Source organism: Pangasianodon hypophthalmus, chromosome 9, assembly GCF_027358585.1.
Source record: "Pangasianodon hypophthalmus isolate fPanHyp1 chromosome 9, fPanHyp1.pri, whole genome shotgun sequence".
Lineage (NCBI taxonomy): Eukaryota > Metazoa > Chordata > Actinopteri > Siluriformes > Pangasiidae > Pangasianodon > Pangasianodon hypophthalmus.
The window spans coordinates 21,703,505-21,775,593 of record NC_069718.1 but is presented as its reverse complement, the minus strand read 5'-3'; the positions used below and the strand labels follow the sequence as shown (position 1 = coordinate 21,775,593).

Genomic DNA, 72,089 nt, shown 5'->3' with positions numbered 1-72,089 from the left:
ACAAATGTAACTTATTACTTTTTTTTTAAAGCTACAACAGCTTGTTTGAATCAGTATAATGCCAATGAGCTCATGTATCCATTTGTTTCGTAAATCCAAACACCAGAATGTTCTGTATTGTTCTTTATCCACAGTAAACCAAAGCTAGCAAGATCCAGACAAAAACACTAGACTCAGACTATAGCAACCCTAAGAGCCTGTACAACTGAGAGGAAGCCTAGACTAAACAACTTAATTAAGTACATGTCAAGACGTCAAGACACACTTCTCTTTTAATGCACATGACCAGCTGCATTTGCACTGTAATTTCTTCAAGTTTTGTAAGTGTCTGGTAAATGGATCTAACTGATCCTCATGGTAAGATGCATTGTGCCCAGGGTTGGATGGCTTGCAGCTCCATTTGGGACAGATCCATCTGCTGTCAGTGCCTGCTATAAATCCCATCTGGTCCTTCCACACACAGACACACACACACTTCCTCACCTGTGGCAGGACTCCTGGGGAGATATATGTGGTTCATATGGAGGGTTGTAAACCTCCTGGGGCAAGGGACCCCAGTATGCAAAACAATGTCACTCAGTTGTGATTGAAAGCATGAGGCATGCATGGAAATGTAGGTTTAACTTTCACATTTGCAACTGAAGCTGGCTCAGAGCACAGGATCAGATGTGAGAAGGAGGGAAGATCTCTATTGCTGTCTGGCATGGGAACAACAGGAATGTTTTCCACCAAATGGCCTAAGCATAGTTATCAGTTTTTTAGCTAAATGTGTTTGCTTTACCATTTCTGAAAGTTAAAACTGTGATACTGCACAGTTAAACGCTGCATTATCGATGAAGGGTTGGCAGTCCTGCTGGAAAATCCAGTTTTGACCAACTTGGATCCTGGACTGGTTAAGCTGACGAGTCTGCCTTATATGTTTAGAGCTGGTTGAACTGGTACTCCAGCCTGGTGAAGCTGGTTATAAGCTGGTGTATATGTTTGGTGGAACTGGTGAAAGCATGGTTAAACTGAGGGACCAGTTTGGTGAAGCTGGTAAATGCATGGTTGTGCCAGTGGACCAGCTTGTTGAAACAGGTGCAAGTATGTTTAAACTGGTTTACCAGTTTAATTAAGTTGGCCAAAGCATGGTTAAACTGCTGGACCACCTTGGTGAAGCTGGTCAAAGCTTGGTTAAACTGGTGGTCCAGTTTGGTGATCATATTTAAGACATTAATTGAAGAAATACTGACTGTAAAAATTAATAAAGAAAGAAAGCAAGGTAAATGAGTTGCTGTGATTTATAGACGATAGTTGCCTAGACATTTAAAACAATTAAATATCGTTTTTTCCTTCTATTTTGTTTTTCAGCTCACTTCACACCGAATTCAACATTGTAATTTACTTCCAGATTTTGGTGTTTCCAGGTGCTGTTACACTTCTAAATAATATTTTTATTGGCATAGACTAGTTGACTATTCGACTTATATAATCGCTAGTCACCTAGCGGGGATGTCAACTAGTTGGGCAGTGGAAAAAGATCAGGGAAGCAGAAGGTAAAGGAAGTGGCAAAGTATGCTTTAATTGTTAGTCTGAAAATATTTCAGATTAGAGGAAATCAATTCTACAGACTATTGCACAAGACTGGCATGATACTGATGCCTGATCCCTCTGCAATATTTCTACAGTTGTTCCTTTTCCTTCTGTGTTTGTGTTTTAGTAATACCATTCCCTCATTTGAGTTATTTATTCCGGAAAGTAGAAAGCATGGCCATCCCTTTTGTTTCCATGCTTTCAAAGGTTCAACTGAAGTTTAACTGAACTTGGCGCGAAACCCCTTTTTTCCCTTTTAGTCTGGCCTCCTGACTCATTATAATATAACCAGGCACCCTTTTTGTTGTAAGTAAAATCAGATTGTTTGTTTCTTGTGTTCATTAAAAAGAAAATGCAAACTGTCAGGTGTTTAAATGACACATTTACTTAGACTTTTGATGGCCGATTGAAAACTTTCCTGCTCACAGTACTTTATGTTGAAAATAAACAACAGAAGCAGCAACACTACTGCCCCGAGTGGCTTAAGCAGCATATTACATTCTACCCAGATGGAGGCCCTTATGCGCTCTTAAATTGTAACTAATTTTTGTTGTTGGCTAAGTAAACAATGTGTCAGTTAAATCAGTTAAAAAAAACTATCTTAAATGAAATTTTTACACATTGTGATGTAACTCTAACTAGTCAAAATCACAGATATCTTTGAAAGATGAAAGGTCAATATCTAGTCATCACTAGTCAGTCCTGCATTCTGACAAATAAATATTATACTATCTCCACGTAAGGTTTGACAGAATCACCTCAAATTTGTCCCCTTCAATTATTAAAGAAATGGTTGTAGGATCCACAAAATCAGTACTTAACAATGGCTATCTCCATCTCTGGATTTGAAACCTAATGAAAAGCTTTTGACTGATATGAAGAGAGCAGTCTAAGAATATAAAGGATCCTAAAATATACTGCATGGAAGAGTTAACCAAAATCACTCTAGCCTTCTCCAGCTGGTTAGATATGATAGGAAGAGGCTTAGTGCTGTATTTATTACTATTAATTGTGGGAAAGACAATATATTAACAGCCTTCTAGTCTGATGTAGACTACTATAACTAATAACAAACTTTTTAGTGAATCCTAGGGTGGATTTAAAGAAATATATTGCACTGGCAGTGGGAGAGTAGAACAAAGACACCACGTATGAAGACAGGGAAAAATTAAATCCAATTGAATTCCAATCAATTCCAATGAATTAGTGGATTGATTTAGGTTAATTAATTGAAATGTTTTATATATATATATAGTTATTATATTTGTTAACCACTCTATAATATTTGTGCACACACTTTCTGTGGGTACCACACACACACACACACACTGCACAATATGTAAATTCTCATTTTCTTGCCAGTTATTTAGATGGTCCCTTTATGGTTGATGTTTAGTAGATAATCTATAGTCTATTAACTTTTCCCTTTTGCTGCCACTTTATTTGCATGGTCCAGTTTACAGCTCTTGATTTTTTAGATCGATATTATTATAGAGTATTTACTCATCCCTAGTCTGATCACAATTTCAGATTCAGTTCATGTAGACTCTACAGATAAATATTATTTTATTTTTTATTTGCTGTTAAAAGACAGTTAAACATCTTCCGATATGTTGTTGCGAATCACTTGAAAGCTGGTTCATGACAGTCTATAGATGGTCTGTGTAGTGTCTAAAGTGGAAAGTGTTACCTACTTTAAGTCAGCAACTTAAGTCCAAAAGTTACATCAGTAGTTAAGCAGGGAAAGTCACTTATATTCCGTGACAGATTACATGGCTTATTAAGTCAGTTTTCACACTGGATGCCATTCAGAATATGCAAATTACCTGTATTTAGTTCACGCCTCTGAGGTTTCCAGATTTTTCTATTTTACTCAAACTCCACCCAGTGTGTGCAACTCTAATGCAACTGACTGAATACTGCTTCTGTCCTTAATCATCTCTTTCTAAATACTGATGTGCTCAATTTCAGTATTAACTCTGAATATGGCCCACAGACGCAAATGTGTATATGCAAAAGTCACAGATGGAGACAAGACAAAACAAAGGTACATGCTAGTGTAAACAAAAAGAACATGGAGTGAATTTAAACCAAAAATAAGAACATTGCTCATCGTGTTTGAAATGTGCCAAGTGGTGAGAGGAGGTAATTGTGACAGACTTAATAAGTTAATAAGTTAATGAATTACTCCAATAGAATATTTACCAAGTAATTAACCTGGAGCACTATGCATTTGTTGCTGCGTAGTCCTTGTATACTTACAGTACTGTAACGTTGTCAGTGCCTGATTGTGTGTCTTCTGTCTTTGTGGTATAGGTAAGCCTGAGTTCAAACCAAAGTTAGCTTGCCAACTCCTCTGTGTTTCAAAACCACTCAGGATCACTGAACATTTCTAAACATTCAGACTTGTGTTATGTATATTGTGTCTGCCACTGAAGTAAAAATGCCTGTGTTTTATGACTGGTTCAGTTTGTGTTATTTTTAATATTATTTGTACGAACCACTTTAGTGTCTTTTGGACCACTGAACAGCAGTTAAAGGCACACTTAATAGTAGCTCTGTAACTACATGCTTAAACTCATAATTAACAGTAAGCTTGGGTAAGCTTGTTATGTCTGTGATTTTAATAAAAGGAGACAGAGAATCTTCTTCAGATGTGGGCAAGTCTTGGCCCTTGACCAATGCCACTGAAGTGAGAAACAGCTTGAGACCGTAAAGTGAAGGGGGAAAACATAATTTTGTGGTCCTCATTTTCTTTCAGGTCTTTTGAAAATCACAGAGTGTAACAATTGCTTTTGACAAGTCTTGACCTATTTTAAAACAAATGAAATAGAATTGAGTGCAATAAAGCCTTGAGAACACAACAAGCCCAGTGATGTACTTTTTTTTTTTTCACTTTGTTTTATGTAAATATTCAGTGCCAGATGCAAAGATAAGTGGAGGGAGGAAATGTAGCTGTAATGAATTTCCCGTCTATTTCACATTTTCATGTTTTGTTTTGAGTGTTTTGTTTATATGGCAATTTGCATTTTGTCTTCTTTCTGATCTTGTCTCCACCCCTACCCTCTCACTGCCCTATTATCTTCACGCCCTTTATGTTTAGGATCTGATTCATCTCTAATTAGTGTGCATTTAAGCCCTGCTGTTTCACTGTCTCTTTGCAAAGTCTTGTTGATGTTTTCATGCATTACAAAACCTTTGTTTCCTGTTTTTCCTGCTTCCCGTGTTGCTAGTTACTTCCTGGTTTTGACTTTTGCCTGTGTTTTCGTCTTTGATTAAGGATTATCCCTGTCTGATGCTGTCTACCTGTGTTATGACCCCTGTAAAAGATTTTGATCATGATATATAGCTGAGGCCAAAATTGTACATACACGTAAGCTAAATATATTAAATCTCCACACATTACATGTCACCATACATTTCTTTTGGCAAGTCAGTTAGGACATCTACTTTGTCCACATCAAAGGTCATTTTAAAACAACAGATTATACATAGATTTGTTTCATCTTTTATTCACTGAGTTAGTATTCCAGTGGGTCAAACGTTTACATACACCAGGCTGACTGTCTCAGTCAAACGGTCTGGAAGGTTCCAGAAATTGATGTAATGACTTTTAGAATCTTCTGATCGGCCAATTATCATAATTAGGAGTTAACTGGGAGTGCACCTGTGGCTGTATTTTAGAGACAGTGCCTTTTTGCTCTTGATACCACGGGAAAATCCAAGCAACTCAGCTAAAACCTTAAAAAAGTTGTGAACCTCCAGAAGTCCAGTTCCTCCTTAGAAGAAATTTACAAACAACTCAAGGTACCATGATCATCTGTACAAAAAATTGTATGCAAATAAAAAAAAAACTAAAAAAACTTGCGGCCACACACACACTGCAACTTTCAGGCAAGTGGCCCCCAGGGATGAATGAACTTTGGTCCAAAAGATTCAGCTGACCTAAAAGACAACAGGAAAGGAAATGGTGAAGGATTGGAGGCATTAGGTACCAAAGTATGTACATCCATCAGTAAGTCCTATATCAGTCCTACATCACCATGGGTTGAAAGGCTGTTGCACAAGGAAGAAGCCCATACATTAAAAAGCCAGACTGAAGTTTGCAGGTAATCATGTTGCAAAACAAATTACATCATAGTAATTGAATATATCAAGCTAGTATTCCCTATTATATGATTACAATTATCCATTTCTAGAAATTTTTTACTAATATCAATCTTGACATAGTATATTGAAAACAGACCTGAAATTGTTCTATTGTCAGATTTTGCTCAATTTTAGCATTTATTTCTAGAAGCAAGCAAAATTATCTGCCAGCAGAACACGAAAAATGAAAAATGAAATATTTGGCTTATTGTAATCTTATAATAGCAAATACTAGATAACTTTGACTATATTCAAGATATTTTCACTTCTAAGATGACATTTGCAGTGGACCTGCAGTTTGGAGGAGAGTTCTCTGGTCAGATGCAACAAATACTAGACTGTTTGGTCATAATGATCAGCAGTATGTATGGAGGAAAAAGGGTCAGGCTTTTAAACACCATCCCAACTGTGAAGCAGCATCATGCTTTGCTGGAAAAGTGACTGGTGCACTTCAGTAAATAGATCATGAGGAAGCAGGATTATCTATAAATACTGAAGCAACACAACAAGACATGAGCCAGAAAGTTAAAAATTGCATACCTCCAAAGTAACAAAATGGCTACAACTATGTGAAAATGTTAGAATGGCCGTCACAAAGCACTGACCTGAATTCCATAGAAAATTTGTGAACTGAACTAAAGAAGCATGTCTGAGCAAGAATGCCCACAAACCTGACTGAGTTACACCAGTTCCATCAGAAGGAATGGGCAAAAATTATAGCATAATATTTTGAGCAAATTGTGGACAGCTACCCCAAGCATTTGATTCAAGCAATTAAAAGTAGGAGCTCACAGAAGTAACCATCACCTGCCCACTCAGTGACCTCTCCAGCCCTGACCTATGCCTGCGTCAAGGCTTCTCCAGTCCTCACCGAGGTCTGTGACGATGTCTGTGAGGAGGAGCTTTGTGAAGTGAGTATACAATTCTTTTCTATGCGTGTTGGTGTCTGTGCCTCTTACTGGGTTTCTCTTTCCTCAATGCACAAGAGGGTGGTTGCTGACCCTGGTGAGGACATTGTTACTTCACCTCCTGACCCTGGCAAGGGCATCATTACTTCAATTCATGACCTTGGTGAGGACATTGTTGCTTCCACCTGTTGACCTCAGAGAGGATACAGTTAATTTCTATGTGACATAGCATGAGCAGCAGTTTGAAAAGATACAGTGACCGGCATGTCTCAGAAGAAGCATACCTTTACCCTTCCCACTTGGTAGCAGATATGTGTGATGGGGAAAGCTATGTGGTGGGTGGGATTTACCCAGAGGCTATGGGCAGTATGTTGTGAGATGGGACAGTAACTTGTCTTTTTGCAAATAGATAGACTTCCACCCGGCCCTGACTGAGGCCTGCATTGAGGCCTCTCCAGCCCTGACTGAGGCCTGCATTGAGGCCTCTCCAGCCCTGACTGAGGTCTGCAATGATGTCTGTGAGGAAGAGCTTCATGATCCCAGTTCTAAGGTGAGTATACAGTATGTGTGTTGATGTCTGTGCCTCTGACTGGGCTCCTCTTTCCTCAGTGGACAAGAAGGTGGTTGCTGAACCTGGAAAGGACATTGCTGTGCCACTTCCTGACCCTGGTGATGGCATCATTGGTATGATTCAGGACCTTGGCAAGGAAGTTGTCACTCCACCTCCTGACCCTGGCAAGGATGTCGTCACTCTGACTCCTGACCCTGACAGATAATTTCTATGTGTGTTGGTGTCTGTGCCTCAGACTGGGTTTCTCTTTCATCAGGCTCAGGTGAGCTTGTCGCTCTACTCCTTTTCTCAGTTTCTGGAGAGGAAGCTCCAGTTGAAGGTTCCTGGAACCATTCATCTTTTTATAGGAAACAGGGCCATTTGATAAACTACGAAGCACTGGAATGGTCTGTGACCTTATGATAAGTGTACCTCTGAACAACATTTGTCCACTGAAGGTGTGCTTGCGTGTCCACCTTAACATCACTTTTGATTTTGTGTCCCCTTGGAGGTTGATGTAGAACACCACTGTGGTGTAGAAGGTTCAGACTAGTATGTGTAACCCCCTTTGGAGTTCCTGAAAATATTGCACATGGCTTTCATTTCAAGAATCCAACTTTCCTTTCGAGGATATTGATATGCTGATGTCAAGACTCTTTTTTTCGCTTTCATTTACTCTCATGTATTTCCCTGTGAAGCATCTATCATAAACTCCCTCCCTGCAGGGAGAACACCTGAGGGTATGCCCCAAATGAGGAAATGTTTCTTTTTCTTCTTTTGGCATGTCACTACTAAATCTTTATTTATATATTCACTCACTAGTATTGTTCAATATCTCAAAATGGTTTACATAGGAAATATTAGAAGTTCAAAACTAGGTAATTATGATAAAGCATTTTAAGGAGCCAATGTAAAACACTAATGAATGTCATTTTTTAAGAATTACTATAAATCATGAAAAGTCATGAAAGCCAGACCTAAGAAGTCTGCTTATGGGTGATCTGTCCACTCAAAGTTTCATCCATAATTGAGATGGCTCTGTCATCCGTCATGAAGTCTCACATGGCAGGCGAGTTGAGTGTCATGACAATGACCAGAACAGTCTGTGAAGGAATCAAGTGACTCTTTTTGCGATTGACTTTTAATCCTAGTGCTTACCTGTGGGATGAAGAGCTGCTGTTGGGACTGCCTGCACAGCAGCCAAAAAGATACAAAAAAAAAGAAGATTACACAAACTCTGTCACTGCAAGGACTCTAAGGAAGCTTAAATTCACTTTGTGAATACTCTGGCAGCTAAAGCTAATTCACATGGAAGGATCCAGAATTGTTATATCATTCTACTTTTATAAATGACGCCAAACTGCCTGTGTTCCACAGCAAATAGAATGTGGAAATATGAGTCCTTAAGGTCTGTGGTCACAAACCATTGTGTTCACTTCACCTCAAGAATGGCAGTGTATTAAAAAGGCATTAACATTTCATAGATCCAGAATAGGGAGGATTTTTTTGGATCAGAAAAATTTGAAAAGCTAATCTGGCCTGTGTACTCTGCCTGTTTTTCTAGTAGTGACTGCACTTCTGTAGTCAGTATAGCCAGTCAATATATAGTAACTATCATATATGTTCAGATACAATGAAGAGATGCCTTGGCATTTTAGCAAATTATGCACTGGAACGATGGTCAAAACCTGATCTGGTACAAAACCATGTAGTGTGGCCTGTGGTCTGTGATGTATCCTGCGCAACTCCATTCCTTTAGTCTGGCAGGTTCTGACAACCATCTTTGTGGGAATAATGCAGCGGCAGACGAGGGTGCCTAAAGGCAACCTACTCCCTCAAAGGTCTGGTTTGTGTTTCGGACAGAAGGATGCAGTAATCTGCTAGCTTACTAGCAGCAGGTGGTGCAGGGTGTTATTACCGGGCTCCAGCAATTGCATCTGAGCCAGCCAAACCTGTCTTCTCATCTGCATTAACAAACCAAGTGATTAACAAACCACACTCCACTGCTACGGTCCCCAGTGCTTGAAGGGCAAGCTGTAGGATTTGTGTAGCCATTGTGTTTCCAGCTGTGGGTATTATTTCCTCAAGTCACATGCCTGTTTTATCATAATCATCAGAATGAAGTTCAGTTTTACTGCAGTCATTTTTTGTACAGAAGGATATAGAACAGTTTTTTCTTCTGAATAATTGGAATTTTCTTGTTCCTATTTATACAAAAATTATTTTATAAGTAAGAAAATCATATACAAAAAATATGTAACTGTGGTTCTACAAACCCAGGATAACCAGATTGAGGCTAACCATGGATGGGCCCAACTGACGTGATTCCATGTAAGGCAGAGAAAGCAAGTGGTGACAACTCAGAACCTGAAGAAGAACCCAAGGACTGCCTTCAATTCCACTAGGGGGCCAAGGAATGCCTGACCTTGGAAGGCAGACCTTAAAGAAGCATCTGTGTTCTTGGATTATTAAGACAGTAAATAAGGTCCTCGCAGGTATACTGATCTGTGAAACAGTCTTGTGGTTCCATGGCTTGAGGTAACACACTTAGCATACAAAAAGGAAAGGTCTTTAATAACCAGATGGTCTATTTAATATTTAATTTATATCTTTAATATTTAATATCTTTTTAACCTTACTCTCACTAATAATACTATCCCCACAATTTGGAAATCTGCCTATGTGCTCCCACTCTTTAAAGGTGGGGATTCTTCTATTATGAATAACTATAGGCCTATATCAAGACTATGTGCTTTATCCAAAATTTTAGAAAAACTTATAAATGAACAACTGAAGCATTTCTGGAAAGAAACAGTGTGTTGTCTGATTTTCAGTCTGGTTTCAGAAAACAACACAGTACTATTACTGCTGCAACTAAGGTGACCAGTGACATTATTGAAGCCATAGATGGTAAAAGACTTGTTCGGCACTTTTCCTTGATTCCTCTAAAGCTTTTGAAACAGTTGACCTCTTCTTGGTGTTGGGTTATCCAATCAAGATGTTGGTTGGTTTGCTAATTATCTTTCCGATAGAACCCAGTGTGTACAGATCGAGAGCTTAAAGTCATCGGTGTTACCAGTTGTCAAGGGAGTTCCTCCAGGGTCAATATTAGGTCCAATTTTACTCTCACTATATATAAATGATATTTGTGACAATATTTCTAATGCTCAGTATCATCTTTATGCTGATGAATCAGTTATTTGTTGTACTGCATCTACTGCCTCACAGGCATTACAATATTTACAGTCTGCTTTTGACCTGGTCCAGTAATGGTTACAAAACCTTAAATTGGATTTAAACCCAGATAAAACCAAACTGATGCTCTTTACAAATACATAAGTTTTGTCATCAAACCTTATTGATATAGTAACTTTTAAAGGCACTAAAATTGAATTGGTTACAACCTATAACTATCTGGGAATTGTCCTTGATAACCAGTCGACATTCAAGCCACATATTGATCATATTATTCTTAAACTTAAATTAAAATTAGGTTTTTATTTTAGAAATAAATCTTCTTTTCCTATCAGTGCCAGAAAGTATTTGGTATCTTCAACATTTTTGCCTGAACTTGACTATGGTGATATATTATATATGCATGCCCCAGTGCAATATTTGAGAAAATCAAACACCCTTTACCACATCGCTGTATGTTTTGTTACTGGTTGTTATTGTAAAACCCATCACTGTTCTCTTTATGCTAGAGATGAACTGCCACCTCTGGATTTACGACGGCGTTCACACTGGTACTGTTTTATTATATAAATCTGTATGTGGTTTGTTACCTAATTATTTGTCATCCATCATTTCTGTAAAAACCGGACATCACAATCTTCGCACAGAGGACATTTTTCAACTTGTTGTTCCCTGTGTTAGAACTGAGCTGGGGAAAAAAGGCTTTAAATTTAATGCCCCTACAACATGGAACAACTTACAGGAACACTTAAAGCTTACTGTGCTCCCATTGTTGGTCGAATTTATGGCACTTAATAATTTTGAGTGTAGCCATATTGGAAGTTGCTTCTGTGATATTTGACTGTTTTACTATGTATTTTTCAATTTCTTTGATTGATTTTTATTTTTCCACTAATTTTTCCCATCTGGTGTTTTATTTATTGGTTTGTTTGTTTGTTTGTTTGTTTGTTTGTTGTTGTTGTTGTTTGTTTGCTTAATTGTTGTCATTGTGTTAACTGTTGTTGTGTCTTTCGCTGCCTTCTTGGCCAGGTCACTCTTGTAAAAGAGATTTTATCTCAATGAGTTTTTATCGTGGTTAAATAAAGGTTACTTACTTACTTACTTACTTACTTACTAATAACTCTGGGGTTTACCTTTTTGATTGCACCTTGGTCCATTGGCCATGATCACTTTGTGATTCCGAAACATACTGCTAGGAATAAATGTGAATCAGCTCTGATTAGAGAGCGTCTATTGAATGGAGGGATTGCTCCAACCGCAGTAAAATGGCTAACATGTTGCCAGTGTGTACCTCATACTACTATGATGTTACATTGTAAGTGTACATACTACTATGATGTACATTGTACATCATCAGTGTGTCTGCATTCAGCACTTTATATGCATAGAGAGTAATTCAGACTGCTTTTTTTGTTTCTGGTAATGCTTATTAGTCTTCCCCAGACATGATGTTTGCAACTAGCAAGATTTTAGGCTGCAAGGCTAGGGTCCGATTTGACTCTTTATCTGAATCTGCCAGCCTAGTGCACTGTGCTGGTATGAGAAATTGCCACACAGTCAGAGCTTTGAGGTCAGATTTGGGAGAAGTCCCAGAGCCCTGGCCTGTCTTGTGACTGCTCTCTTTTTTCCTCGCCTACGATGGCAGCAACTGGCTGACAAATCCAAGAAATTTTGGTGCATATGGTCAAATGCGATTGGTTAATAAATCGTGAACCTGCTAGTCTTGTAAAGCTATTGGTCATCATTCAGCTCATCTCTATTGGGCTTCTGTAAATGAAAGCAATGTGAAACAGAAAGCAATGTAGATGCACTGAAGAATAGCCAAGAAGTAGCCAGGTGGAGCTGAGAGGTAAAGGGCATGAAAAAGAAAAGCACTCCAGGCAGATGCTGAAAAATGTAGCAAAACAGACATTTTAAAGTAGCATCAATGATGTGTTAAGCTATTTGTTACAAGGGACAATCCCAATATTTCAATATTAAAATAGTGATCTTGCAAGAAATAATTGCCGTGATTTGATTTAGTATTGTAATTTAAGACATTATATTGGCTTCTGTAAACTGCAGTACTGATGTTATAGGTTAGATAGAAGAAGAGAGCTGAGATTAATTTAAAGGTATAGAATAGTTCCTATTAGAAATGCACACAAGAGGAAGGTACCACTTTCACAACATTTGTTTTATTATTGATAAAAGTAATGCAAATCAGTAATGCTTTTGTGATACACTCACCAACCAAAATATTAGGAACCTGATTCTAAAACTGGGTAAAACTGTGCATTCAGAGATGGATATAAAGAGTAGTTATTAAAGTTCCCACAGCCTTCCTGTTGGCTTGAAACAGTCTATCCATTCTCCCTCTCTCTCCTAATCTCTCATCAAAAGGGTGTTTCCACTCACAGAACTGCCGCTCACTGGGTGTTAATTTTTTTCCGCACCATTCTGTGTAGACTCTAGAGACTGTTATCCATGAAAATCCCAATAATCACACTATCCGGTATCACCCAGAAGTGGATGGGTTCCTTTTTGAGTCTGTTTCCTCTCAAAATTTATTCCTCATGCTGTCTCAGGGAGTTTTTCCTTGCCTCCGTCTCATCTGGCTTGCTCATTAGGGATCAAAATCTAAATCCATATCTGGATTTCTGTAAAGCTGCTTTGTGACAATGTCGATTGTTAAAAGGGCTATATAAATAAAATTTAATTGAATTCAGTTGCATTGAATCAAATTGAATTATATTGAATTGAATTGACTCACCTGTTTCTGAAATACTCAAACCAGCCTGTCTGGCACCAACAACCATGCCACAGTGAAAGTCAAAAAATTCCCAAAATTTGTTATGGCTGTATGAGTAAGCCTGGTTGGGTGTGAGACTTCTGGTCTGTCTGGCCTTGATTGAGATAGAATACATGAGAGGAGGCTATCACCAGGTCTGGAGGACAGGATACCTGTAGTCCCATCGTAGTCACAAGCTAAGCAGATAGCTCCAGACTGTGTGCATGTGGTCCAACATGTACAAGGCGAAAAGGAGAAAGGGAAGGATGACTTGCATGACAACTGTACGTATTGCAAATTCTGTTCTAGGGTGATTGGGACATGGAAATAAGAGCCTTACAGGTCCACTTACATGCAACAGTTGTGTGGTTGCACAGGTATAACTGACACAATTAGCATACGAAAAAGGAGGGTCTTTAATAACTAGAGGCATCTACCTAACCATTACGGTGTCTACCTTTTTGAATCATATCTCTTTCCTAGAGAGAACAAGTATATTGGGTCAGAGAAATAAAATTGGAATTTAGGATAAATCAGAAGCTGGAATATAGTGACACAGCTGCTTTTTAAACACACCTGTAAGTGGTGGTAGAGAGGAGGAGTGGCCGCAAATGCACATTTTTCACTGTCACTGAGACTGAACCAGTTGCTAATCCAGCAGCTGGATTGTATGAACCAAAACCATAATCCTGATCCTGCAAAATCCCAGAGTTTTATTTTTCTTAGATCATTCCTTTTATTTATTTAATGATAACTATCAAGATGAAAAGGCACTTTAGACTTTAATTTAAAGTACTGTGGGATTCTCTTCTGAGGGCCTGAGAGCCAGAGCTCTCCTCTTGGAGAACAAAATCTGATTGGCTAAGTGCTCCTTTTACCACTTTTATTTTTCTTTTTTATTTTACTTTTTATTTTCATTACAGAGTTCTCCTATAGGAGCAGAATGGAGGATTCTTAATTGATCATAGATAATTTGCAAAAGTATATCAATTGATTTGCTTTCTATATGAAAATCTTTAGCCAGCCAAGGCTGCAATTTGTAATATACATCAGAGGTATGTATGTCGTGTGATATTTATTGTTTATTATTATCATTTTAAATTCAGCAGACTATTGAAAAAGCCTTTTTAACACTTTAGCCAATTCTTTATTCAAGTGGTCTTTTAGCAATGTTTCAATGCTGGTTCAGGCAGTGAGGTCTGGCCGTGGTGGTCTTCTGACCCTGTGCCATATTCTTCTCAGTCGTTGGTTTCTTGATAATGCCAGAGACATTTTGTGGGCCGAGCGGGAGGGCAAAAAGTTATGTAATCCTTCTGTCACTCTCATAGGCTCCACAAGCCTCCAATGTGCTGTTTCATGAATGAAAGAGGAAGAAATTAGGGGGAGGAGTTGGTAACGCTTCATTGAGGGCTGAGTGGTGAGATGGACCAGGATCCCTCCTGTACCTCCACTCACATTAAATAATCAAATCTTCAAATTTACTGGTCATATCGCTGAGTTGATGAATACATTACGCTCCAATCCAATGACAGGTGAGTGGAGTCTGCTGTGTGTTTGGGAACAATTTTATCATTAATTATACATATTATCTCTATTATCCTACATGGCAAGTACTTAAATCTAGACAAGTAGGACTTTAGGGTCCAGTGTTATTTGTTTGTTTGTTCTTCATGTGTATTGAGAATACTACTGTTATAAATGTTAGCTGATAATTTCAAGGGTTTACCTTGAATAGTTTTTTTTTAAACTTTTTTTAAGTACTGATTGCTATAAATTTTCTGCCTTTACCTAGACCTTGAGTGTGAGCTAAAAAGAATCTAAAAAGACTCAGTAGAGCACCAAATTGGTAAAATATTGGTCAGGACTTGGTCAGGTATGCTAGTTGTAAACGTATAATCACTTTAGTAAATCAGTATAGAAACATGTTGTTTATTGATAGTTTTTGACAATTCCACTGGTTCCGTTGGAATTATTATCTTACCTACGTAATGTATTGAACAAGTATGAATTTTATTGTGCTATTTAAAGAAATGAAGCTAACTAAAAAGTTTTTACCTTATGTCCATGCTGACTGAAAATGGTTACTAATATATTAAATATGTCTGTGATTTCACTCATTTAACTCATATCACATTAGATTTCATTATTTTTATTTTAATATTAGGACTAATTGAGCATGTTTTTTTTAGAAAAAGTCTGAAGGTTTGTATCACCCTTTCGTTGTATGTAAACTATACAACTATACAAAACATTTCTTACATTAATACAGTGTAAGCTTATATCATATTTATATCATTAAGTATCTGCAGTGTTGGAATTTAACTGTATCTTTTTTTTACTGCAAGTATTTGGTAGTACTTTTTCTGTCCAGTAAATATTTATTCTACAACCTCATAACTCTAGGACAGACTGACCAATATTATGTCATCCTGCAGCCACTTCCAAAAATAGAGCTATTCTGTTTCTGAATAAGTCATACCTAGTCGGCAAAGACCACATCTTATGTCTCGTTTTTCTGCGGACTTGATGTGAATTTTCACTGCTTGGTAATCATGCCATTTTGTCAGTCCCATGAGCCTGTGAAAACCAAGGTAAACTGTGATCAAACTCCCTGGCACTGAGGTTTCTCCCCAAACACAAAGACCTCCAGCCCTCGGGCCTATTCTGCTCAATACTCAATGCCAACCCTTCATTCCCACAAGTTCCTTGTTAAAACTAGAGTCTTTACTCCCCACCCCCTGCCTTTTCAGCGCTCAGCTGCAGTGGATGGAGGGTGAGTTGGTGCTGGCTGTCTGCCTCTCTGCTCCAGAGAGAGAGAGAGAGAAGGAAAGAGACAGAGCACATTCTCAAGGCTTTTGGCACTGCAGGATGCCATCATCGTTTGTTGTTTGAAACCTCGACTATGTCAAGGGAACAGTTATCTCTATCACCCCTGGGGAGAGAGACGGAGGTCTGGAATGTGCTTTGCTCAGACCCCTGTGCATTGGACCTTTCGTGTGCGGGCCTTGGAGTAGCCTCTTATTATCCAATCTGTTTGTTAATTTGTTAGATTCAGTTTCTAGAGAAATTTTTCTTTCTCTTTGGCCAAGCCAGGACTCTGTAGGGTCTGAGTGGCATGGAAAGCTTGAAGCTGTTAATGTAAGCTGACAGGAGTGAGCACAGTCAGAGAGTATTCTGTTTGTGGGACAGAGAGCGCTCTTTCATCATGCCTGTGCTGGGTCAGGACCATATCCCTCAATTCTGTAGTCAGTCACTATGGCTTGTGTGAGTTCAGCCCAACACAATGATATAGGCATGTGATATTTGCAGTAATGTAACATCTAAAATCCCCTTATACACATAATTAATAATAATGACATTATTAAGGACAAAACCTTCATAAAACATCTGTGTCAAATAATCTGTTTTGTCCAAATCTACATTGTCCTCGTCAAACATGTGGACTAAGACAGCTTTTTTAGATGTCAGTAACACTTCTTTTAAAGGAACACATATGAGGAATTTATTATGGTCCTGTTATTTGCATAATAAAGATCAAAGTAGACACTTGTAAAAAGCATAGTCACTCATATACAATATGTCATTCACAATAAACACGTTTAAGACCTCGTTATGCAAAATACTGAGCATGAATTAATAACTAAACTCGCATCTTGAGCACAGATTATGATCATTAACAACAACCAATACAACACACTCATTTACCCAAGGCATTTTCTTTTCCAAAACAGTCCACTGGTTTGTAGTTATATACTCTTACTCTAATGGTGTTATATGGGAAATGTCTTCATGGTGTTGTTGATAACAGTCCCTGACTGATTGATACTAGGTACTGAATAATATGCTAAAATAGTGTAATTGTATGATGTGTTGAGTAATAACCTGGGAAGTAAAGCCTTAAACAAGCCTTCAAGACAATCATAAAAAAGCAAGTGTAGATGATTATGAAAAAATTGAAAAAAAAATTGTATGCAGTTGTGGTACACATTAAGTTACTTTTTTAATAAACCTTACAAGCATTGTATGCATATGCGATAAGGGTGGAGGACCCATTGCATGTAGCCAAGAATGAAGTATGTCAGGGTCTCTCAACTTCTGTCCTGTTATGAAATGGATCAAGCATTATTCTAAAAGACATTACCCTACGATCCACTAAGGACCTACAGTATATGACCTATTGTAATTGCTGCATGTTGTTGGCCAAATGAGCAAACAATGCTGCTGACTTTGGGTGTTGCACTTGGTTCTTACTGGAATTACTTTTTTCACCAGAATCCTGGTCACTTTGTGCTACTTTATTTATGCTGCTCAACGGTCCTACCCTTGCACTGTGAGGAGTGCAGAGCACCAAAACACAGGTTCCAAAGGTCACAAAGATACCAGTATCTTGTATGTAATAGTCTTTGTGTACCCAAGAAGATGTAAAATCAGAGAATCTTACTAATTTTGCATGACATGATGGACATTCAAGATCTCTCAGAAAGAGGAAAGCTGTTTATCTTAATCCCTTTACTCAGAAGACTAAAGTAGTCAACATACTTCTCTTTTGCTTTTTTCTTGTTCTGTCTTTTCCATGAAATGTTTGTGCTTTGTCCCAGGAGAAAAGAACATCAGGGTCAAAATGGATCCATCCAATGGCTTGAATCGACCACTGGACATTGTGCCAAACACTGATGAGAAGATGAAGGACAGAGGCCAGTGGAGCAATAAACTGGAGTTTGTGCTCTCTGTAGCTGGAGAAATTATTGGACTAGGCAATGTGTGGCGCTTCCCCTACCTCTGTTATAAAAATGGAGGAGGTAAGCCTAGAAAGTACAGAAAGTAGATTTAGACATTTGTCCATGGTTGTTCTCATTTGCTTTGTACTAGACTGAAGTTTTTGTGCCTTCTTAGAATTTCATTTCTGAGCTCAACATTACAATAGCGGCGACATTAACAATATTGCACATAATTTAATTTAAAAAGTGGTTCAATAATTACTGTAAAAATGGAAAAAAAAATACTGCTCATAAACTTTTCCACTCCATCAGGAAAAAACTGAACAATTATGTGAGACCATTCATTTTCAGACATACATACGTGTATTAGTATGATCAGCCTTTTTTTTTTTTTAACGAAGTATTTCCATTAGTGTGACCAGACTGTTCGCAAACATTTTTTTCTTCAGCTAAGGGACTGGTTCAGCAATACATTTGATTGTTCAAGAAGTACTCGCTGCAGTTTTATGAAATGCAGTATTGTTGCTTGTAAAACTAAAACCAAACATATATTGCAAGCTTGTATATGTTGCCTTAACTTCCCTGTGTTGAAGGAATGCTTTTTGGTATTTATTATAAATTTGTCTGTTGATGGATTTTTAACTAAATGACATTCTCATGCTTATGCCCAGCTTAGCAATAAAAACCAGCTCAGTTTAATGACACAGAGGAATGCTCTGCTACCTACTTTTACTACCCATCGTTACCTTGACCAATAAAGGTCATTTATTATCAACCTAAAATTTCCAGAACCTATTTTATAGTTATATATATAGTTTTCAGAAAAGGGAAATTTTCCTTGGCACCATCACTTTTGGCTTGCTCATTATCTGTCATTATCAAATCTGTATTTCTGTAAATCTGCTTTATGACATTCTCTCTTTGTACAAATTAAAAAATGAAATGAATTTTATAACTTGAGTAAGGTATTATTTCATTTTTCCTCTGTTTTGTAATATCTGTTTCTACTAGATATTCTAATAGATATAGGCTATTATAATAAATAACTTTTGTGTCATAATTAAAGGTAAAACATTTCTCACTTTCACTGATTAGATGGATATAAACAGTGAAAGTGAGAAATGTTTTGCCTTTAATTATGACAATTACAGCATTACAGCATTACAGCTTTTCTAACTTGACCGAGAATCTATGAGTTGTTTTTATGTTTGCCAGGTGGCTGCAAAATTGACCTCTTGATCTGCTGAGTTCTTGAAAACACAGCTTTCTCACTTAGTCACAGATGTTGTTTGATAAGTCAGTGGCATGTGTCCATGGAAGACAGACATCTTGGGGCTCTGGGAAAATATTAGTTCCATATATCTAAATAAAACAATTACCAACAAGGTCTTAGTGTTCCCTCTCTACTGTAATAATTCCTATATCATGCTGAATGTTACCACCTGCCTCTATTCACTTCTCTGGCTTTGTGTTAACTTTTCTTCTGTCTGTGTACCACACAGGTGCTTTCTTCATCCCATACCTAATCTTCCTTGCCACTTGTGGAATCCCTGTGTTCTTTCTTGAGACAGCACTGGGTCAGTACACCAGTGAGGGAGGAGTTACCTGCTGGAGGAAAATCAGCCCACTGTTTGAAGGTTAGAACAGCACATAGAAAGACATATCATGGCTCATTAATTCCTTTTTTGTGTTTTAGAATCATGAAGTAAATCTGATGTCTGGGGTATTGCTCTACCAGAAAATGCAGGGCTTAGTCAGTCAGCTTGTCTGTAGGTTGAGGCATACTATCTTGCTCACTGGTAAAATAATTTATCCAAAGGACCTCCTTAAGACACCATAACCGTGAGACAAACAAGTTCCTCACCTGCCTCACCAGTTAGTAAGACAAGAAAAAAACAAAACAAAAAAAAAACACTGCTTTTCATCTCCAGGACACCAGAAAGCACAAAGTCTTCTGTCCTGAAGACTTTACTGACCTTTACAAAGCACTGACGCACGAGACTTCTTCCATAACTGTTACATAAATGTCTCCTAACAGAAAACGTCACCATATCAATGATTAGACATTTTTCTATGTTAAATAATGTTTATTATTAAGCTTAGATTGCTTAGATTGTGGAGCGCTTTAATATAAACGTTTGATTTGAATACCTTTGAATGACTTGCTACAATAGAAAATTAATCAACACCTGCTGACCAATCAGAACTGAGAATTCAGCAACACTGTGATATTACAATATTAGTAACATTTGCTGTAATTTATAACAAATTCCAGCAATACTGGTGTAAGCATTGCTACTGAAAACTAAGACAGATACATTGGCTGGTGCTGATACTGCAGAAGCTTTGCTGCTTTGGCACTGTTATTGCACGGCTTTTAATTCAAATTACTACATTTAATGCAATAATGTTACATTGTGCATAATGTTATATCATTTAAAAACATGCAGGAGATTAAATAAACAGCTAATGCAGAGATTGAAATGCTTGAAGGAGAAAACATGCAGAAGGTCATTGTTCACCAGTCACGTGCTGTGGTATAGAGCATATTTTTGCATTTGCTGTGGTTTCCCACTGTAAACACTATAAAATACAACTTTCATGCTATATTGTGTCTAGATCTATAAATAAACAGTATGTAAACTTCATTTAAAAGTTTAAAGCATAATAAATGCCAAATTGTGTTTATTGAATAACTCATGAATCTCTGGACATATATGTACTTATCATGTCTGATTGCATTAGAAGTAAACAAGAAATTTTGGAGACAAGAAATCTCATACCCTGAATTCACCTCTAATACTCATCAATAACCATTAATAATTATGTACCGTATTACTATTCTATTACTACTCTATTACTAATCACAGTCTAACAAAATGCATTATTCATTGAAGAAAGCAGTTTAAAATGTCTTTAAGCAATATATTAATTCAGGGCTCAATGGTTATTGTTATATTATGCATATATTCACACTTTTTATTCATGTAACCTGCATATACACACACTTTCTTGCATGTCATTAAAATAGTCCAGATAAGTCTGCTTGCGATACAGTGTATACAGTGTATTCCTTTGATTGCATACTATAACTGGATTTTAATATTCCTATTTCCTTTACATTTCGCACTGTATACTATTACTACTACTACTACTACTAATAATAATAATAATGTGTAGCTTTCAGACTTATACAGATAAAATAAAATGTAAGAAAATAAAATTATCAAAATACAATTATCAAATATTGCTATAACATGAGTAGAAATTCTCTAAAGTGGGTGATTTTCAATATTTTTGTTTACAATTACAACATATCAAAACTACCAATAAGGCTATCCAGTTAGTTGGACTAACCATAATAAATCTGGTTTAATAACAATATTCTATTTCTATTCAGAGTTTTTAAACCAATAAAACATAGCATTTACTAAAAGAGGATTTGTGTGGTAATTCTCCTAACAAAGGCTTCTTTTAAAGGTTAAAGTCTCTCTCCTCTCTATTTGTTGCATATCTATAAAAATTAATGTTTTGGAGAATTTGTAATCTCTGTTCTACATATTATGTGTTATTGAATTTTTTTTTTTTTTTTTTTTACAATATCCCCTGTGTATAGGTGTTCTACAAATTAATTCATCAGTTTTATCCAGTCAAGTTGTATCTGAAAAAGAAAAAGAAAGTATTCTGTTATGGATACTATTTGCTCTTTTGGTGATTGTGTTATACAGAAATCACATCTCATTTGGAAGGTCTGTTTTGAGTTTATTCACAAGCTTCTTTATATCTTATGTTTAATTCAGTTATAACCTTAAACTAACTAAGTTAATTCATTTGGACAACAGTCTATATATATATATATATATATATATATATATATATATATATATACATATATATATAGACTGTTGTCCAAATGAATTAACTTAGTTATGCCAATATATATATATATATATATATATATATATATATATATATATATATATATATATATATATATATATATATTTATGTATCTCAAACTTGGCTCCTGTGCTGTGAATAGGATATTTTCTCACTTAGACAGACATTTAGATAGAAATAAAGTTGCTTCATGTCTCAGATATTTAAGGGAGCATGAAAATTTTGAAAATGAAATGTTTTCCTCCCTGATTTAACCATTTAAACTCTCATGATCCATTGGTCCATCCACATGTACACTACATTAAATAACAATAACTAAATTATTAATACAAGAGTTTAGTACAAAGTTTTAGGTTTAATATTCCATTAATACTTGGCACATATACAACAGATCCAAATCATATTATGAGTACATTTTTTGGCCAGAAGTATCCAGCAATAGGCCTGTCTCTGTTTTCTTTTACACAGTGACGGTTGTCGGTAGTTACCAGGGTTATCATGAAACTCAGTTAGGACAGACTTCTTTTCATCCTCAGTCTCAGAAACAGGTGCATGTACTGTCCAATATAAATAGTTGGTTATCTGAAAGAAAATGAAATAAGGTCATATACATTTCCACCAAAGTTTTTTTTTTCTTTCTTTCTTTTTTTTTTTTAATAGAATGGTATCATTTTTATCTTTAGTGGTTTAATTTTAAGGAGCTCCTAGACCACGTTGTTTGTTTTAACCAGAAACGCAAGAGCACACTGCACATACAGCACAAATATTAGTCTGGCTACCACTGATGAAATTCTCAGACAAACAAAATATGTTGCCTTGCATTCTTTTGCTGTAGTTGGGGATAAACATTGCACTAATATGCCAAAGTGAGGTCTTGGGGATGGTATAAATTGTTCTACAGTATTCCAGCTAACAGTTCGGTAAGCACAATGTTTTCTGGGCATTATATTTCTGCAATATCTTTACTTGTTGGACAGTTAACACAGGTGCTTTTTGATAAGGTGAGCAGTTTTCTGAGAGTATTTTGATATTCGTTTATTCCAGCACATTTTCAGGACATTGTTTTGTAACCTTACACATAACCCTCTGGAAACCTTGAGGTGCTACAATGTAATGAAATGGTGGTCATAAGGAAAACGAATGGTTTACTAATTCTATGCTATACAAATTGCTCAATACCTAATACTACTTTCTCTTTTTTAACTACAGGCATTGGTTATGCCACCCAAGTCATAGTAGCCTTGTTGAATATTTATTACATAATCGTTTTGGCCTGGGGAATCTTTTATCTGTCCTTCTCCTTCTCTTGGGACCTGCCGTGGTCCTCCTGCAACAACACCTGGAACACAGGTGTGCTGATTTCGAATTTATTTATCATCCCTTATTTGACTTCTAATCATGTACCATTGTATGCAACCGTGTAAAATCTAGTAATTCAAAAGAACTGTTAAGATTGCATCTTCCTCAGATTGTTGCTAATAGCAAATTATATTGTTTAGATTCTTGCATGGAATTTCAACGAAGAAATAATTCTATCGACCAAAGTCATCTGGAGAATGCAACTTCCCCAGTTATTGAATTTTGGGAGTAAGTATATTAGTGTTTTGAGCTCTGTCTGTGTTTAAGGCTAAACAGGGTACTGAGTTTATTGCTCAAAATAGTTTAAATAAAAACTTTAGTTGTGTGTTTAGAACATAATGGCTGTTATTGCCATGCTTAATCAGGGCTATTCATTTGCTATTTCTGGCCTTGTGAATTGCATGTTGCAGTTTCCCAAGAGAATGTTAAGACTATGTCCCATGTTCTTGTGTATACTGAGAATCCTATATGTACAAGGCAGGGGAATCAGATGTACCCACATAATAGGATAATTCTGTTATAATATAATTCTAAAAAAAAAAAAGACCTTTAATGCTGACTCTGCCCCATTTGAACTTTATAATTTCTCCGTTGTGCATGTTCAGGAGAAGAGTCTTGCGGATCTCCTCAGGTATCGAGGAGATTGGAGAGCTGCACTGGGACATGGCCCTCTGTCTGCTTCTTGCCTGGATCCTTTGTTACTTCTGCATTTGGAAGGGTGTCAAGTCCACTGGCAAGGTGAGCTGAAGATGATGGGGTTGAATATCTGTAGAAAAAAGAGGAAACTTTACCAACATTGTTGAAAAGGGAAACTTTCCCTGCACTGTTGCATTGCTATTAATGAAAAAAAGACGAGTTAGGACAATGGAAAATTCATGTCATGTTGTGAACAGAGATGAGCATTAACGCATTAAAGCATTAAAGCATTAATTCCTATGTAACTGTGACTTCGCAGGTTGTTTATTTCACTGCTACCTTCCCGTATGTTATGCTGCTGATTCTGCTAATCAGAGGGATTACTTTGCCAGGGGCATCACGAGGCATTCAGTTCTATCTTTACCCTGACCTGGGACGTCTGGCAGACCCACAGGTATTCAGCTCCAGTCAGATAACATGATTTTAAACCTGCTTTAAGCCACATGCTGCAATGTTGTATACATACGTTCTTTAAAGCTGCTACAGTCAGAATTCGCAAAGGTTGTATAACCGTTTTACAACAAGAAAAGACTCGGATCACACAAAGGCACTTCTTTTGTTATCTTATGGACTGTTTTTCAGTCCTTAACCACACATGAAGCTGAGCTCTTCTAAGGCCTTCTCGGGGGAAAAGAGTAGCATACAGAGTTTTCTTTCACGTCTATGTTGGAGAGGATTGGCCAGGTGTTTAATGTGCCCTAAAGCTGGTCACCCTGCATGAAAACATTGTTTGTTTCATCTCTCTGGAGTGTCCTGCTGTGCACTTTGACCTCTGCTCCAGTTTCCCCATCTGTTACAAAATGAGGGTTCCCCCATGGGAAGAAAAACAGGGAAGTGTTTTTCTGAGCAAAAGGACATACCAATTCAGTATTTATGTTTTATTTGCTTAAATATTTGCAGTATCTTAATTGTGGTAAAGAAATTAAATTTGTTTAAAATACATACAGTATGTTGATATCTCACTATTCATATAATTATTAAAGTTTATACAGTATCCTGAATACATTTTTATCCACATGCAGTTACACTTGTAGTCAAAATCCATTTCCATTTAGCCAGATTAAAATCTGATTGTTGTGTTGCGTGTAATATGAAAATCAGCTTATACAATATTTAACCCCCACCTTCCCTTGTTGTTCCTTATTTTCATGCCTTATGCAGAAATGACCTGCAGCATACAACATTGCAATTTTGCATGCTATCTCAGACTTTCTAAAGTTTAAATGATCAAATAAACCTGCATTCTGTGTGATGTGTATAATCCCTATCCATATATAATAACAATCTAGTGTAAATGGGGTCAAACTCACTAAAGATTAGATTCCTAAATGACTCTGAATATACCCACCTGTCTCTGATATTATGTGAGGTTGTAAGACAGTGCAATTTGTTTGACTGGGCAAAGTGGCAGTGAAGTTGGCATGTCTGTAAAATGAGGTGCAAAACTGAAAACACTGAGGAACGTAACGCAACTTTTTCCATGAAATGGTTAAAGATAAAAGTGGAACACAAAAATGCAACAAATTGTGGAACATATTATAGGACAATGTGAGGTAAAGAAACATTGAGACAGGACATTTAATGGAGATGTGCATACAAATGTCCTACAGTGCAATAGTGTAATGTGTTAAAACTAGGGTGATTGTCATTCAGATATAATTTGCTTCTGTTTATAGTAGCCTCTATAAATTTTTCTAATGTTGTTTGTTCTGTTGAAAGTTTAAGCCAGCGCAAGTCATTTTAGTTCTATCTTTCCAGTTTAGTAATATTACCTTTTTGGCTAATGATGCTACTACAAATGTCTTTCACAGTGAAGTGATTTGAGTTACAATTGAGTACTAAATCCTATAGATTACTTGAGTTCTCATTCCTCTGATCTTTCCCAGGTATGGATGGATGCAGGAACGCAAATCTTCTTCTCTTATGCTATCTGTGTGGGCTGCTTGACAGCACTGGGCAGCTACAATAAATACAACAACAACTGCTACAGGTGAGACCATTGAAAGAATGACATAATTCATTCCAACATAAAATATGTTAGGTATGTTGCATATTACACACAAACATACCTACACAGGGAATTATACTTAAATATAGACAAATATGGATACATATAAATCTGTGGAAGTATGAATAGTAAAAAGTGGAAGTATCAGGCCAAGAAGGTACTCAAGTATAATTAACAAAAAGTAACTGTGATGTCAAAAGTAACTTTTATTACGCACCCAAATCTGTTAGAAGATGATTTTTATTTTAAAGCAACTATGCCTCTGTAGGTTTGCTGGTCTTTTTTTCTTTACCCACAGAGATTGCGTGGCTTTATGCTTCCTGAACAGTGGTACAAGTTTTGTAGCTGGATTTGCTATTTTTTCTATCCTGGGTTTCATGTCTTTCGAGCAGAACGTCCCTATTTCAGAGGTAGCAGAATCAGGTATGTACTGCCTTTCAAATAGTGGTCTTTTTCTGGGATCTTTAATATAAACATGGTCTGAAAATTATATGCTGAAAATGTATTTTCAACTAAATTCCAACAATTACATGCAACATGAACACAGTGAGTGCTGGGTGCTAGCATACATAAATGAAACAGAAGAGCATAATTGGCAAAATATGTAACAGACAATAAACTCTGTCACTCAGGGTCATGACCCATAAGAACATAAGTATGCTCCAGTGTGTGTATTATCTGCAAAATCCGTGGTAACAGTACATGATGTGTTAATTTGTGTAAAAACTGTTCATTTATGTTCCAGGCCCTGGATTGGCTTTTATTGCTTATCCACGTGCCGTTTCCATGATGCCTTTCTCTCCTCTGTGGGCCTGTTTCTTCTTCATTATGATTGTGCTGCTCGGCCTGGACAGTCAGGTAAAACACAAATGTAATCAGCTGTTGAATGTGAAAAATAGTGGCTTGTGTATGCTCTATTGTTGCAATGACTTCTCCTTTAATTATAGACTACTGCATTAAGTATAGTCGACAGCAATAATTAGCTTACGTAATTTCACGACTTTCAGCAGTAGACAACATTAATCATGAGAACCTACTGACAAAATCATTATTGAATATCCACTAAATAACATAAAAGCATCTGTATAGTTATCAATATGTTGTTATAAAGAGTACATTTTCCTAATTGTCAAAAATAGTACTAACCTATTCAGGAATGTAGAGTAGTTTTTGGAGGTTATGAGTTTTACCTTTTTTTCCTCATCCAACTGTAATGCTATGATCTTCCAGTGCATGAAGGATTAATACTAGAACATTTATTACATTTGGAATACTGGATTAATAGGAACATTTTCCTAAACCATTCATTAGCCATTGTTTTGATTTTAATTGTCTCCCAGTTTGTCTGTGTGGAGAGTCTGGTGACAGCGGTAGTTGACATGTACCCATCAGTGTTCCGTCGTAAAAACCGTCGAGAACTCCTCATCCTTGCTGTGGCCTTCTTCTCCTTTCTCATGGGATTGATCATGCTGACAGAGGTAGGCCACTGACAGTGCAAATGTATATTTAGTGGCTAGAAAACTCAAACAATTGCACTGCACCATATATACCATGTAAACAAACATGACATTATAAGACCCCGGCATATAAAAAGGACACATTTGTTAGTCCAGCCAAGATGTGGGCTGGTAGCCAAGATGAAAAATATTAAATAAAGAGAGGAAAAAAAATGTCAAGGTCCTATCACTCTCTCTCTCTCTCTCTCTCTCTCTCTCTCTCTCTCACACATGCGTAGGGTGGAATGTATGTCTTCCAGCTGTTTGACTACTATGCAGCCAGTGGGATGTGCCTCCTCTTTGTTGGTATTTTTGAGACTATTTGCATTGCCTGGATATATGGTAAGAATTTGTTGACAAATATTTCTATCACATTTTCTCTTTTAATTTTTTAGTTTACTTTGCATTTTCTGACTATCTTTCATGTTAAAATGCTAGGCCACTCTAAGAATTACTGATAACTGTGTAAATAAGTTTACTGGTACCTTCTTGATGTATATTTTTTAAGTGTAGCCCCCCAAAGCGATATGATCAGTGTTACAGAATGGGATCTGCCATACTACTGGTCCATTATAAATGCATTAACTGGACGACCTGAACAACATGAAAATATGAAGTGAGAATAGTCAGCATTGTGTCTCACTGTGTTCACTTTCCTCAGTTGTACACAATGCAGATTGATAAGTAACAATGCCATGTTGGATTAATTATGCTTTCATATGGACCTAACCATTAAAAGTTTGGAAAGTTCTCAAAATAAATAATTATATTCATCAATATGAACACATATGAACACATAATAGTTGCCAGGTTTCAGACACACCTAGCACAGCAGTATCAAACCAGTACAGTACAGTACAGACACACTGAATACAAACCACAAAGGGCCTAGTAATTAGTTTAAGACTTGATAACTGAGTGATAACTGAGCAAAGTCCACCCGAATTTTAGGTAATGGGTGTCAGAGTCTGACACTCTGACTTTGAAAGTATACAACAGGGTTCCCTAATTCCCATCCAGGAAAGCTGGAGTCTAGTACTGTTTGGTGATTATCTTGTAGGTGTACACTTAGAGCAGCGATGTCCAATTTTATCCACAAAGCTTTGGTGTGGCTGCAGGTTTTTGGTTTTTTTTTCCAACTAGTAAAAGTTTCACTGCTTTTACTCATTTAACTTGATTTTATAATTCACAGTTTTACAAAAAGTGTATTTACAGTGACACATGGTCATAAACTTACCAAGCTTTTGGCCTGACGTTATGCTAGCCATAATATGCAAACTATTATTATTTTAACACTTTTAACATTTGATGAAATGTAAGGCTAGTTTCTTTTAAACCTCTCCTCAATTGTGCACAATAAAGAGCCCAAATAAAAAGGTAACATGTTCCATGTTATATATAGTCTGATCTTATAGACATGTTATTAATATTATAGTCTGAAAATCATTTTTAGGTGCTGATCGTTTTTACGACAATATTGAGGACATGATTGGTTATCGACCTGGACCTTACATTAAGTACTGCTGGTTATTCCTGACTCCAGCCACCTGTTTTGTAAGTTTCTCTAATTTGTACCTGATATGTCTGTTATTTATTTTTTAATTCCAAATTTATCTATTACAATATACCACCATACGTTGTTACTTGCTACTCTTTATTCACCATAATTTACTTAGATTTAAGCCACTTGCATTTATTTGTCATTAATATATTCGTCTCTTTAGGGCACATTTGCTTTCTCTTTGATCAAGTATACTCCACTAAAGTACAACAATGAGTATGTGTATCCATGGTGGGGTTACGCAGTGGGCTGGCTTCTGGCTTTGTCGTCCATGGTCTGTATCCCTCTGTGGATTATGTATAAGATGGGCACTGCCAAAGGAACACTAAGAGAGGTGGGAACACTATTACAACATGCAAGATACCACAATGCCAGAATTTGTTTTTATTTCTTCTACTACTTCTTTCCATCTTTCTATCCTTAGAGATTCCATGAGCTGACCACACCATCCCCTGATCTGCCCATAACACGACAGGAGCAGGAGAAACTACAGGTTCTCTTTGCTGCTGATGGAGAAGGTCTTCCCCGGGGAAGAGCTTCTACCAAGGATGGATACTTTCCTGTCAGCGAGAAGGAATCGCAATGCTGAATTCCTTAATGGCAAGAGACACTATGGAGCACTTTATGTTTCTATAAAAGTGGTCCTTGGAACGCTTACATTAATACCTCACACTGCTGATGACAGCCAAATAGCACCAAACAGAGGGGAAGTGAAATCCTTTCATAATGTACTTTGGATCTTAGAAAACGCTATAACGCCCTCTATGGGCACCTTTTTCACTGACATCTATTTTTTCCAGTCGTGTGGGCCATTTTCCTGTTAGTAAGCAGCGAAATTTTTCACCATCAAAAACTGTGCAATTTTTAACCATTAACGGTTGCCTAGTTCGTGTGGGTTTCTGTGGGCTCCAGGTTCACTGGTTTTTCCTTGCACCTTCAAAAACATGACAGTAGGTGAATTGGCTATGTTAAATTACCCTAGGTGTGAAAAAGTGTGGGAATGCTTGTGTGCATGGTGTCCCGTAATGGGCTGGTGTCCCATTCAGGTGTGTCCCCACCTCGTGCACAGTGTTCCCTGGATTGTCACTGGATCCACTGCAAACCTGACCAGGATAAATCAGTTACTGAAGATGGTTGAATGAATAAAGATTCCCTAAAACTTTTAGATTTAATTCTGGGCTGTGGGATGAGGGGCACTGAATTATGGACAAAGACTGAATGTGGTTCAACATTTTACATATATTTTTTTTTGTTAGATGTATCTTATTTTGGAGTCTGGATGTTTAACATATTTGGTTGTTCCTAAAATTTGTAGTAAAATAGACAAGTATCAGCTACAAATTGTGTCATAAAATGACAAGATTTTGTATTAAATATATTATATAATATAACCTTCCAAAAATGTTGATCCTTTTTACAGATATTTTACACATATTTTTTGTCAAATTAACATAGGTCTAGGTATGTGTGGCTGTGTTTTATTATTATTACATGTTTCACCACTACGCAATCTGAATTGAATTGAATTGAATACTTTTATTGTCATTGCATGTAACATTCAAAGAAATTTGTATTGTAATTGTATTGTATCTGTCTTTATAATTGGAATTCACTACACTGTAGGAGTAAAAAGGACAGCACCAATAACAAGGTTTATGATATTTCAAATGGAACATAGAAACACAATGAAATTCACTGACACTATTGTGCAGGAATGGGCAGAAATTACCCAAATGGCCAGTCATAATTTCATTTTCAATTTGCATATCCTTTTCCCAGTAATACAGATTTACACAATACAGTGCAGTCCACTTTAGGACATTAAATATGTTGTGGTAATTGTAATCAGTAATACTAGTGAAATCTTACTACATGAGAAAGTTGTAAACTGAACAAACCAGACACTAATTAATTATTAATTTATTAATGAACTTTTAATTATTAAGTAAACTATTAATTCTAAGACCCAATTCTTCAAAAAAAATAAGGTGCATACTCTGAAATAATAATAATAATAATAATAATAATAATAATAATAATAATAATACCTTTATTGTGGTCTATGGGCAACTTTATTAAGCAAACAGTTGTTGATATTGTGTGCAAGAATTACTGCAGATCTGTGTAGGATTTTCTGCTATTTTCTGGTGAAAAGATCTGAAGTGAATGCTTTTTTACTTAAATGTTAAATCACTGTTTGTTGTGGGATACCCTGTACTATAATTTTATAATTCCTCTTTTCATTCAGTATTTGTATTATCAGTATCTTATACTGTTGTGTAGTGTTATCTGTCATTATCATTAGGATGATAGATTTCAGATAAAAATTTAAGTATATTGGGTTTTTGTATGGAAATGCAACAATTTAGCTAATTGGTTGTCTAATTATTCAGTATTCTGTGTTTATACTTTTACACTTTTACTATTCTTTTTGAAATGTGATGACGCATGATGAAGCATGCCCAGTCTACATGTATATAATGTGTACAGAATGGTTATATTTACATCACATTTACATTTTGTATATTCCATTTCCTGTTAATGAGCCTGAAGTACCCCAATTAAATCCATTTAATTCCTTATTTGACTCCCTGTTGTTACTGTAATGTACTGCAGAGTGAAGTCAGAGCTTGAGGAAACTGAATGCATGTAACTGCTTTGCAGTTTTCTTTTTTGTTTCCTTGTGCTATTTTTAAGAGTGGCACTGCAAGGTATAATGTATGAGGAAAGAAAGTGAGGGGGAAAAATAAAAGATTAGACATACTCACCTTACACACACACACACGCACACACATTACAGTGGTGGAAATCACAGTGGTGGAACCCACTTATTAAAATTGCTACATTTATTACTGAGTTTTTATAGTTATTAGCCTTTTGACAGGTCAACTGAACTGAATGAGTTTAAACTAAATAACTACTGTATAAATAATTGGACCTAATGTGTTCTGTCAGTTTATTCTCCACATTCAAATATATTATATGGCCAGTTTGTGGATACCTGACCACCACACCCACATTGTTGAACATCCCATTCCAGATTTATTCCCCATTTGCTGTTATAAAATCCTCCACTCTTCTGGGAAGGCTTTCCACTAGATTTTTGGAACGTGGCTGTGGGGATTTGTGATCATTCCGCTACAAGAGTAGTTAGGCCAGGCACTGATGTGGTGCGAGGAGGCCTGGTGTGCAGTCGGTGTTCCAGTTCATTCCAAAGGTGTTCAGTGGGGTTGAGGTCAGGGCTCTGTGCAGATCACTCAAGTTCTTCACTCCAAACTTGGCAAACCATGTCTTCATGGAGCTCACTTTGTGCACAGGGGCATTGTTATGCTGGAACAGTACAATTTCCCTTCACTGGAACTAAGAGACCCAAACCTGTTCCAGCATAACAATGCCCCTGTGCACAAAGCGAGCTCCGTGAAGATATGGTGTGTGAAGGTTGGAGTGAAGAACTTAAGAAATTCTCTACAATTTTGTGCTTGCAACTACGTGGAAAAGGTTTGGGGAAGAACTACATATGGGTGTGATGGTCAGGTGTCCACAAATTTTTGAGCATTGTAGTGTGTTTGGCTCCAATAAATAACCAAAATACTACTGTACTCATTTAATATATGAGCCTAATATTTGAACAGTTGGATTGTGTTCATTGTCTGTATAGAGGGGGAATTTATTTTACAGTTAATGCTAATGATCCTGTTTGATTAAGCCCTAGTGTACTGTCTGAAATTACCACTATGGAGGAATTTCCTGTTATCCATATCAATATCATTTGTTAATCAGTATTATATCAATCAGTATCTATGCAACAGTATTGAAAAGTGACCTTAAACCACCTAATGTATTAACTTTCAGAGCTTCATTTATATACCACACTGTACCATTTCTGGTGCATTTGGAAGGGTGACTTTGGGCCTGTGATCCTGCATGGACGTTTCTGTGAGAACAGACTGGTGTAACCTTGTAGGTGGTGTTTTAAAGGTTAAAGCTAATGTTGTTTTTGAAACATAAACTGACTGAACTCTCGCCACGGTTAAAACTAAGATAAGGGGACAGTAAAATAATTGGGGCGAGAGGCAGATGTGTGATTAAAAGACAGAAGAGAAAACTCCATCAGATGAGATCATTGTTTTAGAATTGTATAAAACCATGGGCCACGATTATGTAAATCAGATGCTCTGCAGACCGTCTCGACTTTGTTGTTTGATTCAATAAAGTCTATAGATTTTTGGAACCCCTTGTCTTTGTAACTCATTTTCTTATTCTGATTTGCAGAAGTATTTGCCATGACACCACCCTAGTGGTCTGTAAGTTGAGGGCTGTGTATTGAGTAGGGAAACTAAGAGCTGACTAAGAAGTGCACTTATTAAGCAGAAATGTCTACAGCTACAGAGGGCCAGTCCCATCCAAAGGAAATTTCTTTCAGCTCCAGAGAGTTTGACTAATAATCCTGGCCACAGCTCGTTATTGGTTGTTTAGCGGCCGCCAGGAGACGCTGCAATTTTTCTCCCCAGACTGCAGGCTCTGTTTACGGAAGTCGATGTGACGTGTCAGTATTCACACAGGCATTGTGGGATCGGAAGCCTCGGTCTTGCCATGGAGAAAGCAGAAAACAGCAAAGTTGAGACCGAAATTAGCAAATAAAGCAGCTGTCGTTAACCCCGGAGTGTTGCGGTGTTGTGAAGATGATCCTGGCCGCTGTGGCTGATAGAGAAGGTTCTCGGTGAAGAGAAATGGATGTCCGTTATGTCATCGATTCTCGACACAGGCAGTGAGAACATTTGTGTCAATGGACGTTTGTGTGTTGGCTCGTAGAGTTTTCGACGGCAGAGAAGATTTAGGCCATTTTAGGAATTAGGAACTGCACTGCTTTTCGTTACGGTTTTGCTGCAAGACAGAGAAAGGAAAATGTCGACCACTTCGAGCCCTGAAGCGGTGAGGAAATTGCTGGACAACATGCAGACAGACCTGCGCTCTCTGTCCATGGAATGCAAGAAAAAATTCCCTCCTGTGAAAGAGGTAAGAGCTCATGACAGGACCATCTCCAGCCGTCAGACTAGTTCATGGCTTTCACTTCAGTCCTGGGCTTTGACAAGGTGTCCAAACAGCCGTCTGGTGTGACACTAAAGAGTACACTCCTGGGCAAAAAAAACAAATATTAAGCTTTTAATGGTCTTAACAACAACTCATTGGTCAGAAAATAAGCAAGAATGAAACAAATAGATAAAGCCAGGGGCAGATTTAAGTGATTTGAAGGCAAAATAAATATAGCAATGGAACCCTCATTTCAGTGTTTTAACACCAATATTTAAATTTTTATTACATTTAATTTAGCATGAATAATTAAAAATATATATAATTTGCATTTTTAGGGGGCCCTTGGCTTCCAGGGGCCCAAACTGGGCAGGTGCCTGCCTTTGCCTAGTGTGAAGTCCGCCCCGGATAAAGGAAGTTAGTATGGAAGCTTTTCCTTTGGTGTCTTTACATGTTTAAGCCTTGTGGCCCTTGATGGGTTGCCTTAGTGGCAGATAACCAAATAATGACTAATCTTTTAAGAAAAAAAAACATTCCAGAAGATATTTTTTGGAAAATTTTCTACACCCAGACATGCGTTAGTTTGAATTTTACATCAAACATTCGAATCATTATCATGATTTTACCTTTGTGTACAAGAAGACTATATAAGTGAATTTCCCTGTTTCGAGCTTTTCCCCAAACAGCAAAAGTAAACGAGCAAATGGAGGCACAGGAGCTCTCAGGAGTGCATTTGTTTCATTCTTGCTCATTGTCTGACCAGTCATTTGTTGTTAAGACCATTAAAAGCGTAATATTTGCCATTTTGGGCTTGGCCCATTTTTTTTTTTTCTTTTTTTTTTTTTTGCCCCGGAGTGTAGATCAGTGTTGTTGTGTTTCTAGGTCATTTATAATATGTATACAGATCTAAAAGTGAAACACTTGTTCTTCTCTTGTTTTTCTTTTTCTAATAAACTTGTTTGTTTATTACAGACTAATTAAGTCAGCAGGGGCTTTAGGGCCCTGCTAGACATTTCAACCCACCACACCACAGCAACAACATTCATTCATTCTGTCTGTAATAATTATAATAATAATAATAATAAATAAATAAAACACTTATAATTGTGTGCTAATGTACCCTTGAAATCAAATTTGGCATTCGAGAGCTTTTTGTGCCTGTCCCTTAGTGTTATGAACACCAATACCATAGTTATAAATAGGGGGAAAAACAAACAAACAAACAACAACAACAAAAAAAACAGCATTTTTAATTTATAGTTCGTCACTTCTGGGTAAAAAAAATTAACTTTTTTTTTTTTTTTTTTTTTTAAATGACTCACCTCTTGTGTTCATCCAATTAAATACTCTCTAGAAAGTTTATGCCCCGCCCCAAGGAACGGGTCTTGCTCTACAGTAGCAGGTTGTCAGCAGCAAACATGGTTTGTCAGTGTTTTTGTGGCTGTGTGTCTTCATGCACACTATTCCCTTCTCCAACTATCCTTTAGTTGAGGAAACAATTGGTTGAATTTTATTTATTTCGAAGAGGGTGGAATTTTGCAAGTTTGCAGATATGCTTGAATGTCTTTCTACCTTTGACTGACCAATAATGCAATTCCTTCTTTATACGCTGGTGAGGCTTCTCCACCAGTAAGGGAAAGTAATATCATTTTATCAATTAGTGTAATATTTAACTGACCCTAACCCTTTAGCTATAAGTGTGCTGTATAGATGCCTCAAGGTGACAACCCTGCGGTTCTTTATGATCTTTGGCGCTCTGATGGTCGACCTCGGGTAGACGAGTTTGGCATAACTCCCAACACAGATAGCATCTCGTCGCCTATGACATAGCCCTTCTCAAAGTCAACAGGCCTGGATGAAGTGAAAAATCCTAAACAATTCAAAAAAGGCTTTCGCTAAACTCTTCACGGTTCTCCATATTCAGCTACTTTCCTAAGCTAATGTCAGGTTTGTCTTGATTCAGCAGGAGTGTGGTGGATCTCAATGCTATTGGCTGTGTAAATCAACACGGCATTACTCTGATTTCCTGGTTCAAAAGGAAAATCAAACGGTTCTCAAGCCAAACGGTTCTGGGGACCTTAATCCAAGATCTACATCTGATGGCTGTTTAACTGTAAGAGTATCTCATATGATGTTTTGCCTCTTACTTTGAGGTTCAGTTGCTTTAAAGATAAAGAAGTTTTGATCTGATTATGATGCTAAGAAATGATCTGTTTTTCACGAGACTACTTTGAGCTGTTGGGTTCAATTTAACACTGCAAGTGTGACTATTTACAAATGCTCCTCAACCATCTGTGTTAATTTACACACCTGACTTGTTAATTATTCACAATGTAAATCTCTGACTTTCTGGCCACAGCTGTCATTTGGTAATATGGCTAAGTAGTGAGTGGAGGATATTTTAGTCATGCCAAAAATATCAGCTTAGTCTGTCAATGTTTATTGTATTGAAAAAAATATCAAGCAGGTAAAGTTATAAACTTGTACATATGGGAAAATTATGTGAACTTTCATGAAGCTTTAAATTGTGTCTCAGACATTTCACTTATTGTGGAATTTAACATACTGTAATATCTATTGTGTGTGTGTATGTGTATATATATGTATGTGTATATATATATATATATATATATACACACACACACACACACACACACACACACGTACATACATACATACATACATACACACACACACATTGCAAAAATATTTTCGGCGAAGTAATATAGTACAGTTAAGTAAATATGTGTGTGTATATGTGTTTTCGCACAGTTGTATAGAATATCTTTGTCTTGCTATAGCATTATAGTTTCCCTTCACTGAAATTAAAGGGCCCAATAACAGTGACAGTGCCGCTGTGCACGATGTGAGGCCCATGAAGACATGGTATGCCAAGGTAAGGAACTTCGAGTGGCCTGCACAGAACCCTGACCTCGCTCCACTGAACACTTTTGGGATGAACTGGAACACTGACTGCACCCCAGGCCAAAATCTAGAGGAAAGCCTTCCTAGAAAAGTGGAGGTTATTATAACAGCAAAGGGGAGCTAAATCTGGAATGGGATGTTCAACAAGCACATATGGATGTGATGATCAGGAGTCCACAAACTTTTGGCCAGGTAGTGTACGTCCACATGAAGTCAAGGAAGAAACATGAAAAAGAAACGTCAAGTCTGGGAGTATGATGATGCAGAGAGCAACTCTGTCATGGTGTGCAAGTTTGCTGTGTGCACTGGGACTAAATAAAGTCTCAGGAGTAGGCAGTTCTATCTCACCCCTCCTAACTGCCAGCAGCGATGAGAATCACTTAGCTACCTTATTGTGCACACATGCCGAGACCTTCAATACAGTCACAAATTGAACAAATAAATACCAGTGTCATATGGTCATCGTACCCTCCTCACCTGGAAAATATCAGACACTGCACTTTGGAGTGATCTGTGTAACAGCTTGAGACTACACGGTTGGAGTTATCTAACCATAACCTGTTCTTTAAAGCTGGTGATAGACTCCTGTCATCTCCTTTCCTCTCTACACAGCAAGCCAAATGGCTTTTTGGAGCCATTTGGAACTCTGTGGCCAATAGCTTGAGTTGGGTTCCCTTATTAGATTGCTAGCCATGTTGTCTATCACTGCTGTGCTGTCTGTGAGTTAACTATGAACTGTTCTGTTGCTCAGTATTGCAATCACCTCCCAAACCCTCCCTGGGTATATCTTCCCTCAACCCTCTGAGTTTTTTACATCACCAACCGTCTGGCAACCTGTGGGCCTGTGAGTACATGCCGCTGTTAAGGTGTTTCTCCCCCACCTTTATCACACCCTCCACCAGTGTGCTTACAAAATGAGCTGGACAACAGAGTAATTGAGCACCTTGCACTTTTTAAAAATAAAACAATTTTTTTTTATTAAACACGGGTTGTGGCATTACAGTTCCGGGTCCCAGAGCTCAGGTTGTCTGTGCAAAGTTTTGCATGTTCTCCGCATGTCTACATGGGTTTCCTTTGAGTTCCCCAGTTTCCTACCAAGAGGGAGAAAACTACCAAAAACATGCCAATAGCTGTAACACTAAATGGGATTTAGATGTGAGTTAGTGTGCGGTTGTGTGTTTGTGTGGTGCCCTGCAATGGACTGGAGTGTATTTCTACCTTGCACCCAGTATCCCTAGAATAATCTCCAGATCCACTGTGGCCCTGATGTGGATCAAGCAGTTACTGAAGATGACTGAATCAATTATGACTGCTTCCTTATATCTTGTTAGTCAGTAGGCTATAAATAAAAGCTTGTTTAAAAAGATAGAAATAGTTTTATGGTCATTATTATTTTTATATTTTGTTTATCAAATGCAAATTAAATAAAAAAAAGGGTACTTGCTTTTTAAACAGTATGTAGATTCAGAATGGAATCTTTTAAATGCAGGCCCCCCGCTTTTCACTTCTGGGGTTAACCACATGTTAAGTAAAGAGTAACACGACAGACCGTGTGGTTATATGAAACTAATGCACACCGGGGTGGTGTAATGTGTTATTCCTCTTACACCGCAGCGATTTGACAGCTATTACAATTTTTAATTTATTAAACTAATCTTGACTCCAGTCTTTCTCTCTCTGTCTCTCTCTCGCTTTCTGTCTCTGTCTCAATCTCAAAAAAATGCAGCCTGTCATGTTACAGAGAAACAGGAAAGCGTAAACTCCTCTGTCCTGTAGACTTTCCTGTGCTGAGAAACTTTACAAAGTGCAGTGACTGTTAAAAAGTGCTTACAACCGAGACTCCTTCCAGGAAAACCTGCAGAACTTCATATAGTAAAAAGATATATAGAAAATGTGAAAATCTCATCATGAGAAGCCTTGACCCCTGTATGAAGTCAAATTATATATGTGAACTTAACCTCAGTAAGTTTTGCTTGGCTCTTGTAGGGGTAATTTTAGTTCTTAACTCCAAAGCGTATGAAAAAGCATAATGAAGATTAGCTCCAAGTCAGCATGCGCTTGTAGTACTGTGAATCAATTATGGCTTGTTGCTAAGTAACTGGCAGTTCAAGAGGTTAGGCATATTTGACTCCCACTGCCTGTCATTGAAGGTTGGTTAAAAAAAAAAAAATTAACAATTCTGGAAAGACTAGTCATAAACAAACAGAAGCTTGAGGTGTTCCTTTAAGTGTATTAATGATTTGGTTGCATTGGGACAGTGAAAAGGACATTTCCAAAATGAAGTCACAAAGTATGCTTGTATTATAGACTCTTATTGCTTGTTTTGTAGAGTCAGGCTAGCAATGAATGAAAGTTTGCCATCTGACAATTTAATGTAGTTTGTCGTTGAGCTGTCCATGTGAGAGGGTATTCCACTTTACCCTTTGAATGCTGGTAGCACAAGTACCTCGTAGGATTAAACAAACGTAGTGAGACGCATAGACTCGCATTTTACGCGCCTCAAGCTTTCTGAATGACAGTCACACCAGCTAGTGTTTAACTTCTTATGTTTTATTTCTGCTTGCTAAGAAAATCAAGAACTTGACTTGCCTCTGCAGTGAGTAGATGAGCAGTTTAACCTGGCTAATTGAATGGCTGTTTGAGTACATGGTTAACCAGTTTAGGAACCAGTATTTGAATACTGCAATCACTTTTCATGTATTCGTTGCACTATACACTATATGGCCAAAAGTTTGTGGCCACCTGACGATCACATTCATATGTGGTTCTTCCCCAAACTGTTGCCACAAGGTTGGAAGCACACAATTGTCTGGGATGTGTTTGTATGCTGTAGCATTACAATTTCCCTTCACTGGAACTAAGTCGCCCAAACAGTGACAGTGCCGCTGTGCACAAAACCAGCTCCATGGAGACATGGTTTTCCAAAGTTGGAGTGGAAGAACTCGAGTGTCCTGCACAGAGCCCTGACCTCAACCTCACTGAACACCTTTGGGATGAACTGGAACACTGACTGCACCACAGACCTCCTCACCAACATCAGTGCCTGATCTCGCTAATGCTCTTGTGGCTGAATGAACACAATTCCCCACAGCCACGCTCCAAAATCTAGTGGAAAGTCTTCCCAGAAGAGTGGAGGTTATTATAACAGCAAAGAGGGACTACATCTGGAATGGGATGTTCAAAAAACATTTAGGTATGATGGTGAGGTGTCCACAAACTTTTGGCCATGTAGTGTACGTCCACATGAAGTCAGTGAGGAAACATGAAAAAGAAAGCTCCTTGTAGGTGCTCCTTTCTCCTTGCATTATTAGAACAGTAATCAACATTCATTTTCTCACAACGCACACACAGGCTGAGAAGTAATAAAGATGAATTTGGCTGAGTAAGTAGTTTGAGTTCATGCAGATATGAAAAAGAAGTCCATAGTGAGCACAACATTGGGCTGCGTAGACATTTTGTGTTTGTGCCAGTAGAAAAAAAAAATCATGTCATCAGAAGGGGAAGGGAGCTTGTAGGGAGTTTATAAGTGGAATCAACTTATAAACTTATAAATGTAGACATAATGCAAATGGCTTAGACATCATAATGAACCTGTGCCATAGTAACCAGTAATCACTAGGTGTTTATTACCTTGAAACAGAATTCACTTTGTTTATGACAAAAACAGACTGCAAATTGTGCTAAATAAGAGTTAATTTACAGATATATATTAAATTATCATTAAAGTTTTATTTTCAGTTGGTCTATTTGATGAAATCCTACATAAAATATATGATTTACTAACCACAGCTTTTTTAAAATTGGAAATTATTCTCCTTTGCTTAACATTAATTGCAGACATTTTCCAAATTAAATGTCACTTCAGAGAAACTGTAGACCCCTAGTTACTTGTTACAGGTCTTTTCTACACATGACTCTAAATGTTGATTAGGCATATAATTTAGCTAGCTGGCTGTGGTGCCCTAAAAGGCACTTGTTAGCAGATAAAGGAATTCGCATGATGGAGTGTAGATGGTTAATATGTGTAGGCCGTAATGCAGTTCTCTTAGTGCACAGCAGTTGGTTTGAGGAAAGCACAGTTTCCGCCTCATATATCAGCGCTATCAACACCCACATAACTGCATGATTTAGTGTTTTCCCTGATCAAACACCCGAACTTCTCAGCAGGGCTGGTAAACTCGGGACCCCCTGCTGCATAATGAACAAACTGATCAGGGCTAAATGACTGTATTATGAAAAATAAAACTCCTTTTATTTTGTTTTCAGGCTGCAGAATCTGGCATTGTTAAAATTAAGACAATAGCTGCAAGAAACACGGACATACTTGCTGGTAAATATGTTCATTATTTTAAGTGTTTTTGAAGTTAGATGACAATATTTTAACTCTTAGCCCCATGAAGTTATAATTAGGCTTTACATGTGCTGTATTTGTTTTTCACTTCTGATAATCTTGTAAGTGACTCCAGGGAGATTTTTGGTACTGCTTAGATACCTTGATTGTCAATTGTTTTATGTATATTTCTGTACAGTTGTATGTGTTTTCCTTGTTTTTAATTTGCTGATGTTATTGTCCTCAGCTCTGAAAGAGAATAGCTCTGAGGTGGTGCAGCCGTTCCTGATGGGCTGTGGAACCAAAGAGCCCAAAATCACCCAGCTGTGTCTCGCGGCCATTCAGAGACTCATGTCCCATGAGGTGGTGTCAGAGGTACGCACAGCCTCACACATCTTAAACCATGCCAAGTTTTCATACTCATGCACAGTGTCATGCAGTGATTCATACATGTCATAAAGTATTTCAAGAGTAACTCCAGTGGTCTTTTATTCCTGTTGTCAAACCCCTGTGTCCATCAGCTGCTTGATGCCCTGCCATAATCACTGGTGGTCACCAACAGAACGACACTCCACAGTATTTATTTGAAGCATTATAGCAGCTGTATGGCAGAAAGGCTGTTCTGTAAAAGGTTGTGTTACATGACATCTTTCTGTTTAAGAACAAAGTATGTCTGCATGGTTTTAAATGTGAACCAGTGGGGTGCTGAGAGCAATTAAAAGTTAAAAGCTCACTGAAGCATTATAACCGGCATCATGTTAATAAAAGCTCATTTTAAGCCAGACACACAGACGGTGTTTATTTCATTAGGCTCATAAACTGAATTCGAAGGTATGCTGTGGTAATGCGTCTTTATAATGATCTGACACTCCAATACAGTCAATTTGCAATATATATTTACTTTTCCCATGTGAGAAAGCACTTAAATGAAGCTTAGAGCTCTTATCAGTGAATGACATCCCGGCCAGTGTGAATTAAATGAATGAGTTGCAGGTGATTTGAAATATGAGTCTTAGGCAGTGTGAACTGAAAAGCTGGACCTGCACAAGAAGTAAAGATTACGGCTTCATTTCTTAATTTTTGCTGTTTAGCTGTTTAGGTTCTCGATGGCTATCAAGTCGAATGATTTAAATGTTTTTTGGAAAATCTACAGCTTTAAGATTGAGAAAAATGAAGTGTAGCTCATAATATGATTCCTTTTCATGGGTTTTGTATCCTGTATAAATCTTAATAACCTGCTGGCAGACTTCAGAGCAGAGCAACAAAACATCTTTCATTGATGCATCTTAGTTTTACTTGTCAGGGCTCGCAAACACAAATATCTCCTGTCTCAAAACATGCATGGAGATTTAAATTAAGAAAATAAAACAGTGAGTTGTTTATCAGGGTAACTTTACTATGCAAGAGTTCAGTAATTATCTCTGGTGCAGTTCACTACAGAGTGCATGCACATGTAGTTTATAGAATTTTATTTCAATTTTATAATGAGCTAAGTTACAGCTACTAATTTGTCCCGTTTGTTTACAGTCCCAACTTCAGTTTTGAAATGAAGACTCAGTTTCAGTATTTAAATGCTAACTCTAGCGATCGCAGCTATAGCCTACTTGTAACTAGCTTCTGGTATTTTTCCACTGTATTAATGTTACGTGAACATGATACGTGTTACGTTTGTGTGGCCACACCCATTCCAAGTCACAGGCGATACTGTCATAAATCAGTGATGGTTAGGGGCTCGATAGGACAATGACATATTACACACAGTCCCACACACCTATTTGGTGCCGAACTTGAGTTGATGTGTGATGTGTTTGAAGAAGTTTCATTCAGTAATCAATGCCGACACGTACTTCTAGATTCCACACACTGCGTTCCAGAAAATCTCTCGAAACTATGAAAGCAAAACAAAAAATTAATAAAAACAACAGCCTTATGGAGTTTTGAAACTACCATCGCATGTGCAGCAGCTTTGCATGAAATTATATATTAAGGCATATAAATCAGATTCTTTATTTTCACTTCACTAGTGCGGTAAAAACAGGATTTTAAAAATACTCATTGTTGTATTACCCAGTTCCTCATTTATAGCCTTCATTAAACCTACACTACATAGCCTCTAAAACTATCTACAAGGCCTGATTTGCAGTTCTGTCTCAGTAAAGTAAGGTAAATGAGTGTGTTTGTGTCAGACAGACCAGCACAAAGATGTGTTTTGACCATGTGGGAATGAATAGCCCTCACTCTCTGCATGAGCTGACGTCAAGGTTCTCAACTCTGAGGCCAACACCCAACTTTTTTTGTAAAATATGCTAGTGTTTAGTATCTAGCATACTTTGTTTGAAGTCAGAGATTCTCAAAATAAAAGATAATAAACTTAACAGCTCAGCTTAAGACCAAGGTTTTTTTTTTTTTTTTAATCGAATGTTTTGTGGTTAAATGTAGTTAAACGTTTATATGTAGTTTACTGAAGTTTGGAAGAAAGGCCACACCTGACACTCATCACTTCTATCTACTATTTTCTACCATTTCTCATTTTCTTGTCACTGATGAGTTTTTGCAAGGGTGTAATATCCAATATCCAAAATATAATATCCAAGTCACACTTTCCTGTAGCTGATTATCAAATGTATATAAATAACTAAAAATCAGTCTGAAACAATATATTTTATGATAAAAGTATGATATTGCCACATGATTCTCTTTTATTAGCTTTTATTTCATATGAACAGTATAGTTCGAGTGCTAACATTTGCTCTGTCAATGTCAGTATAAAATTACAGGCTGCTAATACTCCATTTCAATGCTAAATAAATTATGTAATTAAAATTAAAGGTTTTGACAGCTCTAGCCTATAATGTTTGCCATCAGAGATATTTAGCACTGTTTCTATTTTCACATTTAAAAATTGTTTCCTTTTTTAATAGTCTAGGGCTGGTCAAGTTATGTATACCCCTAACTGAAAGTATGATTGACATTTGTGTGTTGATGAAGAATTGTTCAAGAAAGAACTGTGATGCATCAAAGCAGTAATAATTTCTTCTGTACATATTCTCAGTTTTTCTTTTTCAGTGTTTCATCTGCTCCTTAAGGCAGAATTTGACTAATTGAATGCATATTCAGATATTTTTAAGGGACCTAACTAATGTTGTAAGTGTCTGTCCATGAACTTTAGGTTCAAAATATGTATTATTCTGAATACGTGAACATGAATAACTTTCTCCTCAGGAATAACTAAGGAATAGAATAATAATAAAAATGGTGTTCAGCCTCAACTGATAATTGACTAAATATGGCAGTTTACAAATAATCCTTTTTTTTAAGCGCAGTTAGTTTTAAAAATATGGATTAGGATATTTTTTGTATTGCTTAGGGCACTGAAGTCATTGTGTTTACCCTAGACATGTATTTGCTGTTTTACCTGGAAGAAACATAGAATTCCTTCTTTTGCAAACTGAGAAACCAGCTGGAAAAGAAGACTGCATAAAAGTTGCCATGAGAGCCAATGTGAGAATAAAAGGTTAACATGGCCACTGTTTAAGAACAGTTTAATTTGATGTGCACAGTGGGTCAGATGTTGTCAGTCTTTTAGTAAAGTTGTGTGTCAGCATTTGCGTAAGCCAAACCAAATAAAAAATTTCCGCTGGATTTACAAAAACATATTACATATACCTTATACATGCTGATTTTCTTCGTACTCGCATGCATTTGTTAATGAATGCCAATCACCTGTGCATGGCACAGCTGTTTTGCATTTGGTGACGTCCACAAAGCTCCATAAAAGGAAAACTTCACACAGCTGAAATGAGGTCAACGGCAAAAACTTTGACAGACTTCAAAGCTATTTGAATGCGTCTAAGCAAATAAACACACACACACACACACACACACACACATATAGGCACATGGCCCCCTCAGCACACACGAGCGAAGAGAAAAAAACCCATAATTACCAGTTATGAAACTTTGCTTTGCAAAAAAAAAACAAACAACAAAAAAAAAAAAAACAGCTTTGCAAGCCCTACACTGCACGTAACTGCTGAGCTCTTTATTGGTTGTAACGTAGCTTTCCCTGCATCATTTGGCACTGTAATAAGTTCCCCCTTAATAATTTTTTGCTTTATCTCACTGATTGCGCACAAGTAGCTACCTTGCTAATTCACTCAAGAGGTCTCCATGCTGTCTGCCATGTAAGAGCACGCGGATACACACACACACACACACACACACACACACACTGATCAGCCATAACTTTAAAACCACCTGCCTAATATTGTGTAAATCCCCCTTGTGCCACCAAAACAGCTCTGACCCCTCGAGGCATGGACTCCTCAAGACTTTTGAAGGTATGATGTGGTATCTGGCACCAACACATTAAGTCCTGTAAGTTGCAAGTTGGGGCCTCCATGGATCAGACTTGAACACCTTGAACTCTTTGTCATGCATCTCAAACCATCCCTGAACAATTTTTTGCAGTGTGCCAGGGCGCATTATCCTGCTGAAAGAGGCCACTGCCATTAGTGAATACCGTTGCCATGAAGGGGTGTATCTGGTCTGCAACAATGTTTAGGTAGTTGGTATGTGTCAAAGTAACATCCACATGAATGCCAGGACCCAAGATTTCCCAGCCCAGAGCATCACACTGCCTCCACCAGCTTACCTTCTTCCCATAGTGCATCTTGGTGCTATCTCTTCGCCAGGTAAGCGGCACACACGCATCCGGCTGTCCACAGGATATAAGAAAACGTGGTTCATCAGACCAGCCCACCTTCTTCCATTGCTCCATGGTCCAGTTGTGATGCTCACATGCTCATTGTAGGTGCTTTCAGCAGTGGACGGGGTCAGCATGGGAACCCTGACTGATCTGTGGCTACGCGGCCCCATACACAGCAAACTGCAATGTGTGTTCTGACACCTTTCTATCATAGCTAGCATTAACCTTTTCAGCTACAGTTTGTGCTACAGTAGGTCTTCTGTGGGATCAGATCGGACCAGACAGGCTAGCCTTCACCAGTTCACCGGTTGTCCTTCCTTGGACCACTTTTGGTAGGTACTAACGAGTGCATACCGGGAACACCCCAGAGGACCTGCAGTTTTGGAGATCCTCTGACCCAGTCGTCTAGCCATCACAATTTGGCCCTTAGAGCCTTGCGCTTGCTTGTTTTTCCTGCTTCCAACACATCAACTTCGAGAACTGACTGTTCACTTGCTGCCTAATATATCCCACCTCTTGACAGGTGCCACTGTAATGAGATAATCAATGTTATTCACTTCACCTGTCAGTGGTTTTAATGTTATGGCTCATTGTACTGTACCCAGGTGGTCATGGACACCAAGCACATCCTGCAGGGAAATGACTTTTTTTTTTTTTTTTTTTTTTTTTTTAATAAATTCAAAGCACAGTGTCTTGCCATCTGTCGAACAGAATGTGCTAATGCGCCTTCCCCGGATGCCATGTTGGGAAAAGCGGGAAGCGTTATAGGAAGTCACACAGAACACTAGGGAGTATATGGCACATTGCAGCTTGAGACATACCTTATCGGTCACTTATCGGTCACTTATTGGTCACTTAGTGCAGGCTCTAATAAAGTGTTGCACAGCTTTAAAAGAAGATGCCATAGCAGATGGAACAGTCTGGTCTTATTTGTCTTAATTAATGGATTTATGTTGCTTAGCTTCTTTTAATTTTTTTTTTTTTCATATTTTATATTTCTTTAGTTAATACTTTTAATATGAAATGACTGGGTTTTATCAAAACATTCATTACATTTGTGTGTAAATAAAAAAACATAAGCTACTTAAACTTGATAATCATTTATATGATTTGAAGATGATCTGTTGTGGTTTAGATTAGTTAGGCTTCTTATGTGTAAAAATTTACACACACTCGGGAGCAAGAGTAGGATATGAACGTTTTTACAAACTTACAGGATTTTCATGAATACCAAATTTCTTATGTAAATGCTCCTACAAACAATTTATGAATAAATCTGTTTATTGAGGTGCAGTGATTCCATGTTTGTGGCAAAAAAGGAGCCTTAGATGACTTTTCTATTCTTTATGAATTCTTAGTTTGTGTTATAGCAGGTCAACCATTCTAGCATTAATATTTTTATTAGTAGTAGTGTGGAGGTGAGGACGTGTGACGCAGCCACCTGCTGCACATGATAAATCCCAGGGCGGCAGAACACAGTCACAAATGTTCCTCACAAATGAGACACCCAAAATTGGCTAGTGTGGGTCTGATACCACCCTGTCCACTCATAGAGCACAGCCAGTTTTGCTCTCTTGGACTCCTGGCCATGGATGGCTGTGGCGTCATCGAGATCTCCTGACGATAGAACAAAGATTTTCTGTTGGACCACTTGGAAGCCTTTTATATGAGCATTTTAAAGATTTTCTGTAACATATAAAAGTAAAAACACAGTGAATACCCAGTCTAAACTGTCATTTCCCTCATATATCATAGCATCATGGAATAGGGTCAGTAAATATATTTGATGGTGCATGGAAATCGTGTATCATCCACATGTGTCTCAGCTCCTGTGTGAAATACTTTGAATGTGTGTCTTTTCAGGCAGCAGCAGGAAACATCATTAATATGTTGTGGCAGCTGATGGAGAATGGCCTAGAGGAATTAAAGCTCCTCCAAACAGTTCTAGTACTGCTTACCACCAACACAGTAGTGCACGATGAAGTTCTCTCAAAGGTACCACGCATATAAAACACGCACACCCCTATCATACGTCAGTGTGTTATCGAAATACTGTAATGTAGTACTTGTAACATCAGTTTGTAACATGATAGTGTCCTTCATATACTTAATTTAAACCCAGGTAACATCTGTAGTGATCAATTGTATTGTAAAGTCTATATATATTTGTATTTGTGTTTTATTGCACAATGAGTAATAGTTTAGTGTTATAGATAAACTTACTGTATGTCAAAGTCTGTATGGACTGTGAATCGGACATTTTGTCTGGTTAGAATTCAAGATGTTTGGATGACTCCAAAGCCTGTATTTTATTTCTGTTTACTCTTCTTAGTGAAGATGCTTTGAAGTTCTGATAACTTGATTTCTTTGGATGGTACATGACGCAACATGATGAAATTGGAATTTTTTGCAGATAGATTGAGTATTAAACCAGACAAATTATCAACACCACATTGAGCCCAAACTGAAGTAGTCATCCCCTCAACATAGGCAGTACATCCAGTTGTTATCTGTTTGATAACGAAGACTAATTAGATCTCTAAATTGGTTTGATTAGTGTGATCCTTTTGGAATTCACACAAATAATTCCAACTGGATGTCAGTTTTTATTGACCTCTTAGCAATCAGTGTAATCAAGCAAAGAAAATTTTTTCTAGAGTACCAGGGACTGTATTCTCCTCATGTGCATTGTGTCCTGTTCTTTTCCAGGCCATCGTGCTGTGCTTCCGTCTTCACTTCACTAAAGACAACATCACCAACAACACGGCAGCAGCTACAGTCAGGCAGGTTGTCACCGTGGTGTTTGAAAGGATGGTCGCAGAGGATGAAAAATTCAAAGGTATTTGAGAAAGCGTGGAGGTTTTTGTGGTTTGGATATATTAAGACTGGCAATAAGTGGCTCAGTCCTATAGAAAAGGAAGAGTGAGTGTTTTTATTTCGTTGGAATAAAGTAGAGGATCAGGTAGTGGGCATGGGCCATGAGTTGTTAGCAGCAATGTAACGGTGAAGTGAAGAGTCGAGCTTGGGGGAACTTGATGTACTTTCAGTGGCTTCATCTCATTCTTTAAAGTTGAGGCATATCTCGGAGAGGATTGCTGATGGCCAGCCATTGTAACATTCTGGCAATCAGAGCGTAATAAAGAATTACGGCGCAACATGGTATAGTTAATGTAATTATGGCTGCGTTGGCAATACTGAAACAGGATCCTCCACCCAACATGTCTGAACGAATTCTTAATCCATTTCATAGTACCACCCAAGCAAGTGGCTGGGTTGTTCCACGCTGTACCAGTTTAATCAAGAGCTCTTGCACTTTGAAGAGCTCACTGAAGCTGCAACCTGATAATAGGTCACGCATAATGGCCGCAAGGGCAGATAGAGAAGCCTGAGGGCTGAGATCAATGCCTCTAGTAGAGAGTTTGGTGGTCTCACAAGTGGTACTGGTGTTAAGAAGTTTTACGTGTAAATCTGTGCAGCATTTACAGGAATATACTGTCAGGTCCATAAATATTTGGACAGTGACACAATTTTCATAAATTTGAAATGAAATTATTATTACAAATAATCCTAATATTTATAATTGTTAGCTTGTCCAATTACTTTTGAGCCTGTGATTACAATACAATTAATGCAATATTTTTGTTAAACCCCTTGAATTAAAGCTGAAAGTCTACACTTCAGTCACATCTTGATTGCTTCATTTCAAATCCATTGTGATGGTGTACAGAGGCAGAATTACGAAAACTGTATCACTGTCCAAATACTTATGGACCTGACTGTAAGTACAAGAACTGACATGCCAGTTTGCAAAGCGTACGCTACTCTGACAAGTCTAAGTTGCATTACAAAAATATAGGCACATTTACGATAGGTCTAGAAATGTGAATGCAAACAACACACCCTCTTGCTACTGCTGATTGACGATAGCATTATCAGGGCACAGGATAGAGAATTTACCATGTGTTATTATTGTTATTGGTATTATTAATATATTATTTAAAAATATTGACATAATAATCAAGGACCCTAAAAACACATGGTAAAGGTTATATACTTATATTCCCCACCTTCATAATACTATCATCAATCAGCAGTAGCTAAAGGGTGCATTGGATGATGATATGATTCACACAAGCCTAGTCTCCGAAGCAAACCACCGTGACAATCCAGAATGTAAAGAAGTAGTGTACAAGGGGTTACATACGTAAATGTGGTTCTACAACTGAGTGGAGGACACCCAAGCCTCCTTGGTTACTCGGGTTGACGAAAATGCCCAGAGGACAAGCGTGACCTAGCAGGGACCATTTGTAGGCTTCCCATGTGAGGTCACGAGGTGATAGCTTTGCTGTTTGTTACTATTTCTGAAGATAAGGCCACTCTGTTGGTCTTAGAACCACAAATACATATGACATCTTCTTTTCTAAACATTTTGTAGACTTATATAGACTTGAATCTGAGCCCTTTGTTTTTTGACATGTGTATTCTTCTGTCAAGATTCACAGGTCTAACAGCTCCCAGGTTGACAGTTATCTTTTTTTTTAGCGATTTAATGAAAATTAGTCAGAGGTTCTTATTACTTGAAATGAAGCACAAATATATAGATATACTGAGATATTTAGTTTCCTTAAATGTCAGTAGTATCATCAAGAGCTTCACCATGTCTTGGTCCTTGACCTTCACCCCTGACACTGACAATGAGAAAGGTATATATACCTTTGTGTCAACCATGTGTCAATATAAGCTCTATTACAAATTTACAGTGATTTCAGAATACGTGAAATTCAATTACTACTAAACTGATCAATTCTTTTCTGAAAACAATAAGCGGTTCGTACCAATGGCCCTACGCATTCTTATCGTTTTGTTATATTTATTAGTTTTTTTAAATTACAGGTTTCTGTAAAAAAAAAAAACACTTTATTTACAAAAACTTTGTATAACTCAAGTATATTATTATATTAATTTTAGTCAAGAATGTTTTTTTTTTTTTTTTTTTTTTTTTTTTTTTTTAAATGTATTTTTTTTTAATGTATTTATATATATATGACTTTAAGTTCTCTGTGTTCATTACACTTGTTCGTGTTTCCTATCAGGCATGGCAGAGCAGCCTCCTGTTGTTCAAGCTAACAGTAACCGCAGGTCTGTGAGCACCCTCAGACCAAGTGCTAAAGATGCCTACATGCTATTTCAGGTACAGATATAACAGTCACAGACACAATTTCATCATCTTGCTTTTGTCAGGCTATCCCTTCCTTTGCAGATTTTTATACAAGTGCTTTATTGGTGCTCTGATCATTAGAGTCTGGGGATCATATTTTCAGCTAAAGCCCGAAATATTAGAAAAGCTAAATGGGTATGCTCTCAGGATACTTTATGGTTATAGTTTATTTAGTGTTGTCCTGTAACTCTCAGTATGATGTTAAAGAGGATGTGCTATATACTGTATAAGTTCTTGTTCACTAATCATTCATCCTTGTGATATAGGACTTGTGTCAGTTGGTGAACGCTGATGCCCCCTACTGGTTGGTGGGAATGACGGAGATGACTCGGACATTTGGGCTGGAGCTTCTGGAGTCTGTTTTAAATGACTTTCCTGGAGTTTTTCTACAAGTACGTGCATATGAATGCATCCCACTTAGCCTAGTTTTGATGTCTCAAAATATATCTGAGATCGCATTGCTCTTTTATTTATTTATTTTTACTTACTCTACATACAAAATCAATATTTTGTCCCATATGAGTGTAACTGCTTTTTGAACCCATATGCCCTCTCCCACCACAGCACCAGGAGTTCAGTTTCCTGCTGAAGGAGCGTGTGTGTCCTCTGGTGATCAAGCTTTTCTCGCCCAACATCAAATTCCGTCAGGGCAGCAGCGGTAGCGGTGCATCACCTGCCCCAGTAGAGAAACCCTACTTCCCCATCTGCATGCGCCTGCTCCGGGTTGTCTCTGTATTGATCAAGCACTTCTACAGCTTGCTGGTGAGAAACCTCTGCTTCCTCTCCACGCTGCTTTATTACACGTCCCTGCGGCTTTACATAACAAAATGGGCAAAGGGCTGACACTTGCTGTCACGTCAGTACAGATGCTCTGAAGCAGATTTCCTTGACTGCATTTGTATTTTGCCTCCAGTACTCATCTTGATCTAATAGCAACTGTATGTTCTTGTATAGGTGACTGAGTGTGAGATCTTCCTGTCTTTGCTGGTGAAGTTTCTGGATGGTGAGAAGCCTCAGTGGCTCAGAGCTGTGGCTGTGGAGTCAGTACACAGGCTTTGTGTGCAGCCACATTTACTGCGGTGAGAACCTACTCACAGAGGCCATGCTTTTCAGTCCCTATGGCTCAAGTATGATTTTTGTGATTATCATTTGTGCATGTCTACTCTGGCTCTCATATGTTCGCCGTATGTGTCTCTGTGCTATGTGTAGGTCTTTTTGCCAGTCCTATGACATGAAGCAGCACTCTACCAAAGTATTCAGAGACATCGTCAATGCACTTGGGTCTTTCATCCAATCTCTTTTCATTGTACCCAGCATAGGAAATGTCTCTGCTAATACACCTGCAGGTCTCTCTCTCTTTCTCTCTCTCTCACACACACACATTGGAACTTTATATATATATTAAAAAAAAAAAGCCAACTACAACTTCTATTAGTGCATAATTCGTAGTTAGTATAATTTCTTTCATATTTGTTTCTTCCTCTCTCATACCTTCTTTATTTTCCTGCGTGCACTTTCTTCTTTATGTTTCTTTCTTGCGTCCTCTCAGGTGGTTCAGTATCGGGTGCCCAGGCTGCAGCTCAGGGAGGTCCAGGAGCAGCAGGTGGCCCTGGGGGTCTGAGCACCCAGGCTGCATTTGAGTACCGTGGCATGTGGATCCCCCTAATGAGCGTCAGTGTGCAGGGCAGTGCCAAGGCCACCTAGTCAGTAATTTTCTCTTTCCAGCACTGACTCTTAACATTAAAAACACACATGCATTCACAAGGTTTCAAGTTTCAAATCATCCTCTCAGTTAGAATAGTACTTTATGCAATATTGTTTAAAAGTTACAAATACACTAAATCAGAATATATGGCTTGGGATTTTTACTGAGCACCCCCTTGGTTCTTCTGCACTAGTCTGGAGATGTTGGATAAAGTGGAACCACCTTCCATCCCTGAAGGCTACGCTATGTCTGTGGCATTTAGTGCCCTGCTTGACCTCGTGCGAAGCATCACTTCTATTATCGAGAAGGAGCTGGCCAAGGAGGAAGAGGAGGCTGCTGCCAGAGAAGAGGCGGTGCTTAGTGCCCCACCACAGAGCGAAGACAGTCCACAGGAACCAGGTAAGTGCTGTTCCCGTATGCAAGTCTTTCTGAACTACTATGAAAGCTGTTTAGTCATTTGATTTATCCAGAATCAGCTTGAGGCCTAGACTGGTAACCCTGATACCCATGGACCAGTGCTTGGTGGAAGAATCGGCTAACCTTTTAAGCGCTGCCTATATTTCCAACATCTCGAGTGTCACCCAATTACAAAATGACATTTGAGAGTGTCTACTGACTCCATTTTCCGAATGAAGGTGCCAGAATGGACCCGGTTTTGTTGTCCAATGGCCAGTTATTTTGCTGTAAAAACAAATGGAATGGTTTGAGATAGGCACAAGCTTAAACACTGGCAACATGTTGGAGAAAAATCCTAAAAATAACTAAAATTTAATAACTATGTAATTATTTTAGAGTGATGTCTATTTAATGCACACATCTGATCACTTGATATGCTGGGCTGTGTTTCTATTTGTTTGGAACTGAGGTGCCATCATAAATGTGCATTTATTACAGAACCCCACCAGGTGTGGGAAGAGATGGTGAATGCGTGCTGGTGTGGTCTGCTAGCAGCTCTTTCTCTCTTACTTGATGCAAGGTAAGAGGAGCCTTCTTGCAGATCCTATTCAGTCAGACTGCCTGAACACACATGATCCAATATTGAGGAAATAATTTTCTGCCATCTATACGGGTGTGTGTGTGTGTGTGTGTGTGTGTGTGTGTGTGTGTGTGTACGTGGTAAAGTACGGATGAGACAGCCACAGAGAACATCCTGAAGGCTGAATTGACTATGGCATCTTTGTGTGGTCGTCTTGGCCTTGTGACCCCTCGTGATGCCTTCATCACTGCTATCTGTAAAGCCTCACTTCCCCCACACTACGCTCTTACGGTACTCTGCAGCAACGCAGCTAGCCTCTCCAACAAAAGTGAGTCATTCTGTATGGGTTTGTCAGTATTCTCATGTTGGTGGGTGTTTGGAGCCTTTTGGAATGCATATGGTATATCTGTGTGTGTGTGTGTGTGTGTGTGTGTGTGTTTTGCAGCATACTCTATCCAAGGCCAGAATGTACAGATCATCAGTCCATCCAGTGAATCTCATCAGCAGGTGGTGGCTGTGGGACAACCGCTCAGTGCACAGCCCCAGGGCACTGTGGTGGTAAGACAAAATACTGCCAAATGTTTATTTCAACCTTTATTTCCTGTCTATAAAACACAGAGGGCTGATTTTTGGGGATTTGTATGCTTCCCTTTTTTCACTGTAACTTAAGTGACTCTTTTTTCCTCTTTGTTTTAGCTCACAGCCAAAAACATCCAATGTATGCGGACTCTGTTGAATCTAGCTCATTGTCATGGGGCTGTGTTGGGAACCTCTTGGCAGTTAGTGCTTGCTACCCTGCAGGTAATAACACACCCATTTGCACATCTTTCTCTCTAGCCAGTTCTCTGATTGAATTTATTTGTTTGCCTACAGCTGGTTTTTAACCCTGGAGCAAATTTTACTACACCTCAAAAAAATCCAAAAATGATTTCATTATTGCCCTATGCTTGTTGAAAAAATTGGAAGGCTGTATTTGCACATATGGGCATGTTGTGCTGATACGCACTACAGACTGGTTGTTCATTAACTTCAAGGCACTTGCATGTCATTTTACAGAACACATTCATTATTTATGCCAAAAACTTCCGCATTGGCACTAAAACTCATAATTCAGTGCCTCAGGGCTATGAGCCATTGATTTTGATTGACATTGATTTATTGCCTTGCAACAATGCTGCGATAAATAAATATGTGTTTGTTGAGTACAAATGTCTCCTACTTCCTTGTTTTTCTCAGCACCTGGTATGGATTTTGGGTCTGAAGCCAGGGGTCGGTGGAGCGCTGAAGCCTGGGAGAGCAGTGGAGGGTCCCAGCACTGTATGTTTAATCACCTTTAGCTAAATCCATCTTTTTCCATGTAGTTAAGCCCCTACCAGCATTTGTTTCTTTCACAGGTTCTAACAACTGCTGTAATGACAGACCTTCCAGTCATCTCCAACATCCTCTCCAGACTCTTTGAAAGCTCCCAGTAAGTTCTGCATCATGTTGCTCATCACTCATGGTGCGCTGTAGGATTATTGCTGTATTAAATGTTTTGTGCGTGCAGGTACCTGGATGATGTCTCTCTTCATCATCTGATCAATGCCTTGTGTTCCCTGTCCATGGAGGCTATGGAGATGGCTTATGGCAATAACAAGGTATGTCTACAGTAAAGTCCAAAACTCTTGAGTTCACAAGCATACTAATTGAGTCAATACCAAAGAGGACCATGCTGATCAAGTCAATATGATGTGTTATTATTAAGAGACATCAGTTATCATTGTATTCATAGCAACTAAATGTGTCTACGTAATTAATCTATTGTCACAACTTGTTGGTTGCTAGAATTTTGACTTTGATACCAATACCAACTTTAAAATCACAATAGTTCAATACTAATACGATACTATGGCAAAAATAATGCTTTACTACTTATCAGGTCTGAACACTCGTTATCTGTTTTTGACTGATTAAAAAATTAAAAAAATTTTCCTTACTACTACGACTTTATTTTGATTAACTGTTGAGTCCACAGAAACAGCTATTGAAGACAGAAGCTTATTGTATATAGTCTTTACTCTCAGGAAAAGGGTACTAAACTGTAGGAGAGAGCCAGCACAATTTACCTCTTTGCAGTTTTCCATCTGAGCGAGGTGGTCTCGGTTTGGTTCAACTGCACTGAGAAAGCTATTCGGTCCTGAATTGATTGAATTACATGAAGTGAACCATCATGGCGTGTGTGGGTTCACTGAGCGATGAGGCACAAACAGAGGCAAGGACAGATCTAAGTGCTGTGGTAATACCACATGTTCTGGAGATTTGGACCAGCGAACAAAAAGAGATAAATGATGGATGCGCCACACAAAATGTTTTAAACTTATCATTTCTATAATTATCTAGTAATGCATTGAGTGTGGCGCCACTTTCTCCATGTTCTGGTGATTTTTTTTATTTTTATATATTTTTATTTTTTCCATCTTCATATTTCTGACCATAGACTAATATCAGTCTTTAAGCATATGTGTTTAAATTTAAAATTAAAGACAGTTATTTAAGAGCAATAGTACTTGCATTTGTAACCAATTAAAAACAGGTGAACAAGAATAACCGTTCACTCTACATTATTATAATGAAGATAAACTGAGATTTAGTGTTAGAAAAGTTAGGCTAACGTATACAGTTGAGGTCAAAAGTTTACACCCCCCTGGCTCTTAATGTAGTATGTTGCCTTCTTGAGAATCAGTGAATGTTTGCACCCTTTGTAATAGTTGTGCACGAGTCCCTCAGATGTCCTAAGTGTGAAAAGATGGATCTCAACATCATATAGCCACTGCTGGAAAGGGGTCAAATATGAGAAGGTGCAGGAAAACCAAAGAAAGTGCAGTAGTTGGATGATTTTTCTGAAGAACAGTGGGCAGGTTAACTGCTCAGGACAAACAAGGGCCTCATGAACAACTATCACAAAACATAAAAACAGTCGTTGATCATCCAGAAAACAGCACAGTATTAAGAATCAAGTGTCTGTAAACTTTTGAACTGGTTCATTTGTGTAAATTCAGTTATTATTGTGTCTTGTGGACTATATGTACACATCTGTTATGTGAAATAGCTTATTCAGGGCAGTACTTTAAAAAAATAAATAAATAAATAAATAAATAAATTTTTATGATCCCTCTTTTTTTATTTCATTTTTATTTATTTATTTATTAATTTTTTTTTAATTGTTACCATTTTGCCGATTCTGCAAGGTGTTATGACCCCATCTATATGGGCTATCCTATTAAAACATTTTCATCATAATAAAACCTTCTACAGAACAATTATCTGTCAGATTTTAAGCTCTTGTCAGCAAGATTATTGCTGGATTACCCTGGTCATTTGCAAGGTAGGCAAAATATGTCCACATCTCTCTCCTAGAGAAGCTACAGACGTGAAAGGAAACCAGGTGGATTTGCCTCAGCTGTGCTTTTATCACGTCATTCTATGTGTGTGGTTTGTGCCGCCGTGCGCTCTTGATTAGCAGCATGTGTAATATGATGCACCCAAGGAAAACGCCACTGTATTGAAACCGAAAGAACCAACTGTATAAAACCTTCTGGAACTGAACTGTGTTTTTATATATATATATATATATATATATATATATATATATATATATATATATATATATATATATATATATATAAAGAAGTTCTAGAGCAATAATATTTGCTGAGTAAAGTTTTTGTGCAAAGGTTTGATCAGTCAGAAGTCTTTGTACCCCACCATTATTTAGATTTCTTTGTTTCTAGATTTCTTAGTATTTTACTTAATTATCAATTAATACTTAAGTAGTTTTAATAGGTTTCTAATGTTTCTTCATATCTGGTCAACAGGAGCCATCTCTGTTTGCAGTAGCTAAGCTGTTGGAGACGGGCCTGGTGAATATGGACCGCATCGAAATTTTATGGAGACCTCTTACTGCACACCTGTTAGAGGTAGCTGGAAACTTAGCAATAAAGCTCTTCTTTGTTTATGGACTAAAAGATCAGTTCTGATTAAGGGCGCCATTCAAGAGAATGGGCAAAAATGATTGTATAAAATAAAAATTGCATGCAAACATTCAAAATTTCCACTCAGACATTTGGAGACACTACTTACCTTTCCTCTATCAAGAATCATTCACATCAGAAATACTCTAAACAAACAAACAGACAGTTTTCAAGTACAAATATGAGGTGCCAAAGGATATCTCATAAGTCTTTTTGTAAAGTATTTTTGGCTCGTTTTCATGAATGGTGATAATTCTAGAGTTGAGTGTCGTACAAGGATGCTGTTGTGTTAGGCCACACAGCCTCTCATCATCTTAATCTACTCTCTCTGCTTGTAGTCTCATGTACCTTTCTCTAACCAAAACACCCTCCGTAGTCTTGTGTTCTAAGACAGAATACTTGTTTTTGTGTCGTACTTTTCATATTTTTCTGTTTTTCTGTTTGCCTGTTTCTCTCAATCTGTCTCTGTCTCATCTCTCTCTTTTTGCATCATGTCTGTTTTGCAGAAGGTAAGTTCCTAATCTCCTTTTTTCACTTATACATCATTCTTGAATGTTTCTTTTAATGGGAACAATTCTGTTTTTTTTTCTGGTCAGTTTAATTTTAAAAAATCCCCCCGGCAAAAAATAAATAAATAAAAAAATAAAAAAATTGGACCATCCAAGCTAATCACATTGTGAGTCAATTGGATGGGCCAAACCAATAACATTGTAAAATAACATAGGCAACAAATGTTGGCTTTGGCTATTTAACTACAACCTCAATACTTGTGAAATATTAATCACATGAATCAGCCAATCCATACAAACCGCAAGTCCATTCTCCTTGCTTGTTTTTCCTGAGTACTGGGTGTCTCTTGATTGGTAGGGTGTTTGGGGCACCACTTTTTCTGATCTCTATGCTTATTTTTCTTGAATGAAGGGTCAAACTTATTATTCTTTGTGTGGGTTGATTTTGTGGCACTCCAGATCAGTTTTTTTTTAAAGAAAGCTTTTATATTAGCTAACATTTTAAGCCATACTAGATTACACTTGGCATGTTTTTTTTCTGTCAATACTGTATTGCCTGCACTTTGATCAGCTCTGTTTCAGCTTTGAAGTAAACAGATTGTTCATTTTATACTATTTGTGTGCATTACATACATGCGTGTATATTATACTGGTGTACCATAACATTACATACGTGTACCATAAATCTCTCATAATTTGAATGCACTGAGTTTCAAAGGATGCATCTTTATCATTTTGTTTTTGGTCAGGTGTGCCAGCACCCTAACACACGTATGAGGGAGTGGGGAGCTGAGGCAGTCACATCTCTGATCAAAGCCGGCCTTGCCTACAAACATGACCCTCCTCTTTCACAGAACCAGGTATCTACACCTTCATGGAAAACAACTTACCATTCATATTCTCCTCCTGTTGATATCTACAGACAGATGACAGCGGAAAAACCAACATAAAGTGTGTTACGAAGGTTGTTAGGTCGCCATGAGTCACCAAAACAGATTCACTGTGCATTGGCATAGATTCTACAAGTCTTTGAAATGATACTCGAGTGATAAATACTGTTCTTCCAAAAGATATTCCCTCACTTGTTTTTTTTTATGATGGCGGTGGAGTGTGCTGTCTAAAACTCGTCAGCCTAAAACCTCCCATAGGTGTTCAGTGCATTTGAGATCTGGTGACTGTGAAGGCCATAGCATACGATTTGCATCATTTTCATACTTATCAAACAATGCCGTGGGACCTTATCATTCTGAAAGAGCCCACTCCCATCAGAATAGAAATCTTTCATCTTTTCACAGAACACAGGCTCTAAATACCATAGACGGAATTCATCCCTTAGTGATCGTCTTAACTGTGTCTACACAATTAATATTTTAACAGGGAATAAAAAAAGGAGGGTGGGGGTGCGCTGGGTTCAGGCAAAATGTATTAAAATCTGCAACCTACATAAAAGCATGGGATTTAAAATAGAAAATTTAAATAATTCACTCCCTCGATACACGTGTGACATATAATAATACATATATCTAATTGTTATGCACTGTTATTATGTACTGCAGTTATTATGTACTGCTGTATTGCTACCTGTCCAACAGCAGGTAGCTATTACTGTAAAGAATGTATTACTCAGTTTGACAAATGCTGTCTACGATACTAAAATATGAGTGACTATGTAGTAATCTTGGGTTTAAAACAGAAAACTTTTGATAAATATCTCCCTGCACATATTTTCAGCTAAATATTTTACTTGTGTTAGTTTATTACTTGAAGTTGCACAGTCACATCCTGTCTAGTCACACAAGCTGAAATTTTTCATGTGCAGCCTCAATCAGATCCAGAAATTCCACATTCCACATTAATGATTCCTCTCGGCCCTGTGCGGTACTTCAGTGGAAATGAATCAACTGTTGTTTGTCAGAAGCAGTGAAAAAGTGGCATAAACCTGATCAGTCAGAATAACTTGATTTGCACTGGAGCTTGTGTCTAAGGGGACGCAAAGAATACCAGCAAAATCGTTTGTGAGTATGCTGGAAGATATGTGACCATATTGCGTTTTTTTTTTCCCCACATATCTGTAAACTAGTGTCTATGGGTTATTTCACCACTGAACTCTCAAATGGGCACTAACCTAGTTTTGTAACTAGGGATTTATGCACTACATCTTTACTATAATATCCCTCTCTATGTAGTTGAAGATGGATGGTTCTCCCTGACACTCTTATCACATTCTGTACTGATATTCTTGGTTAATGTATAAGCACTATGGTCATTCGACCACAATTTCCAACCCTATTTACTGATGTCTTTCTCAAAGATCTAAATGCAGATGTCACTTTAGTGACTGTTTAGAATAGCTTCTGCTATTTGTGGCAAAATAATGAACAGTCTTTTATAGTCACTTAGACTCTTTTCCTCTTGCCATCTTGATCCAAAATCATGGTCAACTGGGCCAGGTCACCATTTTTATACATGCCACTGTGTATGGTAGGATACTAATTGCGCAGTACATCTGTTTTTAAGCATCTACCTGTTTGTAAGCATGTCTTGATCTAGTGGTTTTATGTTCACAGAGACTGCAGCTCCTGTTGCTGAACCCTCTGAAGGAGCTGTCTAACATCCTACACGCTGATATCAGGCAGAAGCAGCTTGAGTGTGTGCTGCAGATTTTGCAGAGTCAAGGAGACAGCCTTGGCCCAGGCTGGCCTCTGGTGCTGGGGGTCATCGGAGCCATTCGCAATGATCAAGGGTGAGACACGCACATATAGACTCACTGTCTACTTTGTTAGGAACACCTATACACCTACACATTCATGCAGTTATCTAATCAGCCAATCATATGACAGCAACACAGTGCAAAAAATCATACAGATACAGGTCAAGAGTTTCAGATGTTGAATGTTTATGTTGAATGTTTACATTAAACTTCGGAATGATGAAAAAGTGTGCCAGATGGGCTAGTTTGAGTATTTCAGAAACTGCTGATCTCTTGGGAATTTCACACACAGCAGTCTCTAGAGTTTACACAGAATGGTGCGAAAAGCAAAAAACACTAAGTGAGCAACAGTTCTGTGGGTGGAAATGCCTTGTTGATAAGAGAGATCAGTGGAAAATGGCTCAAATAATCATTCTTTACATCTGTGATGAGCAGAAAAGCATCTCATTCATTCTCCTCTGATCTCTCTCATCAATAAGGTGTTTCAGGCTGCAGACCTTCCACATACAGGATGTTTTTTGTTTCTCGCACCATTCTGTGTAAACTCTAGAGCCCATCTGGCACCAACAACCATGCCATGGTTAAAGTCACAGAGATTACACTTTTTCATAATTCACATGTTTGATGTGAACATTGACGTGTATCTGGGTGATTTTATGTTTTGCGCTGCTGCCACATGATTGGCTGATTAGATAACTGCATGAATGTGCAGGTGTTCCTAATAAAGTAGTGTATCTCCTTAAAGATAAGTCTATAAAATTGTTCATAAAAACAAATTTATCCTGAAAGTGTGTGATGCAGTAAGACTAGGCAGTGGCAGGGTTTTGGCAGTGTTAACTGCAGTTACCTGATATTTTGTTGTTACTGCTTCCCAATTCCAAAACATTAGGTTGTCTTTGCTTTGATTTCTAGTGAATCCTTAATCAGAACAGCCTTCCAGTGCCTGCAGCTGGTGGTGACAGACTTCCTTCCCACTATGCCTTGCACGTGCCTCCAGATCGTTGTAGACGTAGCTGGCAGCTTTGGTCTTCAAAACCAGGAACTGAATATCAGCTTGACCTCTATAGGCCTTTTGGTGAGAGTACTTCTACCATCTCCTAATCCTATACACTAACTTTTAAAAACTGCTCACAAATAGTATTTTTGGAACAAAATGTTTAAAGTTGATTATGATAAATGCATATTGAATGGGGCATCATCCATTAATGACCACACCTCTCCTTTATCCTTTCTTTAGTGGAACATCTCAGACTATTTCTTCCAAAGGGGAGAGAAAATTACAGAGGAGCTGGAGAGGGAGGAGGCCATTCTGATAAAACAGGCCCATGAAAAAGGGGAGGCTCTGAATAGACCCTTCCATCCTGCTCCACCGTTTGACTGTCTGTGGTTGTGTCTTTATGCCAAACTGGGAGAGCTGTGTGTGGATCCTCGACCGGCTGTCAGAAAAAGTGCAGGCCAAACAATGTTTTCAACCATCGCTGCCCACGGAACCCTGCTACAGCAACCCACATGGCACATAGTAGTGTGGAAGGTACATTCTGACACACCGATGGAATATTTGTTACTGTTGTTGTAAAGCATTATAATGTTTTTGAAAGGTTTTGCAGCAGCAAGTCTTACATGGACACAATGTGTAGTATTTTCGTATTTTTTTTCTACAGCAATTAAAGTCTAATTTTGAGACTATGGCTGAGAACTGCTGTATAATACATGGTCCATGGTTTATTGCAACTAGTCTGTTGGTTATTAGTGTTCGTAATAGGTTAATATTTAAGAGACATATTATACCCATCATCACCCCAGTCAAAAATATTTAAAATTATATTTTAAACTAAGAAAACCTGAGATTATACTTTTGTGGTACTATGCTGTAACTTGCAGGTGCTTTTTCACTTACTGGACTGTGTGAGGAAGTCGTCCACCACTGCTGATAAGGAGAAGATTGAATCAGGGGGCGGAAACATCCTTATTCACCATTCACGTGACACTGCAGAAAAGCAGTGGGCGGAGACTTGGGTCCTGACCTTGGCTGGCGTAGCACGAATCTTTAACACCAGGAGATACCTGCTGCAGCAACTGGGTGAGAAATGACACCTGTGTAGAAGTTACTTTCACACAAAAATTCCAAAATATATAAATTCAATCTTATCATTGATATCCAAGAGACAATGTCTGGACCTATGGCATTTTAGTGGAATTTGGGTGATTATGTTTCAAATATTAAAGAATTTTCCACAGATATGATGGAACACTGCAGAGACTTTGCCTTTATCCATCATGCATGTACAAAACAAGCCTGTACAGATTAGTTACCTAATGCAACTGCTGTGAAACTAAATGGCATCATTCCAACCAAAATTAAGTTCTTCTAAATGAACTGTGTTCCATGTAGAGAAATTCTGAAAGCGAATATGCCGTCAAAAATAATTAAATGAAATTTATCTGCATATAAAATTGGCTCTGAAAAGCAATAAACAGCAATAGACTGAACCAAGTAAATATTTGAAATGACCACGCTTTTCTTTTAAAACCACATCACTTCTCTTAGGTACACTGTCATGCACATTTATAAGGAAATTTACTGGTAGGTTGTTTTTTCCCCATGTGTCTTAGAGCACTTGCCATATTTTTCATATCTCATTTGCTACTGTATCTGCACACCTGACCATCACAGCCATATGGGCTTGTTGAGCATCCCATTCCAGATTTATTCTCCCCTTTGCTGTTATAATAACATCCACTCTTCCAGGAAGACTTTCCACTAGATTTTGGAGCGTGGCTGTGTGGATTTGTGTTCATTCAGTCACAAGAGCAATAGTGAGCTCAGGCACTGATGTCGGGCGAGAAGGTCTGGGGTGCAGTCAGTGCTCCAGTTCATCCCTAAAGTGTTCAGTGGGGTTGAGGTCAGGGCTCTGTGCAGGACACTCCAGTTCTTCACTCCAACCTTGCCAAACCATGTCCTCATGGGACATTGTCATGCTGGAACAGGTTTGGGTGTCTTAGTTCCAGTGAAGGGAAATTGTATTGCTACAGCATACAAAGACATTCTAGACAATTATGTGCTTCCAAGTTTGTGGTAACATGAGACAGAACACAGCCACATCCCCAATTATAAAAGGGTATGCACACTTATGCAACCAGGTTATTGTAACTTTTTTATTTTTCCTATTTTCCCTTAAAATGTTTCTGATTGTTTTTCATTTAATCTTTATATGGGGACATATTGTGTTATATGGGGACATATGGTTGTGCTGGTCAGGTGTTGACAAACATTTGGTCATATGTGTACTTTTTTTTTTTTTTTTGGAAAATAAACATTTGGAAATATTAAATGTGCCCTTATCTATTGACACCATAAATATCTATACAAGAGCTAACATCTTGCATAAAAATTTAAGTGTCTAAGCCTTTTGCATACTATACATCCACTAAAATCCCAGAAGCAGCTTTAAATTAAACAGCATTTTGGATAATGATAATTTATTCTCAGATTAGTGATGAGAAAGAACACACTCACTGTTCTTTTAGTTTTTCTATGCCATTTTGTCGTATGATGTTTATTGAATATGCATTCTTGTGGCTAATCCTTTGCAAAAATACTCCTGTAGGTGATTTCTTCAAAGCATGGGAGGTGCTGTTGGACCACATCCAGTCTGCAGCTCTTAGCAAAAATAATGAAGTCTCTCTGGCTGCTCTAAAGAGTTTTCAGGAAATACTCCAGCTAGTGACACCGATTAAAGATGTGGAAAAACCTGACTCTTTGGGTTCTGTGGACCTTCCCCCTGTCCCCATGGTGGACTCTCTCACATCCTCAGGCCCCGGGAGACCCCTGACTCGTTCAGACTCTCTAGCAGAGCGGCTAGCTCAGCGATACAACGCCCAGCCTCAGCCTCCTCTTCCTGGGGAAGAGTTGGATGATTCTGCTCTGTGGTGGTCAGCTTGGAGCACATGGTACCGAACGGGCACAGAGTGCACACGGCCTCCAAAGGGCAGTGCTGATAAACTGGCGTTTGTTCCCAGTCAGCCCTTTTTGACGGCATTGATCCAGATCTTCCCTGCTCTGTACCAGCACATAGCAGGTGGCTTTAGCATGGAGGACTTGCGTAAGCTGGGTGTTATACTGCACGGAGCAGTGTCTGTGCCCATCAGCTCAGACGCTTCACCATTCATTCTACCTTCCTACACAGAGGCAGTGCTCACCAGTCTGCAGGAGGCTGTTCTCACAGCACTCGATGTGCTACAGAAGGTGAGGAGTGTTTGATGCCGATATTGTGCCACACAGATTAGAAAAGATTTTTTTTTTTCATTGCATAGATATAACTTGGGTATATCTGGAGGAGTTTAATTAAACAACACTTTGACACATTAAAACCATTGAATGTTTGTATTTATATTGTTGATTTAATTATCATTTTAGTATAAATATTAGCGTCATACTGTATGTGTGTCTTGTGTGTTGTTTCTGCACTAAGAGAGTGTGGTTATAATGTCTTAAATATTAGTAGGCTTCAGATGGAATATGCTTAATCTGGACCATTGCACATTTTATTACACAGAGCAGTCAGTAGAGAAATTCAGTAAAGATGTGTGTGTGTGTGTTTTACAGCTATTTGAAAAACTGAAGGAATCAAACTATTTCATGCTGGTTACTGAAGTTAGGGTTAGGTGTAGGTATAGCATTATTTCGATGGACAAAGATAGATAAACCTGAATAAACATGCGTACACGTGCACACACACACGTAAATTAATGTGTGTTATTTTTACAGGCAATTTGTGTGGGCCCTGAGACCTTGCAGGTGATGTACCCTGCCATTTTTGAGCAGCTCCTGCAGTTTGTTGAGTTCTCTTGCAAGCCACCGCAGTATGGCAAAATGGAAACCAAGCATGTGGCTAATGCTAAATATAACCAGGTTAGTGTATTGTCCCAATACCATATAACTTACTCTGCAGTAATCTTGCACAGCATAATTACTATTACCTTTAATGGAATGAATGTAAATGTACATCAAGATTTCTGTAAAGCTGCTTTGTGACAAAAAAAAAAGCACTATATAAATAAAATTGAATTGAATGAATGTTTATTTCATATTAATGTTTTGCCAAATTACGTAGTTCTTCCTTTTACATTAACTTACATGAGATTAATTAAATATGGAGATTTACAGTATTTGTATTTTTTTTATTTATTCATATAGTGTCTTGTGAATTGCCTTTGAATGTGGTTGATATTGTCTGATGGAATGTGGTAGTGCTTGGGTTATTCTTTTTGTATTCTTTTCATAATCTGAATTATTTTATTTGAACTTATCTGAATTTGCACTTTAAAATCCCTTGTCAGGATGTCACCTTTGTCAAGGCTGCAGAGTTACCCTGTCCCATTCTCTCTCTCTGATTTGATCCCTTTCTCTTCCTCTTTCTCTTCTACATTCTTTTTAGCTCCCTTCTGTTCTTTAAACACAGTCACTCATATTCTTGGGCTTGATTATTTTCTCACTCATTTATGTAATTTACCTTGCTGTAAGGCTGTGGTTTTCACACTACTTTTATCATTTCAGTCTGCAGTGTTCTGTCATTAATCTTTGCTGCCATGTGAAATATGGTTAATATTTGACCACTCTTCTCTCATTCTGTTTTTTTTTTGTACTTGTCATATGGGTCCACTATAGATCCAACTGTTTGCACCGGTGAGTTTCTACCACCCCTCTTTGTCCCCTTTCAGCATAACGAAGTTCAGTGGCAAAACTTGCGACATACAAGACTACCTCTTCTTGTCTTTTTGCCTCATTGCCATTATTTACACTCATTCTTTATGTTCTTCTTTTTCTTTACCAACATTGCTTTTTTTACTTCTGTGTGCAGTCTCCAAAATATTTTGCTGTACATCTCTATGCCACTGTTGGGCAATCTATTAAAAGGTTTTGATTTTAAGTATATTTGGGTGTGTCTGTCTATATGTTTTGCTTTAAATAATGTCAGGCTTTTTATTTTATTTTGCTTTCGTCACAAGGATTATATGTACAAAATGTCTTTGTATCTGTTTATTTCTTTATTTACCTGTTCCCATATTTCTCTCCCTGTCTTTCCATAGGCTGAGTGGGTTGCCTTAAACTATGTGCCGTTTGCTGAGAGGTCTCTTGAGGTGGTAGTAGACCTGTATCATAAAACAGCTTGTCACAAGGCTGTGATCACTGAGAAAGTCTTGGAGAACATCATTAAGGTAAGTATTGTAGTTTATTTATGCACCAATTACCTCACAGTCGCTTACAGCTTACATGTTACACCTGCTTAGCCCTGTTCTGGTGTCCACAAGCCTTTCAATCTATTGTTTGCGTTTGTGTGTGTGTGTGTGTATGTGCGCGCGCGCGCGTGTGTGTGTGTGTGTATATATATATATATATGTATGTATGTATGTATGTGTGTGTATATATATATATATATATATATATATATATATATATATATATATATATATATATATATATGAATATATATGTTTATATACTGGTTTGTGTGTTCTTTGTAATTGTTGCTGCAGACTCTGACGATACCTTTAGGCCTGAAGTACGCATGTCCTGCTGAAAGCACGTGGAAGCTGTCGGTCTCCTCTCTGCTCAAAGTTCTTTCCATAGGCCTTCCAGTTGCCCGGCAACATGCCTCCTCAGGCAAATTTGACACCATGTGGCCCGAGCTGGCAAATGCCTTTGAGGAATTCCTCTTCACTAAAAGGTATTTGTGCAGCTATTGTGTAACGTACACACAGCAAAGCATATATTTTTTAAATAATTCTTGATGCAGCCTAGGAATTTGAAACTGAACCTTCACCAGGAAAAAAATATTATTTTTTACAATTTTATGAATCATAACATGGCAATAATTTTTGTCAACAGTACACCTCCTGATAACCTGTCCATTCAAGAGTTCCAGAAAAATGAAGCCATTGATGTTGAGGTAAGATTTTACCCTTCAGTTTCAAATCTGAAGGGTAAAATACACACACACACACACACACACACACACACACACAACGGTTGAGAGTTACAGTCTATACTGACCATCACTAGCAGCATATTAAGGCCACACTTCATATCTCATATTCATGTATTTTTCAGAGTTGTTTTTTTAAGTGATATAAAATGTTTTGCATCTGAGATGTTTATTAACGTTCTGGTTTCATTGATTTTGGTGTCTTTTTGGTGTTTTTGTGTGTTTTGTCCACTAGGTGGTGCAGCTGATCAGTACAGAGATTTTGCCATATGCCAATTTCCTCCCCAAAGAGTTTGTAGGTCAGATCATGGCCATGCTCAACAGAGGATCCATCCATTCTCAGCCCTCTTCCTTTACAGGTAGAGGATATGCTAGGCACAGTGTTTGAAATACAGTTACCTATGTACCTATGCATATACTGTAGATATGTGTGCTATATAGTATAAAATATCAAGCCATTTTCAGTGGCATTTGTTAATGTAGTTTATTTGCGGTTTTATTACCGGCTAGACAGTGTAGTTTTAAATAATATAAACTGGAGGGGTATTTTAGATGTTAACATTATGTTAACATTGACATGATAAATATGGTAACATTATATTGAATTATAATGACACATATAATAAATTATACGTTTAATATATGTATGTGTCTGCCACAAAATTGTTATTGTAGGGGGCAGTGATTTTGCAACTTTTAACAGAAGTAGTAGCCTATCTAATGGATCTATGGCTATGCTGCTATTGTTTAATATATTAATATCTTTGTTTTTTTTTTGTTCGCTTGTTTAATATCTTGATATCTCTATGTTTATTGCTATATACAGTGTAGTAAATTCCTCTCATGTTGTATTGGTTATAGAAGCAGAGATTGACATTCGTATGAGGGAAGAGTTCTCTAAGGTGTGTTTCGAGACACTGCTACAGTTCTCCTTCAGTAATAAAGTGAGCACACCTCAGGAAGGTTACATCTCCCGCATGGCCCTCTCAGTGCTGCTGCACAGAGCTCAGGACGTGCTGCGCCGATACGTGGAAGATGAGAGGCTTAGCGGCCGCTGCCCCCTCCCCAGGTAATTCTACACAAACAGACATACACGTACACACATAAATATGCACCTGAGTCCTGAGATGACTTTAAAAGAGAAAATTTAACTCTTGAAAAATAGTGATAACAGTCTTCTCTCTGGCTTCCATTTTCTTTTTTAATCTTAAATGTATAGTACATTGTGTGTGATCTGTTGATGGTTGCACAGCCTATGAATTTATGGATATTATCTGCATTGTGTGACACTAATCTTTTCATGTTTTCTTTCCTTCTCTCAGGCAACAAGTGACAGAAATAATTTTTGTTTTAAAGGCTGTTAGCACGCTCATGGATTCCCTCAAAAAGACACAGCCTGAGAATGGCAAGTATATTTTTCATTATTAGCATAAACTGTATGCTTTTTCTTGTCTGGGTTTGGAACTGTTAGGTGTTGCATTAGAACTGTTGACTGTTAATTTTAATGTTTTATATAAAGAATTTTAATATGTTGTATATATTAGAATTTTCAGATGGGAATGCTAATTTCTTATTTCTCTTTTTTTTCTGCTCTTCATTCTACATTTGGATGCACCCCTGTCATGTTTAATCTCTTTTTTCTTTTCCTTGTCCTCTGAATTTATTATATGACTGCTCCTGTGATCTCTCTCTCTCTCTCTCTTTCACTCCTTCTCCATACCACTTGCTGTGTGGCTTGCATGTATATTTACAGTGGATGGGAATACCTGGGCTCAGGTGATCGCTCTCTACCCCACGCTTGTAGAATGTATCACTTGTTCGTCTCCTGAGGTCAGCTCTGCTCTGAAGGAGGCTCTGGGGCCTTTCAAAGACTTCATGCAGCCACCAGTGGCCAAAGTGCAGAATGGCGAGTCATGATCCATTACGTCCCACAAGCTTTTTATCCAACCAGAACCATGAATGTGACACACCACACACACGGACTTGTTTTTGCCCCAGTGCACATTTTATTGGCTGTTTTCATGGAAACCAAGCGTCACTGTTCTCAGCTTCTTCTAACAGTAGCTCAAATTACATTATAATTGGCTGGCTGGACAGTAATAATGCATTTTCTGCTATATAACATTTGCAGTGTTCATTGTTTTTTTTCTTCTCTACCCACCCAAAAAAAAAAAAAAAGTTTCTTTACCATGACAGGAGTTAATATACAGTGTGTGCTCATAGTGTTAATGATGTAACAAAGAATCACATATTCAACGTTAATTATCTTGAACCGAAGAATGGTTTTAGAAAATACAATGATTAATAAAATTGGTCTTTTTGTGACATTTTCTCAACTGCAAAAAGATTTTATGCAAGATCTGATTGTAACATTCCATGTGATCTCTAGTGAGCTGGAGAAGGGATGTAACCCTGTGTGTGTAAAATAAATGGTACAGTTCTATGAACACCAAATTCATTTATTTATTTTTTAAAATGCCGCTTTACACGATATCAGAAGGGAATAGTTGTAGCATTGCTTCACTGTAATGTGCAATTTGAATCTGCGTTTGTCCTCGTGGGTGGCTTGGTGGTGCAAAATTTCTAAATCTAAATTGCCCCTAGTTGTGAATTAGTGTATGAATGTGTTTGTGCGTGCTGCCCTGCGATGGACTGAAGATCTAAACCAGTGTTTCTCAACCAGGGGTCTATGGACCCCTTGTGGTCCCTGGGATTGTTTCTAAAAATATTTAAAATATCTGTGGTTTTTTTTTTTTTCATTAAATATTTCAGAATATACTTTCAAAAAATACATTTTCAGGCCCATTTAATTTCAGAAAGCCACAGACTTACTGTTTTTTAAATTAATCTATATGCTTAGTCATGCGTATTCACAGCTCTCTCACTAACATAGCTTAGCTTGCTCATTCTGGAGCGCCCTCCATCTATGTTCACTGTATCTTTATTAGCACAAGGTTTGCATTGTGTCTAACACTGATGGGTTAAATAAACAACTGATCATTAGAGTGATAATCAAATTGAGTGTAATGTTAGCAGTAAAATGTGTGAGCATTTTACTGTTCATCCCCAGCTGCAAAAAATACAATTTCAAGTTTTACATTGATGGGTGAAATGAAATGTGTTTGTCAATGTGTAATGTAAAATGTCAATGCATAAAAATGTCACTGCTAATTTTAATTTTATTTTACATTTAGTATTGAACTGAAAATGTATTAAATTTGACACCTGTTGGTTTATGAATATATGTAGTGTAGTGTAGGGTCCAAAGGTCTGAGAGCACTAGTGAAAATGCGTCTATTTTGCATTTATTTCTACATTCCTTTCTTCTTGAAACAATAATTTTCATTACAAATAATATTACTGACAACAACTTGAGTGAAAAGTAGAATCTTTGAAATATTTGTATGAATTTCAGAGCTTCTTCTTTTATGACAGTGAGCACTCGAGCTGACATGGACTCCACAGGTTTGTGCAAAACCTTATGAGCCATTTTTAGATCAAATCAGAGACTCGTCTGAACACATGCTTCAATATGAAATATATCTTGAATATCTTGAATCTTATATATTCAATATCTTTGTTTTAAATATTTCAAAATTCAAAAAGCTTGTTTATTTCCAATTTTAAATGAAGAAGAAAAAAAAATCCCAGATTTTCAGTGTGGTCTCAGACTTTTGAACCCATGGTGTGTGTGTGTGTGTGTGTGTGTGTGTGTGTGTGTATATATTTTATACACACACATACACACGCATATATACATATACATATACATATACATGTGTGTGTGTGTGTGTGTGTGTGTGTGTGTGTGTGTGTTCTATCCAGCTGTGCAGGTGGATATTGGTGTTACATTTGTGTAAGTAAGCTCCAGCTCTGCCGCTGGAAATCACAGGGCTGAGACTTTGTTCAAATCCTAGATTTACCTTAAGTGCATCACATAAGTAGACCTGAATGGCTTTATCAGCTGATTTTGTGCACTATGTGCTTGAATTAGTCTCACGACTCCAGTATGACGCAATGTAGTGGGCGGGGCTTTCTTTCATCCCATTGGCTACACGGCGAGCCAATGGCATGTCTGAAAGAGCGTAGTCCGCTCTAC

At 37.8% G+C, this 72,089-nt stretch overlaps 2 protein-coding genes across 3 annotated transcripts; both read left to right on the top strand.

Annotated features, from left to right (window-relative positions):
• The first annotated feature begins 14,488 nt into the window (after positions 1-14,488).
• On the top strand, positions 14,489-31,443 carry slc6a13 (solute carrier family 6 member 13). Its single transcript, XM_026920040.3, has 15 exons — positions 14,489-14,676; positions 17,743-17,943; positions 19,365-19,499; positions 22,972-23,112; positions 23,262-23,349; positions 23,727-23,859; positions 24,077-24,211; positions 25,704-25,807; positions 26,124-26,248; positions 26,571-26,683; positions 27,166-27,303; positions 27,561-27,663; positions 28,775-28,875; positions 29,046-29,216; positions 29,307-31,443. The coding sequence occupies exons 1-15, from the start codon at positions 14,646-14,648 to the stop codon at positions 29,469-29,471; spliced, it is 1,884 nt and encodes a 627-aa protein (XP_026775841.1). The 5' UTR covers positions 14,489-14,645; the 3' UTR covers positions 29,472-31,443.
• A 1,977-nt stretch (positions 31,444-33,420) lies between these two features.
• mon2 (MON2 homolog, regulator of endosome-to-Golgi trafficking) lies at positions 33,421-70,437 on the top strand. 2 transcript variants are annotated; one of them, XM_026920036.3, is made up of 35 exons: positions 33,421-33,898; positions 41,105-41,168; positions 41,416-41,543; positions 47,740-47,871; positions 48,586-48,715; positions 50,970-51,067; positions 51,361-51,486; positions 51,659-51,856; positions 52,049-52,173; positions 52,304-52,440; positions 52,644-52,797; positions 52,993-53,198; positions 53,694-53,775; positions 53,922-54,103; positions 54,221-54,333; positions 54,472-54,576; positions 55,012-55,092; positions 55,170-55,243; positions 55,322-55,412; positions 57,630-57,731; positions 59,044-59,154; positions 60,862-61,037; positions 61,917-62,079; positions 62,242-62,535; positions 62,886-63,084; positions 64,613-65,250; positions 65,773-65,916; positions 66,673-66,690; positions 67,095-67,223; positions 67,542-67,732; positions 67,894-67,954; positions 68,226-68,349; positions 68,852-69,059; positions 69,313-69,395; positions 69,744-70,437. In XM_026920036.3, exons 1-35 carry the CDS (start codon positions 33,788-33,790, stop codon positions 69,905-69,907), a joined length of 5,142 nt encoding a protein of 1,713 aa, XP_026775837.1. In that variant the 5' UTR covers positions 33,421-33,787; the 3' UTR covers positions 69,908-70,437. The 2 variants fall into 2 exon arrangements, with proteins under 2 accessions (XP_026775837.1, XP_026775840.1); XM_026920039.3 differs by lacking the exon at positions 66,673-66,690.
• Positions 70,438-72,089: the final 1,652 nt, after the last annotated feature.

Bases quoted from the DNA above. Each gene is read 5' to 3' on its own strand.
- slc6a13 (XM_026920040.3), top strand. From the start codon at position 14,646: ATGAATACATTACGCTCCAATCCAATGACAG. The intron at 23,350-23,726 runs GTAAGTATATTA...GTGCATGTTCAG, and splicing joins CCAGTTATTGAATTTTGGGA to GAGAAGAGTCTTGCGGATCT. The intron at 29,217-29,306 runs GTGGGAACACTA...TTCTATCCTTAG, and splicing joins CCAAAGGAACACTAAGAGAG to AGATTCCATGAGCTGACCAC.
- mon2 (XM_026920036.3), top strand. From the start codon at position 33,788: ATGTCGACCACTTCGAGCCCTGAAGCGGTGAGGAAATTGCTGGACAAC. The intron at 62,536-62,885 runs GTACATTCTGAC...TGTAACTTGCAG, and splicing joins GGCACATAGTAGTGTGGAAG to GTGCTTTTTCACTTACTGGA. The intron at 67,955-68,225 runs GTAAGATTTTAC...TTTGTCCACTAG, and splicing joins ATGAAGCCATTGATGTTGAG to GTGGTGCAGCTGATCAGTAC.